Source organism: Ailuropoda melanoleuca, chromosome 11 (assembly GCF_002007445.2).
Source record: "Ailuropoda melanoleuca isolate Jingjing chromosome 11, ASM200744v2, whole genome shotgun sequence".
NCBI lineage: Eukaryota > Metazoa > Chordata > Mammalia > Carnivora > Ursidae > Ailuropoda > Ailuropoda melanoleuca.
Window position 1 is genome coordinate 51,738,002 of NC_048228.1, and position 72,089 is coordinate 51,810,090.

The following is a 72,089-nucleotide window of genomic DNA, read 5'->3' on the forward strand; positions in this document are numbered from 1 at the left end:
TGTGGTTCTTCGATTACAAAGTGTATCTTCTTTTGCTCCTGGATTTCCTGGTCTCGATCTGACATTTTTTTCTTCTTTTTCTATCTCTGCCAGCTCCTGCTTTGCGTCAGGCCCAGTTCTACGACCAGAAGCACAGCAGGGAGGAAGGTAAGAGATGTGACAATTGTTAAAACTGTGGTGAAGTGTGAGGAAGCGATATGAAAGTAAGACCGTGAGGCCTATGGAGGAGGCAGGCAAGGGGTGCAGAGAGCTCATGCCCCACCCAGGCTTGCCTCCAGGAGCTGGAACCTGGCTCCTCTCAGACTACTGAATATCACATTCCCTTCCTTACTCCAATGGAAGAGCCAATTATACCTTTGATCTTCCTACGGATAGAGCAGGTCTTTCTTTGGGCACAGAATCAGGCCCTCAGTAAGCACCGGACTGGACAACAGCTACGATGACTTGTCCACCAGGGAAGCTCATTAAAGATTCAGTGTCTAAGGTTTTATTGGTGGCTGGTCATACAGGCGCCCTGCTTGACACATTCCCAAATTCCAGGCTCCCAGAAGGAAAGCAGGTATTCAGTATACACCATTCTGTTTCTATAAACGGCTTAGGCACAGTGACCGTCTTCTCAGTTTGGAAGGGTGGGAATCCTCTCAAAATTGAAGTCAGCAGATGCCGGCCAAGAGCCAACCTTGTAGGCAGGCCTTGCTAAGGACAGCAGTCTCAGGCCTGCTCTGTTAACTCCTTCTCCACACAAGCTCAGCTTCAGATTTCCTGTGGAGCTGCCTAAGACGCTGCCTTTCCAGCCCTCCGTACAGGACGCAGGAGTGCTAGTCTTCATCGTAGCTCTATTCATGCCACAGAATTCACACAGAGCCTGCAGGAGGACAATGGACTAAGGCAAATTCAACGAAGGAGCCCTGACTACAGATGCTGTGCCAGATGTGACATCTCTGCTAGAGCAGGTTAACATGGCTGTGGGTACATGGTAGGTGACTGCCTATCTGGTGGGCACATGTTTTTCCATCCCTGTAAAACAGGATCACAAACAGTTCACACTCACATGGAATGAACAACAGGCCATGTAACTCTCTTGCTTCTATTAACATAATAGAAAGAGACCCGGACCAGGTAGACATTCTACAGAAAATCACTTAGGTCACCATACTGACGGATTATGCAATCCAATGGCGTGAGCAAGATGTGAGTCATAAATCTGAGACCTGGATAAAGTACATGTGCTCTAGAGGGTGAGATAAAACCCATGCACTTCAGAACCTACTGTATCAGTAAAATTTGGGGGGAGGAGTGTCCAGGGAGCAGGGGCATGCTAGAACAGCCCCTCTGAAGTAAAAGACAAATTATTACAACCTGCATCTCCCACTATGAAGAAGGAAGCACAATTCACACCTAAAAATACTGCTCTCAGCTATTACACTGGGTGACACAAAAGGCTGCCTGTTTGGAGTGAGGCCCAAGCAGGAAAGGGCTCTATGACACATCCATATTGTGGTAAAAGCAGGTGTGCCAGTTGGGTCATCTAACCTAGCAGAACCTATGATGTTAGAGTTACTGGTGGAGGGGGAAAAATGCAGAAGAAATTAAAGCAAAACCACAGCATATATACTCTTTATTCTCTGCTCATTTTATTGAGTAACTGTGTAAAAACCACATACAATACATTACCGGAGAAAATATTTTATTTTCCAAATGAATAATGGATTCTTCACTCCTCAATTATTTCTGTAATTTACCTTTTTATTAAAACTAAATATATATTTTAATACATTTCATCTTTTCTCAAAGACTGTGGTATAATTGTGATTATCTTTAGCAACCAAAGTCTATTTCCAGCGATTTAAACTTGATATGGAGAAAAATGCCATGTCAAGTCCTTTGTACCTGATTTGGTGCTGAGGTTGAACTGGTGTATTGGTTTGTTCCAGGATCCAGAGGCTACTCCAAGCTTTAAAGCAAAGTGAAATTCTTAGGCTGGCCTTGGCTGCTTGGGGAACCTCTGGATGGGGGTAACTGGTTTGCTCTGCACAGGATAGTTTATCCCTGGGCTAGGCTGGAATATCTGGAACAGAGGACTGAGGTATTTATTGTGTCTAGGCATTTGTTTGGGATGGCAGGTGAGAAGAACCCTATTTCTTATGTTAGATTTCTATTGGTAATCATATCTCCATAAGAATAAAGAGCAAATGGGTAGCTCCGGGTCCTTGATGATACCGACATTTTGTTCTCAGTTACCTATTTCTCAGTGATACTAAGCCCAATGACAAAGACAAGGGCTGACTTCACTGTGAATACAAGTGGTAAGAGTGACTGTGGCAACTGTGATCGAGGCACAAACTGGACTTTGACTCTTGGAAAGGTCTCCCAGGCTGGAGTCCTTCTAAGCAGCCAGTGGAGAGCCGGAATTTGGACATACTGTGTTTGGATCTATCCTACTTTTCTCCATTGCCCACTGACTTTAATTTTTATACTCAAAAATAGTTTCCATTTCTATCACAGTACCTACCCCAACTTCCCCTTAGAATGTCCATTATGAATTCAAAATTAAATAACTAAATAAATAGTGGGTAGCTAATGAGATTTTTTTCTAGATAGTAAAAAGTTACGACCTCACTGTTTCTTCTTAGCATAATGCTGACCTCTGAAATGTGGGAAGATTCCCTTTTAGAGGGGACGTTTGGAATCCTACATAAAAATATAACATGCATTAACACAGAAGATTCTCGAATACAAAGAAAATTCAAGTGACCATATCCTTACTGATATTAATATAACACAAATATAATTTCCATGAACATTTTAGCACAAAATGCAATTCATTTCTAGTTAACACAATGAAACAACTGATACTCAAATTCTAACTACTATAGCATAGACATCTGAACGAGGCTTGAATATGTACATGTGTCTGGCTTTGGGCTGGTAATTTTTATTCTAATCCACAGTATTTATGACTCTTAATTTCAGTTGTTCTTAAGAAATTAGGAGAAAAGCTAAATTTCTGACACTTGGATCAAAAAATAGCTAAGGGTTCTTCTTTTGTATATTCAGTAAGAAGCGATTCTAAAGCTGCTGCTTTACTCTCTTTCTTTAAAGTCTTTGGACAGTATACTCTCCTAATTACAGGAAAATATTCTAACCCTTTCTCCAAGTCCTATTGCAACTGGAAGAGCCACAATCATTATTTTTTAATGATTTCACCTATATTTCGTATTTTAGAAATGTCAGCAATATTACTTTCCGTAAAACACAAAGTAGCACTAAAAATATTCAGCTAGTACTAGTGTCTAGGTATTAAAGACATTCCTTTATAACGAAACAAAATGTTCAGAACAACTGTCTGCAACCAACCTTTAAAGATCAGATTTATGACCTTTTTTTTGATTTTTAAACCTATATGGGTTTATTTAAAGTGCTCCTAGAGGGGAGGAATGCTGTACCATACTGAAAAACTGAGACCTTGTCAGAGGTCTTCTCAACCCGGCTCTGAACAACTCTAAAAGCCAACAGATCTGTACCATATGCTATTCTCAGGGTCAGGACTATGGAACGCTATGTAAAAAAATACCCTTCTGGTATTACTAAGAACAAAAGCACCTTGGATTGGATCCAAGATAGACATGTGTTATAAATGAATTCTGCTTTATAGTAAAATACATTTAAAGTGTAATTCAACGTACTTACCATAAAGCATACATAAGTAAAGGTACTCCTTTGAAGCCAAAAATCTGATGCTGCTGAAGCAGAGTCCAGTTCCTACTACCATTGCTGAATGTGGCTAATTTGGTATCATTTCCTAAGTCCTGTGGAATCTTCTTGATCTTTTAACATCTTACGATAGTGACCTGGTACTAGTTTAGGTCTATAAAAACATAATTGTCACAAATCACACAAAAACATGATAACTAGCACACATTTCTGTACATCTTCAAAAAAAAAATCTTTGGATAACAACTAAATGCATAATGCCACAGGAGATCCAAAGAAGCACTCTAAGTGATGGATAATATTTAATGATGGTAAATGAGAACTATTTTCTAAAAAGCTGTACCAATGTTAGTTTCAGGTAGAACATAACATGGAATTATTTCATGAAATATAGTCTCTTTCTATGCTCTCCTGACAACACTCCCAACAGAAAGCTTCCAGTCTATTTGCTGTTTCTTGGCTGATGAGACATTCATCTTTTAATTCCCTGATTGTCTTCCTCAATGATTTTTGGAAGCGTTTTTCTCGGTCTAAAACATTCCGCAGACTTTTCTTGGTATCCTCTAGCTCGCTGATCACATGATCTAATTTATGCTTAAGTTTCTTTGGACTGTCCATTACACTGTAGCTATGTTCCTAAAAACATAAACACCAAGTTATTAAACCAGAGAGACAAGTAGTTACATAAAAGCTTATAGCTAGGCCTCACCTGTTTCTCCATTTATAATGCTTAGATATCTTTAAGTTGGTGATACTTAGAGGTTTAAAGAACACAGGAAGAAGATGGGGTAGCAGCAGTATATTGGGTACCCAGAGCCACCCTCCTTTATCTAAGGCTAGGCGTAACATGAGGGGTACAGAATCTATGGAGGGGAAGCACTACTTGTTTTGGGTAAGTATCTGCTATGAACATGACAGTTGTAATGACTATCCAGCTTTCGTTCCCTAGGTGTGGGGCTGCTAAGTTTAAGTTTTACATACCAACAAATCTTCAATTGTTACACTTTTAGCTATTTTATTTTATACTGATGAATATTCATGTTAAAGGAGATGACAGAAAAGGGGCACTGGAGCAGGTCCTCAGGCTGAATGTTATATATTTAGAGAGGACTATGGTTTGGGGTTTTTAGAGAGAGAATTAAAGCTCTCTTGATATTTATTATGGCTATGCTTAACTTTGCTGGGTATACTTTTTTTTTTTATTTGAAAATAGGGAAAGTAACACCAACATATCTTAAAAAGGCACTATAAAATAATTTTGAAAAGCTGTTATTTAATATTAAAATTAGTAAAGAGGACTTTTGCTTCTAGCCAAGATGAAATAACAGAGACTGGATTGATTCCTATCTAAAAAACCCAACCCATGGCTAAGAGACATAAAAAAAATTACGAAGATAATGGACATCAGGCAAGGAAGGCAGCAATCCTGGAGGGATGGGAAACTAAGAGGTGAGCCCTACGGCCGACTGCCCCAGCTTACTGCCTTGGGAGAGTGTGTATGCTGCAGAGCTCGGTAGACTGAGAAGTTTGTGCAAAGAGTCCAGGAAGACCAAGGTGGCTAAGGTTAACAGGAGAAAGTACCAGAGAGGAGAGGGAACTCTGAAGATCTTTACAGGCTCCCCTTCTAGTGTTCATTACACACCGGTAGGAAACTGTTCAAGGCTGAGGAAAGAATGACCAGAAATGACCAGCAGTGCCCTGTGTTCAGAGGGCATGGCTGCTATTCCCACCCCGACAGATAACAAAATTTCAGGATTCCTGGGACACTGAATAGAGTATACAAAAGGGTCTCGCCGCAGTGGTGGAGAACAAATAGCCCTAGACGGAACACTCTTCTAGTCCTGCCTAACAAACAAAACCTGAAAGGATCAAACTGTTTCCAAATAATTTTGAGGTATCCCAGAACAAAGCTCAAGAATACAGGATACAAAAATATCCAGCAGAGTAAAATCCACAATATGCAGCACAAACATTTATCAGGTATGCAAAGAAATAGGACAAGATGAGCCATAATAAGAAATAAACCAGTCAACAGAAACTAACCCAGAATTGCCACAAATGTTGGAAACAGCAGATAAGGGAATTAAGAAAGTTACTAAATTGTATTCTATATGTTCAAAAAGTTAGGTAGAGACATGAAAGATTTTTAAAAAAAATTAAACAGAACATCTAAAGATAAAATCTACAATGGGTGAGGTGAAAAATACATTGGAGGGAATTAATGGCAGATTAGTGAAGGTGAAGAATCAGCAATATGAACTATCCAGAATAGATTACAGAGAGAAAAGGGAATAGTGAAAAACAAAACCAGAAAAAACCAAACAATTAGCAGAGCATCAGTGAGTGGTAGTGTGACTCAGATAGTTTAATATACATGCAATCAGAATCCCTGAAGAAATGGAAAGAAAAGTTGAGGTAGAATGAAATATCTGAAAAAACCATGGCCAAAATTTAAGTTTGATGAAAACTATAAACCCACAGATAAAGAAGCTCAAAAATCCCAAGCACGAGAAATATGATGAAAACTAAGTTAAGGTACATCATAATCAAATTATTCAAACCACTGGAAAAGAAAAATTCTTAAAAGCAAAGAAAGAAAGAAACATTAGGTATATAGAGGATAAAGATGACAGATTTTTCATTAGAAACAATGCCTGTGAGGATACAGTGGAACAACATCTTTGAAGAACTAAAAACAAACAAAAGAATCTCCAAAACTAGCAACCTAGGATTTGATACCTAATGAAAAAATCTTTCAAAAACTGAGACTAAATAATGATTTTTTCAGAAATATAAAAGCTTAAAGAATTCATCACCAGCATAGCTGCACTGTAAGAAATGTTAAAGTCCTTCAGACAGAATGAAACCAGAGGGAAATATGGACGTACACCAAGGAATGAAAAGCCCTGGCAATGGCCACTACATGGGTAGGGTATAAGATTTTTTTTCTTATTACTTATATCTCTTTAAAGATAATTTACTGATAAAACAAAAATTATAACAATGTAGCGTGTGGTTTATAGCATATGTAAAAGTGAAATGTATGATAGCAATAACACAAATATTGGGAGAAGGGAAATTAAAGCAGACTATTTTAAGATTCTTACACTATATGTTAAGTGGAATGATATCACTTGGATATAGCCTTTGATAATTTAAAGATGAACGCTATAGACTCAAAAGCAATTACTAAAATAAAACAAAAAGTTATGGCTAATGAGTCAAAAAAAGGATATAAAATGGAACCAAAAAAAATTCAATTAATCCAAAAAAAGGCAGAAAAAGAAGAAAATGGGACAAAGAACAAATGGAACAAGCAGGAGACAAGACGACAGATTTAATTAAACCAAACAATATCAATAAACACATTAAGTGTAAATGGTCTAAATAACCCAAGCAAAAGGTTGAAATTATCAGATTAGATTAAAAAAATCAAGACCCAGGGGCGCCTGGGTGGCAGAGCGGTTAAGCGTCTGCCTTCGGCTCAGGGCGTGATCCTGGCGTTATGGGATCGAGCCCCACATTAGGCTCCTCCACTATGAGCCTGCTTCTTCCTCTCCCACTCCCCCTGCTTGTGTTCCCTCTCTCGCTGGCTGTCTCTATCTCTGTCAAATAAATAAATAAAATCTTAAAAAAAAAAAAAAATCAAGACCCAAAAGTATAACCTACCTAAAAAAAGATGCACTTCAAACAAAAAAAAAATTGAAAGTAAAAGAGCAGAAAAAGATACAGATCTTCCTCCATTTATGATGGGTTTCACAAGCCCTATTTTATAATAAAGTGTTGAATATCTCATGTAATTGAATACTGTTACTGGAAGTGAAAAACACAATAGCTGTATGGGCACAGAATGGTTCTAAGTGTATTGACTGTTCACCCTTGTGATCGTGTGGCTGACTGGGAGCTGTAGCTTGCTGCCACTGTCCAGCATCATAAAAGAGTACAGTACCACATATCACTGGCCCAGGGAAAGATGAAAATTAAAAACTTGAAATATGGTTTCTACTGAATGTCTATTGATTTTGCACCATTGTAAAGTTGAAAAATCAAGAGTTGAATCACCATAAGTTGGGAACCATCTGTATACCAATATATAACACTAATAAAAAAGAAAACTAAAGTGGGTATATTGCTATCAGACAAAACGTATTTCAGAGCAAAAGAACATTGCCAGGGATAAAGAAGGTCATTTCTTAATAATAAAAGGGTGAAATTATCAAGGCATAACAATCCTATATATTTGGTACCCAATAACAGTGCTGTAAAACATAACAAGTAAAAACTGACAACTTCAAGGAGAATTAGAGGATTATCAGAAGATTAAACTCCTCTCTCAATAATAGAACAAGTAGACAGAAGTTTAGTAAGGATGAAAACTTGAACAACACTATAAACAATTTGATCTAATGGACATTTCTAAAACATTCTAGCCAACATTAGCAGAATGTACATTCTTTGCAAATGCAAATGGAATATTTGCCAAGGTAGACCATATTCTAGACTATATTAATTTAAAAATATCTCAAGCAATTTCAAGCCATACAACATATATTCTCTGACTACAAAGGAATTAAATTAGAAATTCATAGAAAGATATCTGGAAAATTCCCCAATATTTGGAAACTCTATGGCATACATTTCTAAATAACTCATGGGTCAAAGAACAAATAAAAATGGAATCTGGAAGTATTCTGAACTAAATGAAAATGAAAACATTTAATTTATGGAGGGTTGCTAAAGCAATATCACTAAAAGCCTATATCACAAAAGAAGAAGCCTCAAGTCAATGACCTTAGCTTTCGTTTTAAGAAACTAGAAAAAGATGGGCAAATTTTACTTAAGTAGGAAAAAGAAAATAATAAAGATGAATGGAAATCAGTGAAGTATAAAACAAAATCAAAAAAGCAAGAAAATCAGTGAAAGCTAGTTCTTTGACAAGATCAATAAAATCGATAAATCTCTAGGCAGACTGATCAGCAATAAAAGAGAACAGAAACAAATTGTCAATATCAGAAATGGGAGCGATAATATCACTACAGATTCTACATATATTAAAAGGGTAATAAGCAAATATTATGAACAATCTTAAATAAACTTGACAACTGAGATAAAATGGACAAATCCCTTGGAAGATACAAGCTACCAAAAAAACTTTTCCTACCATAAGCCCTGATAGTTTTATTGGGGTATTCTAGCAAATACTTATGGAAGAAATAATACTGAATCTATACAAATTCTTCCAGAAAATAAAAAGAAGAGGCAATATTTTCCAACTTATTCAACATTATTCTGATTCTAAAACCAGACAAAGACATCACAAGGAAAGAAAACTACAGGCCAATATCCCTACTGAACACACAAGGAAAGATTCTAAACAAAATTTTAACAAATCTAATCCAACAATATATAAAAGTGATAACACACCATGAGGTAGAGTTTATTCTAAGACTTGTTTAATATTCAAACGTCAATTGATAAAATTAATCATATTAACAAACTACAAAAGAAAAACCAAATGATCTCAACAGATACAGAAAAGGCATTTGACAAAACTAACATTCGCTTCTGATAAAAACTCTCACCAAACTAGGAACAGAAAAGCACTTCCTCAACCTGATAAAAGGTATTTATGAAAAACCTACAGTTAACATATTTAGTGATGAAAGACTGAATGCTTGCCTCCTAAAATCAGGAGCAAAGCTTGGAAATCAGCTCTAAATACTACTATTCAGCATAGCCCTGGAGGTTCAAAGCAGTGCAATAAAGCAAGAAAAAGAAATAAGAGGCTTCTGTATTGGAAAGGAAGATTTAAAACTGTCTTTAATGACAGACAAACATGACTATGTAGAAAACCTAAGAGCCTCTATAAAAAAGGTTTTATAATTAATATGTGAGTTTAGCAAGTTTGCAAAATACAAGATCAACATACAAAAATCAACTTCCATATACTATCAGTAAAAACAAAACACCACCATTTATAATAGCATCCAACTGCATACAATACTTCGAGATAAATCTGACAAAGTGAAAGACCGGGACATTGAAAACCATAAAACTCTTGCTGAGAAGGGTTAAAGACCTAAATAAATGTAGAGATATAATTAGTTCACAGGTTCAAAGACTTAAAATAGTTTCATTGAGATGTCAATTCTTCCCAAATGGAATCTGTAGATTCAACACAATCCCAGTTAAAATTCCAGCAGGTTTTTTTGTAGAAATTGTTACAAAGTGATTCTAAAATTCACATGAAAATGCAAAAGATCTAGAATATTCAAAACAACTTTGAAAAATAACAAAGTTGGAAGACAAACACTGTCTGATTTCAAGATTTATTACAAAGCTATAGTAATCAAGAAAGTAAAACAGATCTGGATTCTAGGTCTGGCTCTAACATGAATATGCAATGAGATGAATAATAATGCAAGCTTGAAAACTCTGTATGTGTATCACTGTTCTTTACGAAAACCTAAAGAGGTAACTATATTTTTTATTAGGTATTTCCATGTAGAAGATACAGTACCTAAAAGGAGGAATTAATTATTGCATTTTTCTTGGTAAAAGTATCTGTGTGAAAGCATTCTTTCAACCAAATATGTAACCAAAGGATTAACTACCTCTATATTATTATTGCATATATAAAGATTATAATGGCCCTGGGAAGCAATATTATTTTTGGACATTACATATATGTATGTATATATAAATCTCAAACACATAAACCTCTAGTCTAATCTTAATGGAGAAGACATATTATCTTAAAAATATCAACATTAGGTCAGTAAGTACTTTTACTTACAAAAAAGAACTGGGCTTGAAATTCTTCAGTACACGAGGAAGAACCAACAAGCTGGTGATTGTGGTTTCTGACTGGAAGGGTTTTGAGGGTGAAGTTTTTTCTACAATGAAGTTTTTCTCTTTTCCCCTGTTAAGAAGAGTTAATAAAAATTATTGTAGACACTTCTGTCCTTTTTAAAATTTTTGTTCCTTCTTTGTGTAGTGGAATACAGCATTTTTCATGGAAACTGCTTGAAAAACTCAGTAAATTTTAAATTCCTCTGAAATTAGTTTTTTTAAAAATACAAACTAAAGTTTATTAAAAAATAACTTGGGATTCATGGAATCCTCCAAATAACCTAGATATCCCCTCTCCCCATCCCCAGCCCCAGGTCAAGAGAGGCCACCATAGAGAGGCAGATTTGATTTGAACTGCTTAAATCCACTCTCAAATTTTATTTTAAATTGTTTTCTGGTGGTATGCACTCAGCTTGTAAGAGAAACAGCATTTTTACTGTGAAATTTGCTGCGCTGTTTGCTTTAAGGATGTCATTGAGGTCTTGTCCACTACGTCAGGCAATGTCTCCTTTAAGAGGCCTCAAGAGAAACATTCTTTTCATAGCTATTGCTGAAAAGGGTTTTGCTTCTCCTTAACAGGGAACATGAGTTTTAAGAAAACATATTGACAGTGCAATCCAGGTAACCTAACGTATTCTTTTTACTGGCCGCTAGGAGACTAGAGCTGACGTTCTAGCACATGAGCTAGTATGTGTTATATGGTATTCTGTAGTGTATAGACCAATATTGCCTTTTTTTATATAGAAAATCTTTTTACAGGTAATATTGGCCCACATATAACATAACAAAAGTACAAGTTTAATCTCTGAGATTAGATTAAAGGAACTTCCTGAAAGTAACTCTAAAGTTCATCTAGAAACACAAATTTTCCTAAAAAAATAAGACTGCTATTAAGAAAGAATATGTCTTACCACTTATTAAAGATGTATTTCTCATTTACAATAGTTAATATAGTGTGCTACTCCCTTAAAGATAAGCAGAAAAATCTAGAAATAGATCGGGTGGATAAAAGGCTTTAGAATAAAAAATGGCAGTCTAAATAAGTGGAGAACCGCTGGGGTGCCTGGGTGGCTCAGTTGTTTAAGCATCTGACTTTGGTTTCAGCTCAGGTCATGATCTCAGAGCTGTGAGACTGAGCCCTGCCTCTAGCTCTGTGCTAAGCAAGGAGTCTGCTTCTCTCTCTGCCCCTCCCCCCACCTTGCATGTGCATGTGCACCTACTCTCTCTCTCAAATAAAATCTTTAAAAAAAAATAAGGGAAGAAAGGCTATAGGAGTGCCTGGGTGGCTTAGTTGGTTAAGCATCTGCCTTTGGCTCAGGTCACGATCTCAGGGTCCTGGGACAGAGCCCCAGGTCGGGCTCTCTGCTTGGAAGGGAGTCTGCTTCTCTCTCTCACTCTCTCCGTGCTCTCCCCCTCTCTCTCAAATAAATAAAATATTTAAAAAATACTTTCAAAAAGCTATAAATCATGTAAAAATGAACTAATTAAGAAAAAGCTATATCCTGGGGCGCCTGGGTGGCACAGCGGTTAAGCGTCTGCCTTCGGCTCAGGACGTGATCCTGGCGTTATGGTATCGAGCCCTGCATCAGGCTCTTCCGCTATGAGCCTGCCTCTTCCTCTCCCACTCCCCCTGCTTGTGTTCCCTCTCTCGCTGGCTGTCTCTATCTCTGTCGAATAAATAAATAAAATCTTTAAAAAAAAAGTTATGTCTTTTATATACAATAAATCATGTTGAAATTCTAGCACTGAAAATTTTTGTAAAAATGAAAATCCTTAGGAAGTAGGGAAAAAATAGGGAATATTTATATTATTTTAAGGTGGGGAAGGCTAAAGTCAGATAATTCAATAGAAAATATAGAACTGACTATTTACAAGAGACATCTGAATTTTTCTTTTTTCTTTTTTTTTTCTTAAAGATTTCACCTATTTATTTGACAGAGAGAGAGACAGCCAGTGAGAGAGGGAACACAGGCAGGGGGAGTGGGAGAGGAAGAAGCAGGCTCCCAACGGAGGAGCCTGATGTGGGGCTCGATCCCAGGACTCTGGGATCAGGCCCTGAGCTGAAGGCAGACGCTTAACGATGGAGCCACCCAGGCACCCCCGACATCTGAATTTCAAACTAAACAAAACTAAAAACTGAAACCAACCTGATAATTAGTACTTAAAACAACAAAAAGTAATTGCAACACTGATGTCAGTTAAATGATCCCTATCTTCAATACGTAGTGTTTTTAAAGGTAGTTGAGGAAAAAGATGAAAACAGAAAAGGACCTTAGTAAGTAATTCACAAAAGAAAAAAATACAAATGTCTAATAAATGCATAAAAAATGTAGAGGCCAATATTCAAAAATACATTGAAACAATAAAATGCCATTTTTGTCTACCAATTTTAACGAAGGTTAAAAAAAAACTTACTCTGACGACTACGGTGGATGGACACTTTCATGCAAAGGTAATAGGGGAGAAGATTGGTACAAGCTTTCTGGTGGGCCTTTGGGGATCTGTATCAAAAGCAGAGGCTTAAAAAATGTGTGTAATCTTTGATGCAACAATTTTATTTCCAGGAATTTAGTTTGAGACAATCAAGAATGTATAAAGATTCGGCTAGAATAATGTTCATCACAGCACTGTTTAAAATAGTAGGTGATGATAACCTATATACAATAGTAATTGGTTAGATAAACTATTGTTCATACATTACGTCAACTGCTACTTGGTCACTAAAAATGTTTCATAAAACTGGTACCACCAGGTACTGACAAGGATATAGAACCAGAGGAACATTTATATGCAGATGGTGAGACTACAAATTGGCAAAACCACTTTGGAAAATGATGGCATTATCTGCTCGAGCTGAACATACACATCTCTAGGACCCAGCAGTTCCACTTCTAAGAGAACTGTACATATACTGTAGAAACGTGAACCTAAGTGCACCAAAAGGCACGGACAAAAACATTCATAGTTCCACCATTCATAACAGATCTAAAGTGAAAACAACCCAAATGTTTATCAACAGTAGAAAAGTGAAATTATATTTAGACAATAGAATACTATATTGCAAAGAAAATAAATGGACCACTATCACATACTACAACATAAATGAATCACATGTACAAAATGTTGAGCTAAAGAAGTCAGAGGACATACTGACTCCATTTATATAACAGACAGTGATAAAAGCCAGGATAGTATTTACCTTTGGGGGTGTAGTGACTGGAAAGGAGTATGAAGGAGGCCTCTGGGGTGCTGGTAATATTTTATATCTTGGTTTAAAGGGAGTAACATGAGTGTATCCACTTTATGACAATTTATTGCTAGGTACACTTAAATGATGTATGTACTTTCCCATATGTATATTTTGGTATATAATTAAAAAAATTGATGTTCTATATAGGTTTCTCTTAAAAATATCATCTGTAGATCTGCAACACAATTGTGTGGGATGCTTGTTAAAATGTGTAGCTTTCTGGACTCTAGCCCAAACTTAGTGAATCAAAATGTCTGGTGCACAGGATTCTCCATTTAATTTAATTAATTTATTTAATTTATTAAAACTTTTAAAAAAATTTATTTGTCAGAGAGAAAGAGAGCACAAGCAGGGTGAGCAGCAGGCAGAGGGAGAAGCAGGCTCCCCGCTGAGCAAGGAGCCTGATGTGGGACTCCATCCCAGCACCATGGGATCATGACCTGAGCCAAAGGCAGACGCTTAATCAACTAAGCCACCCAGGCGTCCCTTATTTTATTTATTTTTAAAAAAGATATATTTATTTGAGAGAGTGCCACGTGCAGGGGGCGGGGTAGAGGGAGAGAATCATCAGGTATACTCCCTGCTGAGCATGGAGCCCTGTGCAGGGCTCTATCCCATGACCCGGAAATGGTGACCTGAGCTGAAACTAGGAGTAGGTCACTCAACTGATTGAGCCACCCAGGTGCCCTGTATTCTCCATTTTAAACAAGCTTCTTGGGGCACCTGGGTGGCTCAGTTAAGCATCTGCTTTTGGCTCAAGTCATGATCCTAGGGTCCTGGGATTGAGTCCTGCATCAGGCTCCCTGTTCAGCAGGGAGCCTGCTTCTCCTTCTGCCTGCTGTTCCCCCTGCTTGTGCTCTCTCTAATAAATAAATAAAATCTTAAAAAAAAATAAACAAGCTCCTTGGATAATTCTTATGTAGACTAAAGTTTGAAAGCCATTGTTATTGAAAAATATTTAACATCATGGATAGTTGTAGTTAACAGTGGACTCTGGAGCCAAAATGTCTGGGTTCAAATCCAGCCACTGCCATTTAATAGCTGTGTGACTCTGGGGAAGGTATCAGCTCTCTGGGACTAAGCTTCCTCACGTAGTAAAATGAGAGTAATAATAGTATTTATTTCACCTGGTTTTAAGAGGACTAAATGAGTTTACATGTCCGGTGCTTAGAATAGTGCCTGGCACATAGTAAACACTATATAAATGTTGAGATGAGAGAGAGAGATGGAAGCAAATTAAGAAAAGGATATACAGTTGGTCCTTGAACAATGCAGGGTTAAGGGCACCAACTCCTCTGCACAGTTGAAAATCCATGTATAACTTTTGACTCTCCCAAAACTTAACTACCTACTGTTTGTAGACCAGAAGCCTTACTGACAACACAAATAGTTAACACATATTTTGTATATGTATTTTATACTGTATTCTTACAATAAAGTCAACTAGAGAAAATGTTATTAAATCCTAAGGAAGAAAAAAATACATTTATAGTACTGTACTGTATTTTTTGAAAAGTATCTGTGTATAAGGGGACCCATGCATTCAAACTCTGTTGTTCAAGGTTCAAATGTACAGTGTAATGATATTTTTGTAAGAATATATATAGATGAATTTATATACAAACATACACAAACAAATGACTGGAAAGATACATATCAAAGTGTTAAAAGTATTATCTCTGGGTGTGATTACTGTTAATTTTTTTTATACTTTTTTTTAACAGTAGGGTCCATGCCCAACATGGGGCTTGAACTCAGGACCCCAAGATTAAGAGTCAAATGCTCTACCAACTAAGCCAGCCAGGTGCCCCTGATGATCGGTAATTTTTATTTTTTTTGTTTGCATCATCTAATTTCCTATAACGAAAAACTTCTTTTAAGGATAGAAATAGTTTTTGAAAGTTAGTAACTTATGGTTTATTTGATTATGCCCACATTTCTTAAGTTCTCAACATTAAAGCTAGGTGATGTTTGCTATAAGGGAAGAAAACCCTTCACAACAAATTACACAAGATATGGTACATTTATTAACATGGGAGAGAGTGAGGCAGTCTCTACTTATCACTCAGGTACTGGAATACGACCAAGTAGACAGCGGCATAGTGGCCAAGATCACAGAGGAGCAGGTACACTCGTGGATTACAGATCTTCCTTGATTTATGATGGGGTTATGTAAATTTAAAATCTTGTAAGTTGAAAAGGCATTTGATACACCTAATCTACTGAACCTAATAGTTAGCCTAGCCTACCGTAAACATGCTCAGAACACTTACATTAGCCTGTAGTTGAGCAAAGTTATCTAACACAAAGCCTCTTTTATTTTTTGTTTTCATTTTTTTAGAGAGAGAGAGAGAGAGAGAAAGAGTGAGAGCAAGGAGGGGAGGGGCAGGGGGAGAGGGAGGGGGAGAATCTTAAGCAGGCTCCATGCCCAGCATGGAGCCCAATACACAGCTCCATCTCACAATGCTGAGATCATGACCTGAGCAGAAATCAAGAGTTGGATGCTTAACCAACTGAGCCCCTAGCGCCCCAAACCTATTTTATAATGAAGTGTTGATATCTCATGTAATTTATTGAATATTGTACTGAAACTGAAAAACAGACTGGTTGTATGGATACAAAATAATTAGTGTATTGGTTGTTTATCCTCGTGACCACATGGCTGCAGCTCACTCTCACTGCTCAGCATCATGGGAGGATGGTATTGTACACTGCATTTCACTAGCCCAGAAAAAGATGAAAATTAAAAATTCAAAGTATGGTTTTTATTGAATGAGCATTGCTTTTGCATCATCATAAAGTTGAAAAATCGTAAATCAAGGACTTCCCTTGTTTCCAGCTGTTGGGAAGGAGGTAATTTTTTTTTTTTTTTTTTAAAGATTTTATTTATTTATTTGACAGAGATAGAGACAGCCAGCGAGAGAGGGAACACAAGCAGGGGGAGTGGGAGAGGAAGAAGCAGGCTCATAGCAGAAGAGCCTGATGTGGCTCGATCCCATAACACCGGGATCACGCCCTGAGCCGAAGGCAGACGCTTAACCGCTGTGCCACCCAGGCGCCCCAGGAGGTAATTTTCAACGGAGGTTCATTACTATTGTTCTGGGAACCCACAGGCTCTCCCTGAATTTTCTACACCGGAATCAGTTACTCTATAGTTTCTAGAAACACATTTCTGTATATTAAGTTAAGAGAGATACTGAAGGCAAGGCAATCTATAACACTAATATCACTGAGAAAAAAACACAAAATTCAACTAGATTTTACTTATACAATCCTTTTATTTTCTTTTTCTTACCCTTTTTCTCCTTTCATTCTTCTGTTCTCATCTCTTTTGCTTTTCTTCCTTCTAGTTCTACCTAAGCTTTAAGCTTGAATATATGTAGCTCTAAAAGTATATTTTGGTCTTATTAGTGGCTCTGCTCTTGACTTTTGCTTCAGTGTAAGGACTGCTAACTTGGAACTTCAGTTCAACCCTCTTATTTTCCTCCATTGTTTAGATACAAATCCTGCGATATGTTAATTCCTAAAGTCAGTTTCCTTCACCAATCTTAGTAACATACAAATACTTCTGAGTGGCTACTAGTAAAATACTCCTACTACATATTACAGAAGCTGAAGCAGTAGCTTACAAATGTGAAAACTCAAAAAATGGACTTCAGAGGAATAAGCAAACAATAAAAATGTTAGCCTAAGTGGTAAAGGTTCTTCAATAGTACCATAAAAAATGAGTAATGATGGTAAGCGGTGTCTCATAAACAAACCTGTAAGTGAGATGGGGAATCAAAGATAGAAGGTATAACTCCAGGTTTCAGTTTAATATTTGGAGCACTTCTGTCAAAATCTGTCTTCTTAAAGTGCCTTGAACACAACACATCTCCTTTTTTAGGCTCCCAAACGCCTGCCGCATTCACATCAAGTCTTTTCATTGCTAATACCCATTTTCTTTTGATGTTTTCATCTGTGGGGAATCTAGAAAAAAAAATACAAAAAAGTATTTTAAAATTAAACACCACTGATAGATCCTTGAACTAAGGCTGTGATTAAATTGGTTCATTGATGAGTTTGTTATTACTCTTGGGAAATGGAATATTCAGAAGCCATCATGAATCATGCTTTCAGAACTTTGAGTTTTAATAGATTTTTCTACCAATCATGCTGCAGACATATGGCCCTCATTTCAATTTTCCTGATATTATAAAGAAAAGCTTCAATGGATATTTCAACCTTATAGGAAGATCCACAACTGGAGGTTTTTCTTCATCTATACATGATAATATCACTTGTGCCTTTTCCTGCATGAAGCAATATCCAGAATTTATCCCAGATGAATAGAGTACCTTGTACCTTCATTCTTCTGTCAGCATCAGAAGGTTGTTTAGTATAGCATTTAATACATAACAGGTCTATAAATGCTTAGTGAATGAGGCAAAGAACTGCTGCAGAGTATGGAGTTCTAGAGATAAGAACTATTTTGAGAGATCTGGAAACCAATATCAATATCTTTTCAATTTTCCAAGCTGATTCAAATCTTTTTTGGAAAAGGTAGGGTATACAACATACTTATTTTTTGTTTCCTCATACCTAACAAAGTAGTTAACAGATCTTTCTCTAGCATGTGGCACAGTGCCTGGCACAAAAGCAGCAAAATAAACCTTTAGCAAATGAGTAATGATTAAATCTTATTATTCCTTTCCTTTGCTTTCAGAAGAATGGCTAAAATAGAAAAATTGGATTGTCTTGACTTATCTGTAATACTGCTAAAGAGCCCTTGGTCTGGGCTTGTAATTTCTATTTTTTCTCTACAACATAAGTCTGACCTATTTCTAAACAGAAAGGACAGGACTTATTTGGGCAAAGATCCTTTCTTCCTTCAGATTGTAAACAAAACTGAATTTCTTTGAAGGTATGTTAAAATGCAAAGTAATAATATTAGCAAAAATGAGCTTGATATTTTTGTGTACTAGCCTCTGATACCTTGGCAGGTATCTTAAATTTTTAAACTAAATTACAAAAATGTAAATGTATCACTGTCACTTCAAATTTAGCTAAAAAAGCTATTAACAGATTTGGGAACTAAAGTTCAAAACTGAAGATTTAAGTGGAACTCTCCTTGGCTTTTTATAACAGTCAGAAGTACTTGGCTTAACTACAGCAAAATCTTACACGTGAAATGTCAGTCCTTTTAACTTGGAATTTGGCAAACAGCGCGAAGCACATCCAATGGCCGAGCAACATTTCACCATGATTTTAGCAACTCATAACAGAACTGAAAGAAAATTAAAACGGTAAGAGTTAGTAACTTCAAAGCTAAGGGCAACATATTTACTTTTCCCCAGCATGTTTTAGGTACTGTGAAATCATGCAAGAAAGCCAAAGGCAAAATATTTTCTTCAACACCGTCAGCTTTAAAAATTTTCCAGGGGCTTGGCTCTTTACAAGGCAAATGCATTTCACTATGCACTCTGAAGTGTCTGACTCAATCTTGCAGGCTTGTACATTTCTCTTCCGTGGCTTCTTACAGGCACCAGGACACAAGGCCTTTGCACACTAACTCCTACTCATCTTTTAACTACGTGTTGCTTCCCCAGGGAAACCTTCCTTGACAGATGAAATCAGATCCCATCTAGCATTAGCTCTCACAGAACACAAACTTCTTCCTAGCACTTCTCAAAATTGTCATCTTATTTCAGTGATTCTCTGATGAATGTGTTTCTCCCTTGCCAGTCTGTGAGTTCCAAGAGGGCATGGTGGGGCGTGTGTTTTTTCTCACTTTTTGTCCCCATGCTTAACTGGTGACTGGCACATAGTAAACGTCAATGCCTATCTTGAAGGTATGAAGAACGAGGAAAAGCAGCAGCAGCTCGAAGGGCCGGGGAATGCCTAGTGCTGGAGGAGCAGCGCGCGCAGGTACCCGGTCCGAACGCCGGGCCCGCGGAGCTCCGCCCCTTTCTCGAGGCTCCGGGCCCCCGCAGGGAGAAAGGGAGGGGCCGCCCTGTCGCAGGTGCGGATGCCGCCGGAGAGCGTCCCTTCCTCTGGGGCCACCGGGCGTCTCCGAGCCGCTATGGTCCACCTCGCCCCGAACCACGCCCAGAGTTTGGGCGAGTATCGATGGGGGTGGGGTGGGGGGAGAAGAAGCAACCTAAGAGTTATTACCGTTAGCAGCGAAGTCAGCGACTAACGTCGACGACAGAGATTGCGTTTCCCTTCACTTCCGCCCCGTAGCCCCGGGAACCGGAAATCCGGCTGCCCCGGGTCACGTGCTCAGCCGCCATACCAACTCGTCTGGCTTCTGAGGCCGGGAGGGGGTGCGCTAGTGACGCTACTTCTCTGGGCGTGGTTTTCATTCTGGGGAAAGGGTCCGTGGAGTTTGAGGGGAGGTGGAGGAGATGGCGGCCTCGGCGCGGGAAGATGGCGCCCGCAGCCAAAAGCAAGGGCGGCGGGGCTGCGAGCACTATGACAGAGGATGTCTCCTGAAGGTGACGACTTAAATGGGCTCTTCCCTTACAAGCTTCCGCCGGGCCGGGCGGGGGCGGAGTGGGCAAGGCAGTTAGGCTGGGCTTAAATTAGAGGCCAAAATGTTTGTCAGGTTACCTTCTCCACCTCGAATTGGGTTTCTGCTGTGGAGAACGTTTTGGCAAGGCGACCCCAGGCCCCAGCTTTTCTCCTGCTTCACACTTCGTAAGCAAAGCTCTCAGATTGGGAAGAGCTTGAGCTCGCACATCAGTCACCTTATCAATGGGTTTATTTAGTCTTTTGCTACTATAAGTTGACTGAGGCAGCCCCGGGCCAGGCTGGCTTTTTGCCAGGGTGACTTATCAGGTGTGTGATGAAATAATGGAAGAGGGATAAATAAGTGGAGAATCGGAATACAATTTCAGCTTCTGTAGTGAATAAGTTTTACAGCTTGCCAGCTTCATTTTTGAGTCAATGAGTATGCCTAAGCCTGCCTAGAAAATGTTTTTGTGAAATAGGAAGACAGCAGTGTAATTGCCACTGAATAGGAGAGTATGTGTAGGAAAGTGCCCAGTATGCATGTATTGTTATTTTTGCTCTTTACTTTGAGGAAAATTGCTAGTAAATCTGAAACTTTTTGAGTTGACACCCATTCAGTTTCCTGATTTTTTGTTGTTGCTGCAAGAAGCAGTTTAAATATTTTACTTAGAAAGCTTGAGGTTTGGAGTCCCACAGCCCTACCCCCAAATCTAGCTCTGACCCTTGATAGCTCAGTGCTTTTGAGCGAGTGCTCCGTTTGTAAGATAGGGGTGATAAAAGTTCCTGTTTCATTAAAAAAAAAAGTATGAGGCCTGTAAGGACAACTTAGAGCCGCCTTTGTAGGCCAGGCTTGGTGAACATTCTCCACTGCACTGGGTGAAGCTCTTGGAAAGTTAGTCGTTCACCGAGGGTTGTGTAAGCAAATTGAATGCTATCCTTACGACTCCATTTCCACTGACATATTCTGTAACTCTTTGAAACTTGATGACTAGAACTGAAGTTGACATGTTGGCCCTTTCCCCCAAGAAACCACATAAATATGTCTGTGTTTCATAGCGCTGAGATACTTGACCCTGAGTATCAAATACTTTTTTGCCTTCCCCCTCCTTCTTCCTCAAATACCAGAAGCCAAGTGAAGAGTTTTAAGTGAAGAGTTTAACGCTGCCGTTTGAGTAAGATAAGAACTGAAAATTGACCTTTAAATTTGGTGGGGAGGTCACTGGTGATCTTAACAAGGGAAGTTTCAGTGGAGCGATTGGGACAAAGCTGGAGTGGAGTGGAATTGAGAGAGAATGAGAGCAGTGAAACTGGAAATAGCCTTGATAGACAATTCTTGGAGTTTTGCTGTGAAAGAGAGAGAGAGAGAAAATGTGGTTGCTGAGAGATGTGGTATCATGAGATTTTTTTCCCCTTTAAAATGGGAGGTATTGCAGCATGTTTGCATATTCTTGGAAATGGCCCGGTGAAGTGAGAATGTTTGTTTAAAAAATATTTAATTTATTTATTTATTTGTCAGAGAGAGAGAGAGAGCACACACAAGCAGGGGGAGCTGCAGGCAGAGGGAGAAGCAGGCTCCTCGCTGAGCAAGGAGCCCAATGTAGGACTTCCCAGGACCCTGGGATCATGACCTGAGCTCAAGGCTGATGCTTAACCGACTGAGCCACCCAGGCATCCCATGAAGTGAGAACATTTTATAATGCAGGAGGGAAAGGAAAAACTGTAGGATTATTTACTGCTCTTGAGTAATCACAGAAAAGATGGCATCCAGTACACAATTCGAGGAGTTGGCCTTACAGAAAAACATCTAACAAGGGAAGACTGAGTATTAGGTACATTTGCAAGTGGGTTGATAGAGTTTGTGAGAGAATGTTTTCTTTGATTATTTCTTTTTTAATAATCAAGATTATGAGTGGAGTGTAAGGGTGGAGGAAAAGGTTTAAAGAGAGAAGGTGTGAAACAATCATCTAGATTTTAGGTCCTAGGACTGTAGAAGAATGAGGGAATTGACTAGAGAAACGTGGTAGTAAAAACCCACTTTTTATTAGTGATCATGACTTAAAAGTGAGACCAGTGTGTTTTTCTTTAGCTTTATCTGGCTATTCCTATACAGGAGAGAATTGGGTTTAACCAGACTTGGGGTTTTGGATAGGAGAGTATGTAGAGGAAGAGAGAAGGAAGGAACTAGAGTATGTGTAAGGGAAGCATTGAAGTGAGTTGGAAAGAGAGGTAGTGGTTAGAGAATTTCATGCTTGAAAATATGATATAAACAGGATTCAGTTCTTGCTTTAGAGCAGTGGTTCTCAAAGTGTGGTGAATGGACCCCTTGGTGATTCCTGAGGCCCTTTCAGGGGATCCTCGTAGTCAAAAGTACTTTCTAATACTCAGGTGTTGTGTTTTTCAGTGTGTGCAAAAGCAGTTACTAAAACTGCTGGCATCTGACCTGTACTATGCCTGTAGTTTAAAAAAAAAAAAAGTTTTACTTAAGAATGTCATTGATAAAATTAAAGCAATAAAATTACTAATTTTATAAAATCTCAACTCTTGAATACATGTCTTTTTACATGTTTGATGGAATGGGATGTTTTCATCAAGCACTTCTGCAAACTAAAATTAGACGGTCGTTGTGAGGAAAGTTCTTACGCAATTGGATTGTGAACTGAACTAGTTTCTCGTGTAACAGTTTTTACTTGAAATCTGGTTATTCAGACTTGAGTATTTGGTGGGCACTTTCTTGAAAAGTGAACTGTTGAAAAGAAACTGTCATTCCAAGGAAAACAATTGACAGTGGTAGAATTCAAGCGTTCACATAAAAATTAGAATTTTGAAACACTCGTATAAGCCTCTGTAAGCTTGAAAGTGTCCCAATACCTAGAGACTTTGCTGATGAGATAGGTAGTGATGTTAACAAATACGATTTTTTTATATTGCATGGAAAATGTGTGAACATTTGGAAGAGCTGTAGAACTCAGTGAACTGATACTTTCCAAATGACTAATGTGTGGGTAAAAGCTTGATTCCAAGTGCAGGATAGATAAATGGATTTTAATGTAACAGAGGGAGAAAAGTTCACCAATACAATTTTCAGTGTCTATGTTACAACTGATCATTTATAAGAGTAGTTGAGTTTTGGTGTAGTATCAGAGAAGGATTCTCTGTAAAGTCTTTTAAAATGCTCCTCCCTTTCTCAATTATATATTTGTGGGTCCAAAGTTTCTTCATATACTTCACCTAAACTGATTGAATACAGAAGTTGAAGCAGAAATGAGAAACCAGCTATTTTGGGGGAACCTAGTTATTTTTCATTAAAATATGTCATTTATGTTAACATGTAATGGGTTTGTTACTGTTGTTTTTAAAAGAAGTAATGTTTTAAAAACCTTTCAGTTTTATTTTATAGTATGGTGTCAATAGAGATAATTCACATAATCAAAAGCTCTTCGAGATCCTCAGTAATTTTTAAGACTGTAAAGGGGTGCTGAGACCAAAACATTTGAGAACCACTGTTCTGTGGTATGACTGTGAGAATATGTGACTGAGGAGGCTTGGAGGACAAGGCCATTGGAAGTGAGAAAGTCAAGGAATTGAGAGTTAAAAGTTCAGGGTATCTTATCATGGTGGGTGTGCAGATCACTAAGATTTAGGACAAGAGTAGTATTGGGAGAGAAAGGGTACCAGTTGAGTGTTAAAATCTTTACTGAATGAACGGTGTTGTGGTAAATCATCATAAGAAATCTTTAGTAATGAGTGGCTCTGGAAGGTCACAGTATATGGAAAGCACTGGGTTAACTTACTGGCTTGGAAACTTCTTGATGTACCAGTTAGGACAAGAGTAAGTTACTAAGGGTAACAAAAAACCCAACAGTAACGTGGGTTAAAGAATTACAAATTTATTTTTTCCCACCTAACAATTTCAAGGTGAATTATCCAGTTTGGCGATGAGACTGATCCACATGATCACTCCAGGGACAAGTTCTTCCCACTGTATTATTTTGCCATGTTTTAGGGCATGCAGTCATCAGCTGGGTTGCTGCCATGTCCAGGTTTCATCTGATGGAAAGGGGAAAGGGAGCGTGGAGGAGGAGGCATGCCCAGTTTTTTAATACTCAGGCCCACGAGTGGCACTGATTTTTTCTGCTCATATTCTTTTGGTAAGAACTTAGTCATTTGGCCACAGCTGAAATAAAAAGAAGGCTGGGAACTGTAGTATATAGCTGGGCAATCATGTGTCCAGGAAGAAGGAGAGAAAAAATTTTGGTAGTCTGCCACTTTTGAAAACAATGGCTATCTCTTACATTTATTGTATCCTCTAAAATATCAAGAGTATAGTTGATGGTTAATAAACACAAGTGAATTGAAATATAATCTTTATTATAGTTAATGTTTAAGGGTTGAAGAAGTTAAGTGAATTTATCTGGAAATGTCTCAGAAGAAGTTGCCTGCCTGCCATTTAGGCTGAGGATGAGTTTAGGGTGTTGTGGGATTAGTAGTTCTTTCTGTGAATGTCCATTCTTCATAATTCTTTGTCTTTAAGGACCAGATTATGTTCAACTTGATACAGACATAGATGTTGAGGGGGAATAGTTAAAATATGCTAAGAAACAGTGAAAAGTTATGTTTAGGATCAGTTTACAAACTGATCCATTGGTTGTATTTTTTGACTTTGTTCCAGGAGGAGGAGGAAGAAAATTTTTTTTTGCATTGTAAACTTGTTTTTCTCTTTTTATAACTCTTTTTCCCCCTGGGCGTTAGGCACCTTGCTGTGACAAACTTTATACTTGTCGGTTGTGTCATGATAACAATGAAGATCATCAGCTAGATCGCTTTAAAGTAAAGGAAGTGCAGTGCATCAACTGTGAAAAAATTCAACACGTAAGATTTTATCACATTTCTATTTTCTTTTTAAAAAAATGTTTGTTAAGGTGGTTTACAAAATTTAATCAACAGTATTGCAAATAAGACTTCCTTAACTCTAAGCAATATCTTTGATTTAAATATTTAAAGCCTTATAAAAATCTGCATGTATTGTAACATAAATTGTGGATATTCAAATAATAATACAAAATGGTTTGGTAAATTTAATTTTTAATTACACGTGTCTGTTTTAGGCCCAACAGACTTGCGAAGAATGTAGCACATTGTTTGGGGAATATTATTGCAGTATATGCCATCTCTTTGACAAAGACAAGAAGCAGTATCATTGTGAAAACTGTGGAATTTGTAGGTACTGTATGTAATATGTTCTTTTCTAATTGCTTTTAATGTACCTGGGCAATAATAGTTTTTAAAATCAACTTTGTTGGGATATAATTTGCATCTAATAAAATGCATTCATTTTAAGTGTCTAGTAAGTATGACAAATATACATAACTGTGTTACTACCAACACGATGAAGATAAAAAACATTTCCGTTATTCTAAAAAAATTTTTCATGCCTCTTTTGTAGTAGTAATTTAATTAGCCCATCAATTATTGTGTGGCTATTTAAAATTTTAAATACTTTTGGATATAAAATACACTATTATATGAAGTGTTTTGTAGGCAACTGAAGTAGAAAATTAGGGTGGACTTTTCTTTTTTAAAAATCAGTTTTAAAAAAATTCTCAAGATATAAGCTGATTTTATAAAAATTGGAAAATATGAAAATTTAGAAAGAATAAAAATAACCTACAGTCCAGTCTCTTACTGATAAGTTACCATCAACATGCCATATATAAGAATTTTTTCTCTCTAAAAATTCTGTATTAGATATATACAAAAGCACATATGTACAATGTGTTATAAGGCATACTAATACAATAAATAAGTCACTCAGTTTAAGAAATACAATGTTACCGGGGCACCTGGGTGGCTCAGTCTTTAAGTGTCTGCCTTTGGCTCAGGGCATGATCCCAGGATCCTGGGATCGAGCCCCACATTGGGCTCCATGCTCCACTGGGAGCCTGCTTCTTCCTCTCCCACTCCCCCTGCTTGTGTTCCCTCTCTTGCTGCCTGTCTCTCTCTCTCTGTCAAATAAATAAATAAAATCTTTAAAAAAAAAAAAAAAGGAAAAAGAAATAGAATGTTACCAATACTGTTGGAGCTCCAGGTGTTCCACTGGTCTTTTCTCTTTCCCATTGGAGATAACCACTGTCTTGAATATTTTAAATCACTTTCTAGCTTTTATGTAGTTTGTTTTTCAGGAAGGATAACAAACATACCAAAAGATGCAGAAATCATAGACAAACACCTTATGAGTTTACTTAGGAAAACATTTTTTTAATCACCACCCAGATCAAAAAGTGGAATGTTCATAGCAATATAGTAGCCTCTCTTATGCCCCCTTCAAGTCAATACACTCTTCCAAAGGTGACCACTCTCCTGAACTTTTGTAAATGGGATCATATAGTATATGCTCTTTTGTGTTATTATATATTTAAGGCAATATCGTTAGGTGTTTTCATTGAATTTCTCTATTTTCCTTTATGATTGACCCATTTATCACTATATAATGTCTCTTTTTATTGTTAGCAATATTTCCTGCCTTAAGAGCTACTATATCTAGATCAGCTTTCATTTGATGAGTTTTTGCATGTGTATCCATCCTTTTTTTTGTTCCAAACATCTGTATTTAAGACATGTATCTTGTAAGCAGAACGTAGTTGAATTTTATTTTTTATGGAGTTCGATGAAAACTATTTTTAATTAGCATATTTAGTCTACTTATAATTGTATAAATATATATAAATATACAATGTACAATTTTCCAATTCAGACTACAATTTTAGTATTTTCTATTCCCTTAGTTTTTGTCTGTTTGTCTTTTTTTCCTCCTTGCTTGCCTTCTTTTGGATTAATCAGCAATTTTTCTATTTTGTTATTATTTTCTGTAAACTTGTTAGAGATGCATTCTCTATTCTATTATTCTCTTAGTAGTTATCTTAGAAATTATAACATACACCCTTGGTTTACTAGAGTAAATGCGTTTATTGTTTCTGGGCAATGCAAGAACCTTAACTAAAAGGATTTACATGCAATTGTTGTCATGTTTTTTAATGTGTATAAACTCTATAGACATTGTTTTGAACAGCCAATATATTCTTAGATTTACCTACATATTTACCATTTCTGTTACTCTTCTTACCTTCTTACCTTTCTGCATCTCCTTTGTCTTAAGGATTATTTTCCTTCAGGTTCAAGAATTCTTTTCATTATTATTTTTTTTTTTTAAAGATTTTATTTATTTATGGGACAGAGATAGAGACAGCCAGCGAGAGAGGGAACACAAGCAGGGGGAGTGGGAGAGGAAGAAGCAGGCTCATATCGGAGGAGCCTGATATGGGGCTCGATCCCACAACGCCGGGATCACGCCCTGAGCCGAAGGCAGACGCCCAACCGCCGTGCCACCCAGGCGCCCCTAGAATTCTTTTCATTATTACTGTTAGTGAGGCTCTGCTGGTGACAATTCTGTCACTTTTTTTGTCTCTTTGAAAATGTCTTTATTTTGCCTTCATTTTTAAGATTTTATCTGTTTTGGATATAGAATTACTTTCCTTCAGCATTTTAAAGATACTCTGGTGCCATGGTTTCTGTTTTGAGTCACCGGATTATTATTGCTTCTTTGAAGATAATCTGTCTTTTATACTTCTCTAGATGTTTTCAAGTCATTGGTTTTTAGCAGTTTTTCCATGATGTGCCCAGGTTTGTGAGATATTTATCCGGCTTGCAATTTGTAGAATTTCTTGAATCGTAGCTTGATGTCTTCTCTCAGTTTTGAAATATTCTTGGCCGGTATCTCTTCAGATAATGTTTCTGCCCCCTGCTTTTGCCTCTCCTGAGACTTTTCACCGTGTCCCATATGTCTCTTAAATTTTTTTTTCTGCATTTATCTTTTTTCCCCCCTTCATGCTTAAATTGCATACTTCCTACTGATTTATCTCCCAGGTCTCTTCCGTACTGTGTTGAATAGTCTATTTAATCTAGTGAGTTTTTCATTTTAGGTTTTTTTTTTCCCCCTTAAAATTATGGAATTTACATTTAGTCCTCCCCCACCCTCTGTACCTTCCATTTTTTAGGTGAAATTCTTCACCTTTTTTTTTTCCTTCAACATATTAATCACTGGTAATTTAAAGGCAATATCTGAGAAATCCACGATCTTGATTATCTGTGGGTCAGTTCTGATTTCTGTTTTTCCTCCTCTGGTGTTTGGTTCTTTAGTCCTGCCTTTTGGCATGCTTGATACTTCGTTTTAGTTGGTTGTTGGACAAAATTGTATAAGCTCTGGATGCTAATTTTGTCCAAAGAGAATTTTCTTTTGGCAAGCACTTAATTAGAGACAGATCCCATTGATACAATTAAAGATTGAGATCATTCGAGGCCAAGTTTCATTTATAAGTCCTGTTCTATTTTGTTTTCCCTAACACTCAGGCTCCTAGGACATGGATCCTTTGGGGGCTTGACTTAAAGCCAAGGTGTTTACCAGTTCATCTCTTGTGGTGGGACCTGGCCTCCGGTGTTTTGTCTCCGTAGCAGAGAAATTGCCAGAGGGTTTACCTGGTTTCCTATCCTCTTACCTACTGCTTGGTGCTTAGATCCTTAGCTTCTAACAGAATAGCGTAGGGACTGCAAGTTCCCCAAGGAGGAAGAGGAAGGGAATGTTGGCTTTGCCTCAGGGAATTTCCCTTCTCTCTGGGATATTGATCCTTTAAGCCCTTAGTTGTTCTTTACTGCTATTAAATAGCTTGTTTGTTTTCTTTGAATCTAGCCTTTGTAGTTGTCAGTGGGAGCTTTGGTCCTATACAGGCTACTTTATCTTTGTGGAGTGGAAGTTTACAATACATGTTTAGGTTTGCTTTTTTTTAAAATCATACTCTATAAATTTTTTCTGTGGCTTTTTTTTTTTTAACAGAACCTTGTTTCTAGGGTTCATCCTGTTTGATTCATGAGCTCCAATTCATTTTCAGTCTTGTATTGAGTTATTTTGTATGTCAGATCTGCACACAGTTTTTAATTACCACTATATAACAAAGGAATCAATACATTTTATAGTTAATTTATTGACTATCAAGTTGTTGAGTGTGCAGAATAGATAGACATCTCATCTTACTCTATATGTATTAAGCTTCATGAAATTAAGATGTTCTCAAATTTTAAATTCCTACACCTGGTAAATATTAAGCTTCATGAGATCAAGGTATTTTCAAAGTTTAAATTTGTATACCTGGAAGTGCCATGTATACAGTAGGTGCTTAGTAATTTGTAGGTTGTGTATCGTTAGCAAAATGTTTTTGGTATTATGATTTCTGTCTGTATATGAGGAAAATTTGTCATCAACATTTAGCATCTAAGTATATTTTTAAATCCTTTTACAAATAAGAGAATATTTTTATTTATTGTATATTACTTATATATTTATTATAAATGACAAGAATAAAGGCAGTGAAAGACAACTTCATTGGAAATTTTAATAAGAATTTAAACGTTGCAGATCTAAATTTTGATTCCATATTTTTCTAGTTCTGAAGGGGTATGTACTAAATTTGACAGTGTCCTTTGAATGTAGCTATTTAATGGTCATTTGTCATTCATGAATCTGGCACATGTCTATCTTGTTAATAACTGATTCCAGGTTTTAGATACAATTCTAGTAGGTTCTAGCTTGTAATTACTTTAATTTATAGTCCTGTAAATTTTTCAGTTCCTGCACTCATACCATCAAAATATAATATTCATTCCAGATCTCAAATATGTCACTAATAGATTCTGGCTTATCATTACTTCTGTCTATGCGTTGTCAAATTGAATGTTTTTGAAACCCTGAGAGCTCATAATTGTATTTAAAGGTGACTATCTTTTTAGTTTCACTATAACAAAATATTTTTTATTTTTAGATTTATAAACACCTTATTTAGGATGATCAATCCTGTAAATTTTTTCAATTTTTACATCATCTGTTTTCTTTGAGATACTTTTTTTTTTAAGATTTTTATTTATTTGAGAGGGAGAGTGAGCCAGAGAGAGAGAGCACAAGTGGGGGGAGGGGCAAAGGGAGAGGGAGAAGCAGATTCCTCACTGAGCAGGGAGCCCATTGAGGGGCTTGATCTAAGGACCCTGGGACCATGACCTGAGCTGAAGGCTGGTGCTTGACGGACTGAGCTACCCAGGTGCCCCTCTTCCAAATACTTTATACACATACTTTCTTTCAACATTTCTCTATTTAGGAGCCGTACCAAGTAAATTTGGTGTATAAACGTCATTAAAGGTGGAAGAATGCTGTTACATCCTTTTAGCAAAATGGGATGGTCTAGCTTCATGTAACAAAATACTGTGAATTGAAGTCCCTCCTGTTGAATGACTGAGTAGGTGAGGAATCCATTTTTTTTCCCCCTTAGAAATACATTGTGTAGGAGCACCTGGGTGGCTCAGTTGGTTGAACATCCAACTCTTGATTTTGGCTCAGGTCATGATCTCTGGGTCATGAGATCGAGTCCTGTGTCAGGCTCCATGCTCAGCAGGAGTCTGCTGGAGATTCTCTCCCTCTCCCTCTGCCCCTCCCCCCACACTCTCTTGCTCTCTTGCTCTCCCTCTCTAAAATAAAAATAAGTAAATCTTAAAAAAAATACATTGTTCATTCATTTTCTTGTGAGGCCATTTATCTAGGGTATGTGTTTTAGACAGATGATTATGATCACTTCAGGTAGGTATTTTAGGTGGTATTATGTCTATTGTCATTGTTAAAAAAATCTTTGGAATGTGTTTGTACAGTTCTTTCAGAGTGCCTATAGCACACTGAAAATACATTCCTCTTGGGGATTTTCAGAGGTATTCATTTTTATTTTTTTAAAATTTGCTTAAAGATATTGGGAGTAGGGGTGCCTGGGTGGCTCAGTTGGTTAAGCATCCACCTCTTGATTTCAGCTCAGGTAATGATCTCAGGGCTGTGAGATCAAGCCCTGCATTGGGCTCCATGCTGGGTGTGGAGCCTTCCTAAGATTCTCTCTCTCCCTCTGCCTCTCCCGCACTCCCCCTCCCTCTCTAAAAAAGAAAAAGATATTGGGAGCAAAATCTATTAAGTAAGATTGGCAAATACTGTGTTTAGTCAGAAATGACATAGCCATAAGATAATGACAATTTTTTAAACAATAAAAATATCAAAAGACAAGTTAAATGTTTTTCCAATAGCAGTGTTGTTGGAAACCCTTTACCCATGATTTTAAAAAATCATGTCATTTGAATGTATGAATTATTCTGTTTTTGCTTAAATATATGTCTTTTTATTTTGTAGTTGAACCTTCTTTGATACTCTTTTACAATGAGTCCTCTTTTGGATGTTAAAGACAGCTTTTTTGTCTTAAGTATATTATGAAATCTAGTTATTGCTTTTAGTCCATTAAACAAATCTGCAAGGTAAAGGTGATCAGATTTCTCCTACTGGTGCTTGGTACTTACAATACCTCTAAGCTTGACTCTGGTCTCTGGGCTTGAAAATTGTCTTCAGGCAGTAATCATTATAAGGAAATCAGTGGTTCTTATAGAGTTTAGTAATATATTATTCCTGCTTTTGTATTTTAAAATAGCTCCATGATATTTAGATAATGTTTTGACTATCACAGTAATTCTCTCAATCTCAAAGAGTGACGTGCCCTAAAGATAGGGTTTCAGTTTTTCTTCAGAGGCAGACATCCAACACTGAATTTTTTGGCAATGGGTGCATATATCCTTACTGAAATGTACTAGAATGAGCTTTTTCTCTTTTTTTAAAATGGGGAAATATAATTTCTTATTGTTATTAAGTAAGCACCGGATATTTACCATGAGAGTATGATATGGCAAATGTGGTTTTGGGTTCTGATTTTTGATCTTAAAAAATGTTTTAGCCCTTTGACTGTATAATTCCATTTTTAGATTATTCCAAGCAAATAGAGATATGTACCAAAAATAATGTGTGGAGTATGTCTTGTACCCATAAATATATAACAAAAATATAATAATGAAAAATGAGAACCAACATGTATGTTGGAGGATTGTTAAATTTGCAAACCCATATTAAAAGTAATTTCTTGAATAATATTTAGGGATTGGGAGAATGATTGATACAAAATGTCTGTCAGGATATCGTACATACCAAAATATTAGCAGTAATTACCTATGAGTGGTGGGATCATGATTGATGTTTGGTATTTGTTGGTATAATTGTTGCTTCATGTTCTTCTGGGTTTTACACTTTTTTTTTTTTTTTAAATTTTGAGAGAGAGAGCACACACATGAGTGGGGGTGGGGAGGGAGAACTGGGTCAGGATGTAAAAGTATTTACTGTGTGTTGGGGTGAAGTTTGAGAGACACTGCTGCGGAGCCTCCCAGATCACCTCTAACTGGGATTTCAAGTACTGATGCCAAATTGGCTGTTTTTGTTTAAACAGAGTCTTCTGGTAGTAAATCATTTTGGTTTTTGTATGTTAGAAATATCTTTATTTTGGGGGCACCTGGGTGGCACAGCGGTTAGGCATCTGCCTTCGGCTCAGGGCGTGATCTCGGCGTTATGGGATTGAGCCCCACATCACATCAGGCTCCTCCGCTATGAGCCTGCTTCTTCCTCTCCCACTCCCCCTGCTTGTGTTCCCTCTCTCACTGGCTGTCTCTATCTCTGTCGAATAAATAAATAAAATCTTTAAAAAAAAAAAAGAAATATCTTTATTTTGCTTTCACTTTCGAAAGATATTTTGTTGGATATAGAATTCTAAGCTGACAGTTTTTTCTTCCAGTACCTTAAAGGTGTCCCTCTACTGTATTCTATATAATACCTGATGCATTGTTTGCAGTGAGAGGTCTGGTGTCATCTTTATCTTTGTTCCTCTATACAGGCCTTTTTTTTTTTCTGGATGCTTTTAAGATTTTCTCTTTATCTTTGGTTTTGAGCAGTTTGTGATGTTCAGTGATAGAGTTTTTTTTCACATTGCTTGTGTTTAGGGTTTGTTGAGCTTTCCTTTTTTGTAAGGGCACAACATAGAATTTTCATTTATCTCTTTTATTCACAACGTCCAGAGAAGTTGCAAACGGTCTTTATTCAGGACACCCCTGTGCCTAGCTAAGTGTTTTCTTATTGTGAAAGAAGGGGATAATAAAAATTTGGGGACAACTGGCAGTCATCTTTATCATGCGTAATACATTTCAAATGGATAAAAGAAAAATATAAAAATTCCTAAGTATTAGAGGTATACATATATTTATAACCTGTAGATTTCAAAAGTCTTTCCTAAACAAGAGGCAGAAGCATAAGCCGTAAAGGAAAACATATCAGTGGCTTTTTAGTACGTAGGAGTTAAAATGGCTGTATGACAAAATATATAAATCAAGATAGATGACATACCAGGAGATTGTAAATATACAAATGAAAAAGATGAATAGTCAGGATATATAAACAGATGTTTTAAAATGGTAAAAGGCAGATACCGTAGAATGAACGGAGCATACATGAACATACAATCCACAGTAGAAATCCGTATGGTTCATAAACATTAAAATATATTTCCTGTCTCATTACCTGAGAAATGCAAATTAAAATGACATCTTTTATTTGTCTATCATCTAGGTAACCAGTGTTCACTGGGGTGTGGGGAACATGGGTGCTGTCACACATTGTTAATGGGAGCATAATTTAGTATTGTCTTTTTGGAGGTCAGTTTGTTAGTATCAAAACCAATGATGCAATACCCTCTGATCCCATAGTTTCACTTTTAGGAATCTTATAAAAATTATCAACAGATGGGCTGAGTGGTGTCTGTATAAGCGTATTTATTTATTTATTTGAAGATTTTATTTTTATTTGTTAGAGCACAAGCAGTGGGAGAGGGAGAAGCAGGAGCCCGATGGGGGACTCGATCCCAGGACCCTGGGATCATGACCTGAGCTGAAAGCAGACGCTTAACTGACTGAGCCACCCAGGTGTCCCTCTATAAGCATATTTATTTTATATCATTGTATTGACTAAAGATAGTAAATTATATACGGGAATACTTTTAAGAATTATGATCTATCCATACCATGTAATACTGTGTAATTATGAAGAGAAATGAAGTGGTTCCATATAGACAGAATAATCTTCAGGATATGTTTTCAGTGAAAAAAAGTCGCAGAACAGGATATATAGAAAGAATCCGTTTATGTAAAAATAAAGCCCAAAGGGTGTGTGCGTGTATGTATTGCGTATACACTTTTATAGAAAAAATGTGGATAGATACCATTCTGTTTATAGTGCTTATGTTTGGGGAGTAACACTGGGGAGGTGGGGGTTTACCCCATGTTCGTCATTGTGATTTGAACTAACTTTACAATGAAACTAAACTTACATAAAAATGAGTAAATTATCATTGTAGTGAAAATGAAGCTAATTTTTTGGCTTTCTTGTGTATTTTTAGGATTGGTCCAAAGGAAGACTTTTTCCACTGTTTGAAATGTAACTTATGCCTAGCTATGAATCTCCAAGGAAAGCACAAGGTATATAATTAAGTTTGCATATTTTAAAAAGTATTATATTGTGTTTGAAAACTGGCTTAAATCGTTATATGTTTGGAAGCATGCTAATTTTCAGATACTACCAAGTACAACTATGTTGCTTTCTATTTTTGAGCATTAATAAGTAGGTGTTCTAAGACCTCTGCCTCAGAGTATCTGATCTACAATTCTTTTTCTTCTGTGTAGTGAATACCTTTTTTTGTTTAAAGAATTATTTATGTAGAGAGCACACAAGCACGGGAAGGGGCAGAGGAAAGGGGAGAGTCTCGAGTAGACTCTGTGCTGAGCACAGGGCTTGATCCCAGGACCCTGAGATCATGACCTGAGCCGAAATCAAGAGTTGGCCACTTAACTGACTGAGCCATCTAGGTGCCCCATAGTGTGTAAGAATACTTATATCAGAGGAGGAGGTTAAGATGGCGGAGGAGTAGGGGACCCCTTTTTCAGCCGGTCCCCTGAGTTGAGCTGGATAGGTACCAGAACCAGCAGGAATATCCACGGAATCAGCCTGAGACGCAGGAAGATACATCTGGATCTCTACAAATGAACATCTCCAGCGCTGAGTATCGAGGTACGAAGCGGGGAGCCGTGAAACCGCGCACAGATATCGGAAGCTAAACAGAAGGGGGAGGGAGCCGCCGTGTCAGGGCGCCGGGAAGCGGTAGCCACCTGCAAGGGGGAGCGGACAGACCGCGGACCCGCACGCTTGAGACAGCAGGCTGAGAAGGGAGCTCCGGGAGCGCACGCGGGACGGCTGGCGGTTGGCGGGCCACCTGCACGGGGGAGCAGGCGGACTCGCGGACGGCACCCGCGAGACAACAGACTTAGAACGCGAGCTCCAGGAGCGCGCGCGCAGGGCGGCTGGCGGGCCACCTGCACCGGGGAGCGGGCGGACCGCGGACCCGCACTCTGGAAACGGCAGACTGAGTCCGTGAGCCGGGAGCGTGCACCACCAAGCATCTCACGGAGCTCCGGAGCTCCGGTGTGCTCACTGGATCGAGGCTGAGACCGGGAGCTCCGGGAGCGTCCGCGGGGCGGCTGGCGGCTGGAGGGCCACCTGCACGGGGGAGCAGGCGGACTCGCGGTCAGCACCCGTGAGACACCAGACTGAGACGGGGAGCTCCGGGAGCCCGCGCGGGGCGGCTGGCGGCTGGCGGGGTTGGAAACACAAAGGACAGAGACGTGCCGGCCCTGGAAGTGAGGGCTGGGACGCCGGGTGTGGGGCGCACAGCCCGGGATGCTGCAGGGTTGAGCAGCACCAACAGAAACAGAGTTAAAGTGGCCAGAACATCAGTGGAGAACGATCCGCGATCCCTCTGTTCTGAGACAGAGGCTGAATTTCAGCCGCTGCTGCTCTCTCAGAAGAGGCATAGCAAACCGCCAGGGAAAGCCGCCAGAGAACAAAAGCCCGGAAATACCGGCTCACAGGGTGCCCATCCCCATCCCCCCTCGCAAGGGACACAGAGACTCTACCCAAACAGGGTTTTCTGAGTACCGGCAGGCAGGCCCCTCCCCCAGAAGGCAGGCTGAAAAATCAAGAAGCCCACAACCCGGAGCGCCTGAGTGGCGCAGTCACCAAGCACCTGTCTTCGGATTAGGGTGTGATCACAACGCTCCGTAAGGAGTCCTTCATCGGGCTTCTCCACCGGGAACCTGCTTCTTCCTCTCCCACTCCTCTGCTTGGGTTCCCTTTCTTGCTGACTGTCTCTCTCTCTCTCAAATAAATAAATAAACTCTTTAAGGAAGAAGCCCACATCCCTAAGATCTCTATAAAACAAGGGCGCACGGCCTGGGTCCCAGTCAACACTTGGGCTCTGGACAACCCTGCAATCTCTCTTCATCAGAATGACGAGAAGGAGAAGTCCCCCCCAGCAAAGAAAAGATAATGAGTCTGTGGCCTCTGCCACAGAATTGGCCTCGGCCACAGAATTAATACATATGGATGTATCCCAATTATCAGAAATGGAATTCAGAGCAACAATGGTCAAGATGATGAGTAAACTTGAAAAAAGCATCAGAGAAAGCGTTGCTGAGAATATAGAATCCCTAAGGGCAGAAATGAGAGCGAATCTGACAGAAATTAAAAACTCAGTGGGCCAAATACAGTCAAAACTAGAGGCTCTGACGGCCAGGGTCACCGAGGCAGAGGAACGCGTTAGCGAATTGGAGGATGGGTTAGTAGAAGAAAAAACGAAAATAGAAGCTGGTCTTAAAAAAATCCACGCCCACGAATGTAGATTACGGGAGATTACTGACTCTATGAAACGATCCAATGTCAGAATCATCGGCATCCCTGAAGGGGTGGAGAAAAACAGAGGTCTAGAAGAGATATTTGAACAAATTGTAGCTGAAAACTTCCCTAATCTAGCAAGGGAAACAAGCATTCGTGTCCAAGAGGCAGAGAGGACCCCATCCAAGCTCAACCAGGACAAACCTACGCCACGGCATGTCATAGTGCAATTCGCAAATATTAGATCCAAGGATACAGTATTGAAAGCGGCCAGGGCAAAGAAATTTCTCACGTACCAAGGCAAAGGTATCAGGATTACGTCAGACCTGTCTACAGAGACCTGGAATGAGAGAAAGGCTTGGGGGGGCATTTTTAAAGCTCTTTCAGAGAAAAACATGCAGCCAAGGATCCTTTATCCAGCAAAGCTGTCATTCAGAATTGATGGAGAAATAAAGACGTTCCAAAATCGCCAATCATTAACCAATTTCGTAACCACGAAACCAGCCCTACAGGAGATATTAAGGGGGGCTCTATAAAGGTAAAAAGGCCCCAAGAGTGATACAGAGCAGCAAGTCACAACCGATACAAAGACTTTAAAGAGAAATGGCATCATTAAAATCATATCTGTCAATAATCTCTATCAATCTAAATGGCTTAAACTCTCCCATAAAACGCCACAGGGTTGCAGATTGGATAAAAAGACATGACCCATCCATTTGCTGTCTACAAGAGACTCATTTTGAACCCAAAGATGCATTCAGACTTAGAGTAAGGGGATGGAGTACCATCTTCCACGCAAATGGACCTCAAAAGAAAGCTGGAGTAGCAATTCTCATATCAGATAGACTGGATTTTAAACTAGAGGCCATAGAGAGAGATACAGAAGGGCACTATATTATTCTTAAAGGAAGTATTCAACAAGTGGATATGACAATTATTAATATATATGCCCCCAACAGGGGAGCAGCAAGATACACAAGCCAACTCTTAACCAAAATAAAGAGACATATAGATAAGAACACAGTAATAGTAGGGGACCTCAACACCCCACTATCAGAAATAGACAGAACACCCTGGCAAAAACTAAGCAAAGAATCAAAGGCTTTGAATGCCATACTCGACGAGTTGGACCTCATAGATATATATAGAACACTACACCCCAGAACCAAAGAATACTCATTCTATTCAAATGCCCATGGAACATTCTCAAGAATAGATCATGCTCTGGGACACAAAACAGGTCTCAGCCAATACCAAAAGATTGAAATTATCCCCTGCATATTCTCAGACCACAACGCTCTGAAATTGGAACTCAACCACAAGGAAAAACCTGGAAGAAACTCAAACACTTGGAGGCTAAGAACCATCCTGCTCAAGAATGACTCGATAAACCAGGAAATCAAAAAACAAATTAAACAATTTATGGAGACCAACGAGAATGAATACACAACGGTCCAAAACCTATGGGATACTGCAAAGGCAGTCCTAAGGGGGAAATACATAGCCATCCAAGCCTCACTCAAAAGAATAGAAAAATCTAAAATGCAGTTTCTATATTCTCACCTCAAGAAACTGGAACAGCAACAGAGGGACAGGCCTAACCCACTGACAAGGAAGGAGTTGACCAAGATTAGAGCAGAAATCAATGAATTAGAGACCAGAACCACAGTAGAGCAGATCAACAGGACTAGAAGCTGGTTCTTTGAGAGAATCCATAAAATTGATAGACCACTGGCAAAACTTGTCCAAAAACAAAGAGAAAGGACTGAGATTATTAAAATTATGACTGAAAAGGGAGAGGTCACGACCAGCACCATTGAAATTGCAAGGATTATTAGAAACTTTTATCAACAGCTATATGCCAAAAAACTAAACAATCTGGAAGAGATGGAGGCCTTCCTGGAAACCTATAAACTACCAAGACTGAAACAGGAAGAAATAGATTTCTTAAATAGGCCAATTAACTATGAAGAAATTGAGTCAGTGATAAACAACCTTCCAAATAATAAAACTCCAGGCCCAGACGGTTTTCCTGGGGAATTCTACCAAACATTCAAAGAAGAAATAATACCTATTCTCCTAAAGCTATTTCAAAAAATAGAAACAGAAGGAAAGCTACCAAACTCATTCTATGAGGCTAATATTACCTTGATCCCCAAACCAGGCAAAGACCCCCTCAAAAAGGAGAATTACAGACCGATTTCTCTAATGAATATGGATGCCAAAATCCTCAACAAGATCCTTGCTAATAGAATCCAACAGTACATTAAAAGGATTATCCATCATGACCAAGTGGGATTCATACCTGGGATGCAAGCATGGTTCAACACTCGCAAATCAATCAATGTGATACATCATATCAACAAGAAAAGACTCAAGAACCATATGATCCTCTCAATTGATGCAGAAAAAGCATTTGACAAAATACAGCATCCTTTCCTGATTAAAACCCTTCAGAGTGTAGGAATAGAGGGTACATTTCTCAATCTCATAAAAGCCATCTATGAAAAGCCTACTGCAAGCATTATTCTCAATGGGGAAAAGCTGGAAGCCTTTCCCTTAAGATCAGGAACACGACAAGGATGCCCACTCTCGCCACTATTATTCAACATAGTACTAGAAGTCCTTGCAACAGCAATCAGAAGACAAAAAGGGATCAAAGGTATCCAAATCGGCAAAGAAGAAGTCAAACTGTCTCTCTTTGCAGATGACATGATACTCTATATGGAAAACCCAAAGGAATCCACTCCCAAACTATTAGAAGTTATAGAACAATTCAGTAAGGTGGCAGGATACAAAATCAATGCCCAGAAATCAGTTGCATTTCTATACACGAATAACGAGACTGAAGAAAGAGAAATTAGGGAATCCATCCCATTTACAATAACACCAAAAACCATACGTTACCTTGGAATTAACTTAACCAGAGACGTAAAGGACCTATATGCTAGAAACTATAGATCACTTTTGAAAGATATTGAGGAAGACATAAAAAGATGGAAAAATATTCCATGCTCATGGATTGGAAGAATTAACATAGTTAAAATGTCCATACTACCCAGAGCAATCTACACTTTCAATGCTATCCCGATCAAAATACCGAGGACATTTTTCAAAGAACTGGAACAAATAGTCCTTAAATTTGTATGGAACCAGAAAAGGCCCCGAATCTCCAAGGAACTGTTGAAAAGGAAAAACAAAGCTGGGGGCATCACAATGCCGGATTTCGAGCTGTACTACAAAGCTGTGATCACAAAGACAGCATGGTACTGGCACAAAAACAGACACATCGACCAATGGAACAGAATAGAGAACCCAGAAATGGACCCTCGGCTCTTTGGGCAACTAATCTTTGATAAAGCAGGAAAAAACATCCGGTGGAAAAAAGACAGTCTCTTCAATAAATGGTGCTGGGAAAATTGGACAGCTACATGCAAAAGAATGAAACTTGACCACTCTCTCACACCATACACAAAAATAAACTCCAAATGGATGAAAGACCTCAATGTGAGACAGGAATCCATCAAAATTCTAGAGGAGAACATAGGCAACAACTTCTATGACATCGGCCAGAGCAACCTTTTTCACGACACATCTCCAAAGGCAAGAGAAATAAAAGATAAAATGAACTTATGGGACTTTATCAGGATAAAGAGCTTCTGCACAGCCAAGGAAACAGTCAAAAAAACTAAGAGACAGCCCACGGAATGGGAGAATATATTTGCAAAGGACACCACAGATAAAGGACTGGTATCCAAGATCTACAAAGAACTTCTCAAACTCAATACACGAGAAACAAATAAACAAATCATAAAATGGGCAGAAGATATGAACAGACACTTTTCCAATGAAGACATACAAATGGCTAACAGACACATGAAAAAATGTTCAAAATCATTAGCCATCAGGGAAATTCAAATCAAAACCACACTGAGATACCACCTTACGCCAGTTAGAATGGCAAAGATAGACAAGGCAAGAAACAACAATTGTTGGAGAGGATGTGGAGAAAGGGGATCCCTCCTACATTGTTGGTGGGAATGCAAGTTGGTACAGCCACTCTGGAAAACAGTGTGGAGGTCCCTTAAAAAGTTAAAAATTGAACTACCCTATGACCCAGCCATTGCACTACTGGGTGTTTACCCCAAAGATACAGACGTAGTAAAGAGAAGGGCCATATGCACCCCAATGTTCATAGCTGCATTGTCCACAATAGCCAAATCATGGAAGGAGCCGAGATGCCCTTCAACAGATGACTGGATTAAGAAGCTGTGGTCCATATATACAATGGAATATTACTCAGCTATCAGAAAGAACGAATTCTCAACATTTGCTGCAACATGGACGGCACTGGAGGAGATAATGCTAAGTGAAATAAGTCAAGCAGAGAAAGACAATTATCATATGATTTCTCTCATCTATGGAACATAAGAACTAGGAGGATCGGTAGGGGAAGAAAGGGATAAAGAAAAGGGGGGTAATCAGAGGGGGGAATGAAACATGAGAGACTATGGACTGTGAGAGGCAAACTGAGGACTTCAGAGGGGAGGGGGTGGGGGAAGGGGATAGACTGGTGATGGGTAGTAGGGAGGGCACGTATTGCATGGTGCACTGGGTGATACGCAACTAATGAAGCATCAAACTTTACATCGGAATCTGGGGATGTACTGTATGGTGATTAACACAATAAAAAAAAAAAAAAAGAATACTTATATCAGTTATTAGCATAATGTTGACAACTTCTAAGTAAGTTTATGGATTCATCTCATTGATACTTGTTTTAAGAATAGCTAAAAAGGAGGGGCACCTGGGTGGCTCAATTGGTTGAGCATCTGTCTTCGGCTCAGGTCATGATCCCAGGGTCCTGGGGTCGAGCCCTGCATCATCAGGCTCCTTGCTCAATGGCAAGCCTGCTTCTCCCTCTCCTTCTCCCTTCTCCCTACTTGTGCTCTCTCGCTCTCTGTCAAATAAATCAGTAAAAAATAAAAAAAAAAGTAAAATTGCATAGTAAAGAAATAATAGCAATGTAACAGCATTTCAAGAAAATTCAGAAAATATTTTTATATTTCCTTTCATAGTTAGAAATATTTTTAATTTTGGATATAGTAATTATGTCATGATACCAGGCCCTTTAAAATTATTTTTCATTATTTGGAAAAAAATCTAAAAAAATCAGAGATTGGAGAGGCTAATGAGGATTTTTTAAAGTTTTTTTATTTTAATTTGATACGGTTAACATTAATGAGGATTTTTAAATAGATGCTGGCCTAAAATAGTCAAGTGTTACGAGAAATTGAATTGCATAATGAGCATTTGCGATATGGTGACAAGGGAGAAGGGAAAAAGAATGGGGCTGAATAAAGAACTCCTAAGCTTTTTAGCCCTTGCTTTAAGGTACTTGATTGATAGACTGTGAATTTGTTGGAATTAAAAGATTTGAGTTTGGTTTTATAGACTTGGGTTGGGGGATGATAGCTGTGTGGTCTTTCAAAAACTGTATACACATTTTCTTTTATGGTATCTTTGCTTTGTTTGTCAGTTGTTTTTTTATGGTCTGTATTTTAGTAAATGGTCCTATCATATACTCAGGTGCTCACTTAAAGAACCTGGGCATCATCCATGGCTTGGTGTTTCCCGTTACCTTCCCGTGTTTAATCAACCTGTCTTACCAAGTTAAGAAATCTGGCACTGGAGGCAGCCTATTGGAGCTCAAATACTGTTCCACCTCTTATTAGCATGTGACTTTGGAAGTTATTGAGCTTCTCTAGGCCTCAAATACCTCATCAGTAAAATGGGGTAATAATTGTACCTGCGTTTAGGGTTGTTGTAGTACTTGATTGAGCTAATGCAGGTAATGTACTTAATATATGGCATGTAGTAAATTTCAGTAATATGAGCCGTTATCATTGTCAATATCCTTAAGTAGCTTTTGAACAAAATACATGTAAAATAGAGAGATTCCAAACATTATTATCTCTGCATCTTTGGTAAATCTTGATTCACTGATTTTCTTTATTTGTAAAATGAAGATAATTTGAAAAATTAAGATGTATTGAATAATTTCATTGTTTCAGGTAATGTGCAAAGCCTGAAATAGTTGTGTGAGTTAACTGTGCACTTCTTGTCTGACATATAAGAGACATGTATTAATGTTAATTATTGTCTTTAGTAAGTTAGTATCATTGTTTTCTTTATCATTAGTTTTTGTTAATATGTATATATCTGTCATTTCCATCTCGTTAAGCTTTTAGTAATTTGAGTTTCTCTCTTAAACAGTGTATTGAAAATGTTTCCAGGCAGAATTGTCCAATATGTTTGGAGGTAAGCTTAAAATATTACTTGCTTTGGAAATATTCACTCTTTTTTTTTTTTTTAATTCAGTTTATTCTCTAGAAACCTGAGGACATCTAAAGAGCGAGAAATAATATTTTCTTAGCAAAAGTCATGTTGAAATTGCAATAAAGGGGCGCCTGGCTCTCTCAGTCTGTGGAGATGCAAGTCTTGATATCAGGGTTGTGAGTTTAAGCCCCATGTTGGATGTGGAGCCTACTTAAAAAAATTACAATAAATTTGGGAGTAGCAAATTTGTGACGTGTTAATAACTTTAAAAAATATTCCATTTTTTAAGATTAAATTTTTTAAAATTTAAATTCAATTAATTGACATATAATGTATTTGTTTCAGGGAAAGGTGCAGGTCTCTGATTCATCAGTCTTATGTAATACCCAGTGCTCATTACATCACATACCCTCCCAGTGTCTGTCACGCAGTTTCCCCATCCCTCCACCTCTCTCCCCTCCAGCAACCCTCAGTTTGTTTGCTATGATTGAGTCTCTTACGGTTTGTCTCCCTCTCTGGTTTTGTCTTGTTTCATTTTTTCCTCTCTTCCCCTATGATCCTCTGCCTTGTTTCTTAAATTCCGCATATCATTGAGATCATGAAAATTGTCTTTCTCTGATTGACTTATTTCGCTTAGCATAATACCCTCTAGTTCCATCCACGTCATTGCAAATGGCAAGATTTCATTTTTTTGGGAAATATTCCGTCTGGAATTTAAAGTACTTGGATGTTTATATTGTCTTCATGCAAACACTAACATTTATTTCCTTTATAGGACATTCACACATCCCGTGTTGTTGCTCATGTCCTGCCATGTGGACATCTTTTACATAGGTAAAGTAATTCTATTTTTTTTCTCAGAAATGTTTGAAAATAGTGGAGATGATTTTTGCTTTACTAAAATAGTGTCATATATTTTTTTTCAGAACGTGTTATGAAGAAATGTTGAAAGAGTGAGTGTTTGATGGGATTTTTAAAAGTTATAATTGTAAGATGTCTGATTTTTTTTTTTTTGGTGCGGGGGATATGGCGGTCAGCAAACATTGCTGATACTTAAATCTTATTGGCATGGCAGATACTTATCTTGAGATGGGTAGGGTAAATGAATAGTGTTAAATTGGGCAAAGCATCTTGCAGATATAGGACTGCATCTTTGTCCCCATGCTTGTATTATGCTTTATCTCATCCCACAACTTGCAAGAGCTACCTCTTCTTCTCTGGCTGTGCTTACCAGGGGGCACAGATTCTGCCAAAGGCAATCCATAGCACTGTAAAAATGCTGAGGCATGTCGCTCAAAATTCTGTTAAGTCTTTATATTGGCCCAGGATAATCATCTGCAAAGAAAGCTGGTAACAAGATTATCTAAAGCAGAGACTTTATTGTGGGGGAGGGATGTTAAAATGAAATGAGAGTAGTTAGGAGAGAAGAGACTGTGTAAATGTATTTTGGTCCTGCAAATTCATAAGCAGAACTTTTAGTTTTAGAGCCAGGTAGAAGGGAATCCTTCAGAATTTTTAGAAAGAAAATGATTCAATCTGAATTGCCTGACTATATTAAGAAATTGAGGTTATTTAGCTAAAAAAAAGCAGCTGAACAGGTTTTTAAAATATATTAAATATAGGGGTGCCTGGCTCACTCAGTTGGAAGAGCATGTGACTCTTGGTCTTGGGTTGTGAGTTTGAGCCCCATGTTGGGCGTAGAGATTACTTAAATAAAAAACTTTATATAAAAATGTATTAAATGTATTCTATAAAGAATAGGGACTAATTCCTTTAGAGAACTGAGGAAAAAGAAGAGGTCTAAAAAATACCATAGGTTACAGGATTTTTTTTTTTTAAAGATTTTATTTATTTATTAGAGAGAGAGCCAGCCAGTGAAAGAGGGAACACAAGCAGGGGGAGTGGGAGAGGGAGAAGCAGGCTCCCAGTGGAGCAGGAAGCCCGATGAGGGGCTCGATCCCAAGACGCTGGGATCACAACCTGAGCCAAAGGCAGATGCTTAACGACTGAGCTGCCCAGGCGCCTCGTGGGTTACAGGATTTAATTAATAACTATAGTGTAAAAGTTCCCAGGTTTGTAACAGGTCATCCTGAAATACAGAATAATGCTCTGTTTTGGATGGTTTATGTACCAGTTACTATGCATCTTGTATACCTGAGTTGATATACTCCTTGTTTAATGTTTGGAAAATAACCTTTCTGTCTCTTCTAGAGGCTACAGATGCCCACTGTGCATGCACTCTGCTTTAGACATGACGCGGTACTGGAGACAGCTGGATGATGAGGTAGCACAGACTCCTATGCCATCAGAATATCAGAACATGACTGTGGATGTGAGTATAATCAGTGCTTAGAACTTTGCTCCTGGTGGATGTTCTTGTTTATTTTTGACTTTTTGCTCAAATCTGTCTAAAAAATACTGCTTTGGGGGGGCGCCTGGGTGGCGCAGTCGTTAAGCGTCTGACTTCGGCTCAGGGCATGATCCCGGCATTCTGGGATCGAGTCCCACATCAGGCTCCTCCACTAGGAGCCTGCTTTTTCCTCTCCCACTCCCCCTGCTTGGGTTCCTTCTCTCGCTGGCTGTCTCTCTCTGTCAAATAAATAAATAAAATCTTTAAAAAAAAAATACTGCTTTGGCATAGAAACCAATGTGATGATTAATGGGAAGGACCAAATAATAGATTTTAGTTACTTTGAATTCAAAAGACCAGACCAAAAAACTCCTGAGAATACCTTAATGCAATTCTTCCTGACACTAGATGGCGGCAAAAACTTCATTCTGAATTATTTACACCTTACTTGTCAGAGCCAGTCAGTAATGTAACTGAGTGGAGGTGAATTACTGCTCTCATGTTTTATTTTAATGATGATTTATTTGTAATTATTTTTAATTTTATTTCAGGTGTATGTCTTTGTTGATTTTTGAAGAAGATTACTTTTGTTTTTTTAATGTTCATTACCCTTTTTATTCATGTGGATAATTGAATTGCTAGTAAGGTCAATGAAGGATCACTTTTAGAATACTAATTGATAGTTATGTGATTTTTTTTTAAAGATTTTATTTATTTATTCGACAGAGATAGACACAGCCAGTGAGAGAGGGAACACAAGCAGGGGGAGCGGGAGAGGAAGAAGCAGGCTCATAGCAGAGGAGCCTGATGTGGGGCTCGATCCCAGAACGCCAGGATCACGCCCTGAGCCGAAGACAGACACTTAACCGCTGTGCCACCCAGGTGCCCCGATAATTATGTGATGTTTTACTACAGGCTTCAGTATGCTATGTTCCATGTAAATCATTTTTTCAAATAACAGCTTTATTGAGATATAGTTTATATGCCATGTAACTTGTCCATTTGAAGTGTGCAGTTCAGTGCTATTTAGTGTATTTTTGGAGTTGTGCAAACATCGCCATCATCAATTTTAGGATATTTTTATTGCCCCCATGCCCGTTAGCCCGTTCCCCAAGCCCCTAGCTCTAGGCAATCACTAATCTTTCTACATTCAGATTGTATTCTTATTTTCCAGATTATAATTTTGAGCAAATTTGGAAGTTTTCTCTTTATTATGGTATGACTATTCTAAAGCTAATGCTTCTCTCACATAATAATGCATTGATCTATTTTCAGGTTAACACCTTTTTATTTTTCGGGATTCAGTACTAGAAGAGATTAATTCCCAAGTGACATCTTTTTTTTTTTTTTTTTTTTAAAGATTTTATTTATTTATTCAACAGAGATAGAGACAGCCAGCGAGAGAGGGAACACAAGCAGGGGGAGTGGGAGAGGAAGAAGCAGGCTCACAGGGGAGGAGCCTGATGTGGGGCTCGATCCCGTAATGCCGGGATCACGCCCTGAGCTGAAGGCAGACGCCCAACCGCTGTGCCACCCAGGCGCCCCTCCCAAGTGACATCTTATTGTCATTTTAGGGATGTGCCAAAAGCTTCTTTTTATTAAAGTAGGAACTACTTTTTTGGACTTTAATTCATTCCTGAGGCATTAAGAACTTAGTATATTAAACCTAAAGAATAAGCAAAAATATTGATATTGTGTATAAAGATTTGTTTTATTAACTAATAAGATATTATTATTAAGTAATAAGATAATTTTGCAGGTGTCAAGGAAAAATAAATCATGTATGTTATTTTGAATTCTGAGTATAGGTGTCAATCAGATTATACCTGTTAGATTTTATGCTCAGTACTATTTATACTATTTGGGAACAGTTTTAAAATAAGACTTCTTGACTCAAATCTACGCTTTCATCTTATAAATTCAAAGCCACCTTAATAGCCTCTTAGAGTTTTCATCAAAAGACATTTTCATCACAAAAGACATTTCTGTTTAGGGAAATATTTAGACTTAGCTATATGTGTTTCAGTTCTTCGGTATGGTTTTTGAGGAATTGTTTTGAGCAGACAATGCCATTTTCTGTCTATAAGGCTTAATATACTTAATTTGAATTCATCTCTTCACTTTTCAGATTCTCTGCAATGATTGCAATGGGAGATCTACAGTCCAGTTCCATATTTTAGGCATGAAATGTAATATTTGTGAATCCTACAATACTGCTCAAGCTGGAGGATGTAGAATTTCACTAGATCAGCAATGACCAGGGTATACGACACTGGAAGACTCAGCATTTTCTGATCTAGAAAAAGGCTATCTTTAGTATTCTCTTGTCATAATGTGTCAGAATCTATGCATTAGAGTTGATGTGTTTTGTACTAGTGTCACAGCATAAAATCATATTACATGTACTTAAGGATTCAGGGTCTCTTTATAGAATTATCATAGCTTTATATTGGATGAAAGCCACTGTGCTTGTTTTTTGATTGGAAATTCCTTTAGTGTCAGTTGTTTGGAAGCCAATGATGTTTGCCACTGAAATTCACATCCAGAGAAGTATATTATACTTCCATGGAACTTTGCTTTAAGTGACACTATGCACGAAGAGTTCATTTCTAGTTCTTGATAGAACTGCACTTATTTCTCAGTATTATTCTTGACTTTTTAAGGGCTGTGCTATAATGAGAATATGTTCTGTCTTACTGTTGAAATCTTATTACATATACTTTAGAATTTTCTAAGACAGTCCTTTGGATCCTGTAAATGTGAATTTTGATGTAATAACTGCTAATAAAATTATATCGAAACAGTGTTTTATGGAAAGTTTTTTCCAAGGTTATCTGTTTTTGGCTCAACTTCGGCAATATAGTCACATGTATTTCTCTCTATAAATACAAATATGCATACATATACATGTTTGTATATATATTTCTATAGAAAACCTCTTTTTTTTTTTCCTTTTGAAGTATTCTTCCATTAGAGTAGTCGAGAAAAATATAATAGAACTCTTCCAAGCCTTAAGAAAAACCATCAACATTGAAATAATTTTATTTTGGTTTCCCCAAAGTTATTCTTCAAGGATTAATTCATTAGGTCAGCAAGTATTCAGTGACCAACTACTATGTGCAGGGTAAGGTTCTAGATGGCTGTGGAGACAACAGTGAATGATACAGACAGAAGTCCCTGCCCTCATGGTGGTGCCTCATTCTTCATATGCCTCATGACTAGCCTTTTCCTTGCCTTTTTTATTTATGAAGTGGTTGTCTTTGGTGTAAATGTCTTTTCTTGCCCAGGTGCTTGAGAGTAGATAAGTAGAAGGGGCATGGAATATTCCTGGTAAGATCTCAATTTTATAATACTTTTTTGGGCTCATGTAATGGAATTAAATACACCTCTTAATTCAGGAACAAAATACACAAAAATGCTTTGATGATCCTGCAGCTTTTACAGTAGAGCTCCAGTATCCACCTTAGCCTGTTTTATAAAGAGCTTTAGGTTAGGGAGTAAAATGTGTACATATCAGTTGATGGGTATTTCTTTAACACCATTTTTGTAACTTTGAGCTAGTTGAATCCCTTGCAAATAAGAAAGTTTGTCTTAGAACTAGAAATCCTAACATTTCTGGTAAATTTATTTCTTCTGTTGAAGTCTCTTTACCTGGATAAAGGCAATGATATTGATTTCCAGTTTTGGGCCCAGATCTTTATTCTCTTCTGCCTTCCTGTCTTCTCTCTTCTACTCTTCTTGTGTTCTCCCTGTGTCAGTTTCCTTGGCTTAGGCAGAGGAGCAGGGCTGATCTTGATTTGGGGAAGGAATGTGTTATCTTGCCAGGTGTTAACCAATCAGTATACAAATAAGGAAAGACTAATTTTCCAGTTGTATTACTTTTTATTTCTGTTATCTCACCATGTTAAACTAATTTAAATCCTATTGCTTTTAATCACAGAATCACTGGATCTTGAGTAGGAGTGAGCGTATAGTAGTAACAAAGCTTCGTGTTTTGAGCATCTACTGTGTGGCAGGCTTATGCATTAGTATTGATCGTCATGATAATTCTGTAGGGTAAGTGTTGTCTTCAATTTTTAGATGAGAAAGCTGAGGTTCAGAGGTTAAATGACCAGCCTGAGTAAATGATAATTATTAAGTGTTGGGAACTGGGAGTCAGATTAGGTCTGTGACCCCCAAACACCCTGTACCACCCTGCCTTTCACTCAAACTTCGATTTTGTTCAACTGACCTGTGTAATAGCTAAGTCCTCTACATGGAGGAGCTCATGATTTGCTAGACTGTCCATTTTTAGATACTTTAATTCAAAATCTGATTACTTACATCTTCAACTCAGGATCCAAATTTGTCCAAAATAATGCAGGATTTATATGCAATCACTTGTTTACATCCAGTCATGTGCTTGAAGCAGTTTTCAGATGCCCTTGAAGTCTCTAGTCTGTAGTACTCAGGATTTCTTCAAAGATTTGTCGTTGGCACGTTAATTCGTGTTTAAAATCCTAAAATTCTCATTCACAATTAGAAGTTTCTTAGCATTCAGTATGTAATACTTAATATGGATAATCTTAAATGTTTTTGGCTTTTTCTGATTTCAAAAATATCTGTTGTAGGAAATGTGTAAGAAAAGGTGAAAAACTCACAATCTCATCTTCCAGAGGTAAATATTATGAACATTTTAACAGATAACCTCATTGTTTTTTCTTTCTCTGTTTAGAGACTTTAAAAATCTTAAAGAACTATTAAACCCTTAGTCTGATTTTAAGTATGGTAGAATTGTCCATGAAATAAGGTAGAGAAGACTCTTGTGCCTGAAATAAGTCAGGTTGCCCTGCTACAGAATTTGTATCTAGTGTGTACTTATTTTAAAAGCCCGTAATTCAATATGTTTATGAGCTTGGTATGCAGAAACTCATTTGGTTCCTTTTATCATTCAAGAGTGTGTATGAAGTTGTTTATTTTTATCTCTTGTAGCTTTTAGAGTCGTCTTAACTAGTACAGGGAGCTCTGTATGGTACTAACTTGAACTCATGTTTGAGGTATGTTTATGACGTCATAGATTTTAAAACCAAGCTTTTTTCCACTAAAACATTTTTATAATGTATACATGTTTAATTTTCTTTTAATTTTTTTCAAGTTTTGGTCATGAATCAAAATGAATGTGAGTACTGTGAAATCAAGATCCTATTTTATAAGTCCCTGGCACTTAATAGGTGGCCAGTGGTGAATAAATTAATTTGAAATCAGTTAATTAATTTGAAATGATGGATGTTCATTCTTTATTCCATTTCTTTAATCATCTCTGCTTAAATTCTCTTAAAACTTTTTGCTGTTTGCCTTATATTTACTGAATTTATTTCTTACTGAGTAGACTTGTTTCTTATTGTCATTTTCATGTGGATTTTTTTCCTTGTGTTTGTCCAATTAATCCTTCGGATTATATGCCACCTTTGGGCAGGTTTGCTTTTTTTGTTTGTTCTAACGCACCCCTTTTCATTCCCGTAATAGTCTTACACCTACCTGGTTATCTTACATCTGATTTCACACCTTATTTGTCCATCCTGCCAGATTAATGATACTTTTCCTACACTTAGACTCATTACAGTTTTGGTCAAAATAAAGTACAAGTTTCCTAATGTTCATTTGATTAAGCCCAGATTCTTTACTTTGAAGTCGTTAAAATATTGTTCCAATTTTATCTTTTCAGTTTTGTTTTTCGTTATTCATTTACATATATTTTTAAAACACACGGCCTCTGAATTTTTGCTCCTTTGTGCATACAGTTCCTTCATGGAACAGTCATTCTTAGAAAAATGTGTTGTCAAAGGCCTGCTGCTTCTTCATAGTCCAGCTCAAAGTTTACCTGTTCCATGAATGCTAATTAATACCCCACATTCTTTTGTAATCTCTCTCTCTTCTACGATAAGCACTTTTTACCAGTTTTAAAGTACTTAGCATTCTTTTTATTATAGTTCAATTTTTGCTTTTCCCCTCATTTCAACATTGTTTATGAAACAGTTTATAAATCTTCTTATAGATAAAGCTGGGTCGGGGCGGGGGTACAACTAAAGCTACTGAAAGCTTTCTAGCAGTTGACTCATGCAAGACAAAATAGGAAGCAACTAACTGATCAGGGTTAGGGTGAATGAGTATTACATTCTGAGGACAGTGATGGGAGTTTTTATATCATATCTTGCTCATAAGAATTTGTTGAATTTCTAGTGAGGTTAAAATCTTATTCCTAAGTTTTCATCATACTTAAGAATCTGATAGAAGTGTGTGTACACATACATAAAAAATTGGTCGAGACTTCCCCAGCCCCCAAGTGTTTAACACTTGAACATATTGATTGAAGTGTGATGGTATCGTACCTTTCTCAAACTAGAAGACAGAAATCAAGTCATGCTGGAAGCTGCTTGTTAGGTACATTTGTTTCATTTAACAAATGCTTATTTTGCACTGGTTATATGCCAGACACAGTATGTAGAGCTGGATTATAAAAAAAAGAAAATGAGTAAGACAGTAAATTACCTCAAACTGTTCCTGGCCTGGGAGAGAAGGATGTGTGACTGACAGAACATGCTGCAGGAGTGCCTTGGCTGAATTCTAACCTTAATATTAAGTGGCTCTGTAAAGAGGGAGTCCTGAGAACCAGCCTTTTCAGGACAACTTTTTGCCTTGGTTCTGCCACGCAGGGACCATGTAAGCCTGTGACTTGTATGCCTTCTATTTTAGAATAGGCATTTAAACTTAGATTCGTATGGATGTCAATTAACAGAGGCTCAGTCCATGATATGTGATACACTGGGTCCCTGGTGGAACACCTGCCATTCCTCAGTTCATTAAGGATTGCCCTTGCCCAGATTATGTTGCTTAGGCATGCGAAGCGTCTACTCTTGTAAACCTCTGATCAAGATCAAAGCTTCAGGCTGTTTGCACTTTTTTTTCCCTCCAGACACAAACATATATTCAAACTGGAGTCAAAACTTGTCTTAATCACCAACCTGCTTCCAACTTCTGTCTCATTTTCACTCTTTGTCCTTTTCCTTGTCTCACGTGCATGTGTTCTGTTTTTCTGGAGTCAGAATTCAGAATGAGCCAAGTATGGTGAACGGCTCTTTAGCCTATCTAGAGGCTCCTGGAACTGCAGCCTTTGCCACTAGAGTGGATCAGGGTGGGGCTTGGCCATTGGCTCTTCATCCTCAAGTATGTGGGGACCTTGAGGAGCTGAGCCTGCCTGCTGATGCATGGAGAACCCTGAAGGGCAGGGATGGTTCTGGGTCTTCTCCCAGGGCCTGGTTACCACATCCGTCAAAGGATTTTTGGAAACCCAGCCCTGATGTCCCTGGCTGTTGTCACCACCCCTTTCTCCCCACCTCCCACTTGGCATCACGGCAACATTTGCTTGAGATCTCTGGTTGGCATTTGTTCCAGTCTGCCTTGCTTAGATTATTTATATATTAATGTCCCTTGTTGAATTCTAATTTCTTTTAGAGCATCTCATACAGTGTCTGACATTGAATTTAATATGATCTGTGCTTTCTCTTATTAAAGTTTTAAAGGGTTATATTACTCTGGAGTTCTGAATCAAGTTTTAAATCAATTGAGAAGTAAATATGGGAGTCAGATATTGCTGCTAAAGCTGGGAAGGGGATTGTGGCTTGGAACCAGGCCAAACTGAGCTTGCTTCTCCTTGTTCTCAGTTGAGTTTACCCATAAGGTCACAGGCTGCAGGTGTCCCACAGGTGAGGCTCTGTCCTAGGGAGACGAGCAGTGAGTTCTAAATATTGCAGCTGCCTGGGGCAAGGCTAGAGCCTTAGAAAGGATTTAGACCACACGGGTGTAATGGCTTTTTCTCAAATCTCACCACTCTCACTAACTCTCTTCTGGTGGGGTGGGGTGAATGGGGAAGCTGTGGAGGGAGGGATGGAGGCTTTCTTTCCAGTACTTCCAAAGGGGGCAGAATTGTTTAACTGAGGCAAGAATATAGAGAAATCCTTTAGAGACCCTGAGGCAGCCCTAGATCCTGGCATTGGAAGGATAATCTGAATCTGGTTAACCCCTGTGGGCTGAATGTAATTTGCAGAGGATAGATGAATAACCTCTTTCTGGTACAAAGTCTAAAACTGGCCTGACCTTCAGGGATGGTGTGAGCTGTGGCACCTGTAAGACGTACCTTCCACTTTGTCATTTTGAGAGGGAAGCAGTGCTGGCTAGTGTACATCTGTATACTTTTTTTTTTTTTTAATCAAATCATGTTGTCCTAGGTAAAGTGCAATGTTTGTTAGAATTAATCTATCTCTTGCTTTTGACCTTTTTCTTTCTAAGTTGATGTATTTGTTTAGGGCCATTTCATTGTGAAGATTAACGGATTTGTTTAAAATAATGGAATTATAGACTGAAGCTAGAAGACCATATAGTCCAACCCACTCTGGTTTTGCTTGTGCACCTGAAGCCCAGCAAACTTAAATTTCCTTGCCCGGGTTTTCTATGCAGTCCTGCAAAGGAAGAATTTCTCTTGATATTCTGCACCATTATCTCCCCTGAGGCTCAGTAAATGTATGTTGGAGGCTGAAATAAATAGGGTTGTCCCTTTTGACAAATACCCAAGATTTAACGATCCAGAGAGATGACCTGGGATGGAGGAAGGGAGACCTGAGGACTATGGGGGAAGAAGGAAAAACCTGGAGGAGTAAATAGAAGAGGTACCTCCTCCAAACTGTACTTCCCAGTGTCATAGCTGGGCATTGCAATCTGGGTGTATTTGTAGACCCAAGCATTTGGGCTTCTAGTCTAGTCTAAAATGTCAGGGGAAGGCTGCCCAGAGTTACACAATGTTATATATGAATTGTTTGTCACATGAACTGCTTGATGTAATAGAAATAGCTTGGGACTTTGGAAGCAGAGAGACAGAAGTTCAGATTCTTTCAGTCTAACACATGCTGGCATATGACTTTGGGTCAGTTCTTAACTACCCAGACATTTTACTCTGTAAAATAAGGATAGTAGTAACAATCACATAGGGTTTGTGTTGTGAAGTTTGAATAAGGTAAAGCACTAAATAGTGCCTGGTGCACACTGAGTGCTCAGTAGACATTAGGCTCATGATCTTCCTGTTTGCAGCGTTTAGGTGATCTGCAGCATGTGCTCCCAGCGAATGGTACCAGTGTCCCCAAGTCTCTAAGACTGGAACAGGGTCTGGGCTCTACCATTATTGTCTGGGTGCTGACTGAAGGGGGCCTGGGAGTCGGCCCAGGGACAAGTGCCCTCAAGCAGATTAGGTCTTGCTCCTTGCTCTGCCTAGAGGGCCTTGGACCATGAGGTTCTTCCAGCACCAAACCAGGAATTTGGTCTGGTTTTATTCAGTGTGAAGCCCAGAGCTCCCCAAACCCCTGGACATAATTTTCATCCTGGCCCAGATCTGTTTTTGTTTATTTATTTGACAGAGAGAGATAGCCAGCAAGACAGGGAACACAAGCAGGGGGAGTGGGAGAGGTACAAGCAGGCTCCCAGTGGAGGAGCCTGATGTGTGGCTCGATCCCAGAATGCCGGGATCACGCCCTGAGCCGAAGGTAGACGCTTAATGACTGCGCCACCCAGGCGCCCCCCAGATCTGTTTTTCACTCACTTTTTCCTGAAGGAGGATAGGATAGGAACCCATTGTTCTGTCCTTTCTGAAGAAAGGCTTTTTTTTTCTCTCCTGCCTCCGTATAGGTTTCACTCGGCAAGTGAACCAGTCTTTGGATCTGAGTGACTATCTGCTCAGCTGACTTGTTGGGTGGTAGATGAATGAGTCCAGTTGTGTAAGCCTTGAGCTTGTTGTAGGAGGAATCCATTCTCTTTGTAAAAGCAGCTGACAAACTTGCATGAGATTGTGATGAGGGATATTACCTTGGGGGTCATGGTAATACATTTTGGCTTCTCAAAAGAACAAATTTGTTCCTGCACTTAGAAGGGAAAAGAACCTTCCGAACTTCAGAATGGCTTAATTGTGAATGGGAGATTTTACTTCCTAATTTCTCTGCTTAGGATGGGGCAAGTAATTTTCCTGGTAATCAGTTTTCTTTTAGGTAAGAGCAGTAATACCTAATAATAATTCTTGATACATTCAAAGAAGTCCCTCCCCATTATTAATTATCGTTGTTTATTAGGCAGTAGAGAAGAGTGGTTAAGGTCTCAGTTTCTGGAGACAGATTGCTGGGGTTTGTATCTTGGCTCTGCCATTCACTTGCTGTGTGACCGTGGGCAACTTGTTTAACCTTTCTGTGTTTCATGGGTAATTTGTCAAGATTAATTTATGTAAAAGGTTTAGAGAAAGATAGCTATATTGTGGTCTCTGATATCTGCTACCTCTTGAGATTCTCTACCTAGCTTCTTTCCTACATATTACCATTAAGCTACATATAGTGATTGGATTTTCATTCTTTACTATCTTGCCTGAATTAAGCCCTGTAATTCCCCACTGCCTCTGATTTTTTTACATCTGGATAAGATGATTGACAGCCTATAGTTAAAGGATGCTAGAGAGTCCTTCAAGGAAAATGAACCTTGGGTACCTTTAAACTTTGTTTCCTGACAGCAGAGGGTGCCACAATGTTTCTGGTCATAGGAATCTTCTGTGCAGAATGAGTTTTTTCAACCTGGTACTTACAAGTAAGCTTTTTAGGATTACTGACAGTGAGGACTTTTATTGTCCATTATGTAATAATGACACAAACATGTCATTGAATAATTTTAAAATTTGATTAAGCATGCCTATCACCACCATATTTCATATCTGCGTGTTTGTATTTCTTGGATCAGGTTTGTAAAGGTGGAGTATTTTCTAGAGTATATGAGCAGTGTTCCAAGTGAGCAGTGTTACATGCTAATGTTATGTCCTTATACATTTTGAAATGGGCTAGAGACGAGGGAGGCATGGTGAGGGGTAAAGGGTAGAGCCGAAAGTCTGGGATCACGCAGCACCTGTGCTGGAATGATTTGCCATGGGGAATCTGCAAGCTGAGCAGGACCAGATGGATGATAGTTCTAAGCGGAAAAGTGCTCTTTGGCTTCCTGATAATTGGAAACTGGTCAGTGCCAGAGGAAAAAAAAACATACATACCAAGGGGAATCCAAAGTATGGCTGACTGAATTTTCAAAGATGGCTGCAACAAGTTGTCCATTTTACATGTGCATCTTCTAATGTGACATTGACACTTCTTCCAGCAATAGGTGGGACCTACTTTTTCTCCCCTTGGATGTGGGTGTCTGGAGACTATGGTTGAAGTCAATTCCTAAACTTGATTGTAAAGTGTATAGACTTCCTACCTGGGATACTACTGGAATGCTTGCTCTTGGAACCTTGCCACTATGCTATGAGGAAACCCAGGTCACATGGAGAGCCTGCATGTGGGTGTGCTGGCTGATAGCCTCAGCTGACATCCCAACCAACAGCCAACATTGATTGCCAGACTCAAGAGTGAGGAAGTGTTCAGATGGCTCTAGCCTCCATCACCTCCTAACTGTAACCACGTGATAGACTGAGAAATTCCCAGCTCAACCTGCTGAATCCATGAGAGAGAATGAGAAAATGATTGTTGTTGTTTTAACCCACCAAGTTTTGGGGTGACTTGTACCCAGCAATAGCAACTGAAATACAAAATTAAGGTCCATCAGCAAGAAGATCTGGGATAAGAGAATCAAGTCAAGGATGCATTTCCAAAGTAAGAGCTAAATAGCAGAAAGGAGTTTGAGTACAGAAGGAGGACTCGAGATCAAGTATGGGGTAGCCACTAAGGGAGTCCCTAGCGAAGCATGAGTGGTTGGGGTTCTGTGACATGTCACACTACTATCTTTGCTCTTTTTTTTTTAATGCTTCTGTTTAATTATTAATTTTTTAAATTTAAATTCAATTAGCCAACATATAGTACATCATTACTTTTAGATGTAGTGTTCAGTGATTCATCAGTTGTGTGTAACAGCCAGTGCTCATCACAGCATGTGCCCTCCTTAATGCCCTTCACCAAGTTACCCCTTCACCCACCACCTTATCTTGCTGTTCTTAAAAGTAAGCTCACAGTTGTAGCTTTACCCTGACGTTGGCCCCTTCTAACTTTTTGTATCATGGAAAATGTCAAACATATGCAAAAGTGGTGAGACTAATGCACTGAACTCCATATTCACTGCCTAGTATCAACATGATCAATTCATGGCCAGCCTTATATATCTATACCCTTCCTCACTGTCCTCCTTCACATTACTTTGAAGCAAATCCCAGTTATAATATCATACTGTCCCTACATATTTCAGATAGAGCTCTAACAGCTAAGGACAATTAAAAAAACCCAACTATAACCACAATACTATTATCACACCTAAAGCAATGACCAAATGGACAATTATATGTTTATATAACAACTTTTATGTTAAATCAGAATCTGAAGAATATCAATAATGCCAGACTATCAGAAATATAATGCAATCTATATATGAATTTTAATGCTAATTTAAAAAGTAAAATTAAATTTAATGTTTTATTTAATCTATCAAAAATATTACTGTTATATGGGGCGCCTGGGTGGCACAGCGGTTAAGCGTCTGCCTTCGGCTCAGGGCGTGATCCCGGCGTTATGGGATCGAGCCCCACATCAGGCTCCTCCGCTATGAGCCTGCTTCTTCCTCTCCCACTCCCCCTGCTTGTGTTCCCTCTCTCGCTGGCTGTCTCTATCTCTGTCAAATAAATAAATAAAATCTTTAAAAAAAAATATTACTGTTATAAGTTCAGTATTTATCAGTATAAAATATTTTAATCAGATATTATAAATCTTTTCATATTAAGTATTTGAAATCTGGTATATATTTACATACTTCAAGTTTTTGTTGTTGAAGTATAATTGACATACAATATCCTGTTAGTTTTGGGTGTACATCATAGTGACTTGATATTTTTATATTACTATGCTATATGATGATCCCCATGATAAATCTAGTTAACATGTGTCACCATACAGTAATTACAATACTATTGACTATATTACATATGCTATAAATTATATCCTCATGACTTATTTATTTTATAACTGGAAGTTTGTATTTCATAAGCCCCTTTCACCTCTTTTGCCCATTTCCCGAAGCCCTCCCCTCTCTGGTAACCAACAGCTGGTGTGTGTTTCGTTTTGTTTCTTTATTTTGTTTTTTAGATTCCACATATAAATGAAATCATATGGGATTTGTCTTTCTCTTTCTGACTTATTTCATTTAGCATAATACCCTCTGGGTCTATCCATGTTGTCCCAAATGGCAGAATTTCATTTTTGTGACTGAGCAATATTTCATATATACATATATACCACATTTTCTTTATCCATTCATCTATTGACGGACACTTAGGTTGCTTCTGTATCTTGGCTATTGTGACTAATGCTGCAATAAACATAGGGGTGCATGTATCTCTTCAAATTGCTGTTTTCGTTTTCTTACACCCAGAAGTAGAATTGCTGGATTATATGGTAGTTCTATTTTTAAAGTTTTTGAGAAACCTCCAGACTGTTTTCCACTGTGGCTACACCAGTTTATATTCTCACTAACAGTGCACAAGTGTTCCCTTTTCTCCACATCTTTGCCAACGCTTGTTATTTTTGGTCTTTTTGATAATAGCCAATCTGACCAGTGTGAGGTGGTATTGCCTTGTGTTTTGATTTGCATTTCCTGATGTTGAACATCTTTTCATGTGTCTATTGCCAATCTGTATGTCTTCTTTGGAAAAATGTCTATTCAAGTTCTCTGCCCATTTTTTAATTGGGTTTAAAAAATATTAATTATGTAAGTTAATATTTTGGATGTTCATCTCTTATTGGATATATGGTTTTCAAATATCTTCTTCCATTCAGTAGGTTGCCTTTTTGTTTTGTTGATGGCTTCCTTTGTTTTTATTGATGGCTGTGCAAAGCCTTTTTAGTTTGATGTAATCTCATTTACTTATTTTAGTTTTTGTTGCTTTTACTTGAGGAGACTTGTGCAAAAAAATATTGCCAAGACTGATGTCAAAGGGCTTACTTCTCATGTTTTCTTCTAGATGTTTTATGGTTTCAGGTCTTAAATTCATGTCTTTAATCCATTATGAATATATTTTTGTATATGATGTAGAATAGTGGTCCAGTTTCATTCTTTTACATGTAGCAACCTAGTTAGTTACCCCAACGTCATTTATTGAAGAGACTGTCTTTTCTCCATTGTGTATATTTGCCTCCATTGTCATAGATTTAATTGACCATATATGCACGGGCTTATTTCTTTTTTTCTTTTTTATTATTTTATTTTTTAATTTAAATTTTACTTAGTTAACATACAGTGCAATATCCGTTTCTAGAGTAGAATTCAGTGATTCACCACTTACATACAACACCCAGTGCTCATCACAAGCGCCTTCCCTCCTTAATACCCATCACTTGCATCTAGCCCTTCCCCCACCCACCTCCCTTCATCAATCCTCAATTTGTTCTCTATCATTAAGTCTCTTATGGTTTGTTTTCCTCTCTCTTTCCCCCTCCCGCTTCCCATATGTTCATCTGTTTTCTTTCTTAAATTCCACATATGAGTGAAAGCATATGTTATTTGTCTTTCTCTGACTGGCTTATTTCGCTTAATTTATTTCACTTAACATTTATACTCTAGCTCCATCCATGTCACTGCAAGTGCCAAGATTTCATTCTTTCTTTTGAAGATTTTATTTATTTATTTTGAGAGAGAGAGAGAGTGCACAAGTAAGGGGGAAGGGCAGAGGGAGAGGGAGAAGCATACTTCCTGCTGAGGCGGGAGCCCAATGTGGGACTTGATCTCAGGACCCGGGGATCATGACCTGAGCTAAAGGCAGACACTTAACTGACTGAACCACTAAAGTGCCCCAAGATTCCATTCTTTTTGATGGCTAAGTAATATTCCTGTGTGTGTGTGTGTGTGTGTGTGTGTGTGTGTAAGTATACACCACATCTTCTTTATCCATTTATCAGTCAATGGACATTTGGGTTCTCTCCATAGTTTGGCTATTGTTGGTAGTGCTGCTATAAACATCAGGGTGCATGTACCCCTTTGAATCTGTATTTTTGTATCCTTTGGGTAAATACCTAGTAGTGCAACTGCTGGGTCATAGGGCAGGTAGTTCTATATTTAACTTTTTGAGGAACCTCCACACTGTTCCCCACAGTATGGTGGGCAAGGCACCAGTTTGCATTCCCACCAACAGTGCGAGAGTGTTCCCTTTTCTCCGTGTCCTCACCAACACCTGTTGTTTCTTGTGTTGTTAATTTTAGCCATTCTGACAGGTGTGAGGGGATATCTCATCCTGGTGAATGGTGTTGAGCATTTTTCATGTGTCTGTTAGCCATCTGGATGTCTTCTTTGGAAAAATGTCTGTTCATGTCTTCTGCCCATTTGTCTAACTACACTATTTGTTTTTTGGGTGTTGAGTTTGATAAGTTCTTTAAAGATTTTGGGTACTAATCCTTTATCTGATATGTCATTTGCAAATATCTTCTCCCATTCCACAGTTTACCTTTTAGTTTTGTTGATTGTTTCCTTCACTGTGCAGACGCTTTTTATCTTGATGAAGTCCCAATAGCTGATTTCTGCTTTTGTTTCCCTTGCCTCTAGCGATGTGTTTAGTAAGAAGTGGCTATGGCCAAGGTCAAAGAGGTTGCTGCCCATGTTCTCCTCTAGGATTTTAGTGATTTCCTGTCTCACATTTTGAATTTATTTTTGTGTATGGTGTAAGAAAGTGGTCCAGTTTCATTTTTCTGCATGTTGCTGTCCAGTTTTCCCAACACCATTTGTTGAAGAGACTGTCTTTTTTTCCATTGGTTACTCTTTCCTGCTTTGTCGAAGATTAGTTGACCATGTAGTTGTGGATCCATTCATGAGTTCTCTGTTCTGTTCCATTGATCTGTGTGTCTGTTTTTATGCCAGTACCATACTGTTTTGATGATTAGAGCTTTGTAATATAGCCTGAAATCCAGAATCGTGATGTCTCCGGTTTGTTTTTCTTTTTCAGGATTACTTTGGCTATCAGGGTCTTTTGTAGTTCCATACAAATTTTAGGATTGTTTGTTCTAGCTCTGTGAAAAATGCTGATAAGGAGTGCATTAAATGTGTAGATTGCTTTGTGTAGTATAGACATTTTAATGATGTTTGTTCTTCCAATCCATGAGCATGGAATGCTTTTCCATTTCTTCATGTCCTTTTCAATTTCTTTCATAAGTGTTCTATAGTTTTCAGAGTACAGATCTTTTAACTCCTTGGTTAGATTTATTGCTAGGTATCTTACTGTTCTTGGTACAAATGCAAATGGGATTGATTCCTTGGTTTCTTTTTCTGCTGCTTTGTTATTGGTGTATAGAAATGCAACAGATTGGGGTGCCTGGGTGGTACAGTTAGTTAAGTGTCCAACTCTTAGTTCAGCTCAGGTCATGATCTCAGGGTTGTGAGATCAAGCCCTGTGTTGGGCTTCACACTCAGCATGGAGTTTGTTTGAGACTCTCTTTCTCTCTTTCACTCTCCCTCTCCCCTTTTCCCCAGTGTGCTCTCTCTTTCTAAAATTAATAAATAAATCTTTTAAAAAATGCAACAGATTTCTGCACATTGATTTTATATCCTGCAACTTTGCTGAATTCATGTGTGAGTTCTAGTGATTTTTTTGGTAGTCTTTCTGGTTTTCTACATAGAGTATCATGTTGTCTGCAAATAGTGAAAGTTTGAATTCTTCCTGACTTGGTTGCTGACTTGGATGCCTTTTATTTCTTTTTGTTGCCTGATTGCTAGGGCTAAGACTTCTAGTACTATGTTAAATAGTAACAGTGAGGGTGGACATCCCTGTCTTGTTCCTGACTGTAGGGGAACGCCTCTCAGTTTTTCCCCATTGAGGATGATATTAGCTGTGGGACTTTTTTATATGGATGTTGAGGTATATTCTTTCTACCCCTACCTTGTTGAGTGTTTTTGTTTTTTTTTAAATCAAAAATGGGTGCTCTATTCTGTGCTTAGTGGAGTCTGCTTGAGATTCTCTCTCTCCCTTTCTCTCTGCCTTCCCCCCCTTTCTCGTGCTCTAAAATAAATAAATAAATCTTAAAAAAAAGAATAGGTGCTGTATTTTGCTAAACACTTTTTCTACATCTATTGACAAGATCATAAGGCTCTTATCCTTTCCTTTTTAATGTGTTATGTCATGTTGATTGATTCGTGAATATTGAACTACCCCTGTATGCATGGGGTTATTTCCGAGCTTTCTATTCCATTGATCTATGTGTCTGTTTTTTGCCAGTACCATACTGGTTTGATTACTATAGCTTTGTAATGTAGTTTGAAATCAGGGAGTTACACACCTCAATTTGGACTAGTCACAAATGGCTAGTGACTATCAAATTGGAGATCTATTTACTGCAATTGGTTGATATGTCTCTTATGTTATTTTTAATCTCCAAGAGCCTTCCCCCTACCTCCCTATTCATTTTATTCTTCTGTGTGTGTATGTGTGTGTGTGTGTGTGTGTGTGTGTGTGTGTGTGTGTGTGTTTGTCGGAAAAGGTGATTTTTTTTTAAGCATGGGAACAGGACCTGTGGGCAGAATGAGTTGCCTCATTTTATTCATTTGTAACTTATTTGTTAAAGAAAATGTGTTGTTTGTCCTATGGAGTTTTTCACATTCTGGATTTTGCTGCTTGCATCCCTGTAACATCATTTGTCATGTTCTTCTAGTCCCTGTATTTCCTGTAAACAGATAACTTGATCTATAAGATTGATCAGTTTTAAGATAAATTCTTGTCGAGAGTACTTGTAGCTTATGTTGTGTTCTTCCATTAGGAGACACATAATGACTGGTAGCCATTGATGATCATTGTCTTAGAGCCATTACTTTATTAGGGGTTGAAGATTAATTCTATTCATCTTTTGTTTATTACAGTAACATTACTATAAAGAGAAAACTCCCCTAATCAACTTGGTAATGTGGATAATAATTGTGGCCTGATGCTTTTATTTTGTAAATGATTGCTTTAGAAATGTATAAAAATCAGCAAAAATACCTTTTTCTAAGTTATGATGAGAGTACTATACAAATTATAGCTAGTTTGTCTTAATAAATTAGTTTTGATTCTTATCATTAGAGTAACACATGTTCATGATAGAAAATGTGGAAAAGTGGAAAGAAGGGAGAAAAACAGTGACTCTTCATTGTACCACCCAAAGACAACCCTGTAAATATTTTAGTTTCTTTCCTCACAATCTCTTCTTTAAGCATTTAAAAAACCCCATGTGTGATCATAGTGTAACACACACATATTTTTGTCTTGCTCTTTTTCATATGGTAGGCAAACACATCCCTGTAATACTACAATCTCTATAATATCTGCATAATATGTCAATTATAGGTGTTAAGTATTTAGAGTGTTACTGATAACTTTTCCTTTGTAAATGTGCTGTGATGAAGAGTGACGTATTTTACTCTTTTGTATTTCAGAGACCAGCCTTAGGAAATGCACCTTATTTTAAAAAGCTATGAAAGGTTAGTGCACAAATGTACACATAATGTAGCATGACAAAATCGAGTAGGAACTCTACAATCTAGAGCTATTCATTCAATTACCAAATATTTATTGAATTTCAGCTATGACTTTTTTCTAGGCACTGGGGATACAGTGGTAAAAAAATAGACAGTGTCTCTTCCCTCATGGGGCTTATATTTTAGTGTGTGTATGGGAAGACAGACAATAAACAGGTAAGTAATATTATTCAGGCAGCGATAGATACTATGAAGACTATAAAACATGCAGCAGCTACTTAGAAAAAGTAGTTCTTTGTGGAGATCTCTGGCTAGATACTATATTTGAAATAGTTGGAAGTATGGGGAACAGGGGTGAAAAAAGCAGAAAGTAGAACACCAAAGCTGATGAACATTTCATTGGTAAAAGAAGAGAGAACAAACATTTTAGAATTAAAAGAGGTGTTCTAGAGAGAATCCTCAAGTGAGAGAATCTGAGGGTTTAAATCTGCTAGCCACATGAACAAGACTCACAACATCAAAACCACAATGTGATACAACTTCACACCCACTAGAATGGCTATGAGCAAAAGACAGATAATGACAAGTGTTGGTAAGCATGTGAAGATATTACAACACTCATATATCGATGGTGGGAACATGTATGGTGTCACTTTGGAAAACCATGGGGCAATTCCTGAAAATGTTGAGCATAGAGTTACTATACTAAGCAGCAATTCCACTCTTAGGGATATACCCAAGAGAAATGGAAACTGATATCCACATAAAAACTTGAACATGAATGTTCACAGCATCACTTTTACATTAGCCAAAAAGTGAAAACATCTTAAATGTCTATCAACTGATGAATGGATAAACAAAATATGGTATAGCTCTAGAATGGAATATTATACAACCATAAAAAGGAATGGAGTACTAATATATGCTACAACATGGATGAACCTTAAAAACATTATACTCGGTGAAAGAAGCCAGTCGCAGAGAACCACATGTTGTGTGATTCCATTTATATGAAATTTCCAGAACAGACAAATCCATAGAGCTTGATGGCTGCCAGGGGCTGGGGGAAGGAAGAGGGAGCGATGGGCAGTGACTGTTAATGGCTATGGGGCTTCTTTTTGGAGTGATGAAAATGCTCTAGAACTGGTTGTGGTAATAACCGTGCAATGCTGTGAATATACTAAAAGCCATTGAATTGTATACTTAAAATGAGTAAATTTTATGGTATGTGAGTTATATCTCATTAACTGTATTAAAAAAGATCTGCTAGCACTGCATTCAAGAAATCATTCCACTTAGATGGAATGATATGATGCCTGGAATTTGCTTCAAAGTAATCCATTATTGGGAATTAAGGTTCTAGACAAAACAAGATTGGAAATGGTTTGGTAATTGTTGAAGCTGAGATATGGGTACAAGGGGGTTCATTATACTATTTTCCTTTCTATGTATTTGATATTTTCCATAATAAACATTAACAATGCATTTTTTATTGAAAGACCTTTGGTTCTGGCACAATTATTAGCAAGTCATAACCATGAGCGTCAGACTGGTGTGGTTAATAGCCTGGCCTCTGGAAGCAGTCTACGTATTTTCTGTGTGATACTGGGCAAGCCACGTTAACTTCTTCATACCGCAGTTTTCTCATCCTAAAAAAGAGCACCTACTTTATAGGGATGTGGCGAGGATTAAATGAATTAGTATTCACAAAGTGGTTGGATGCTGTCTGATTCTTAGTAAATTATGTATGTTCACCTTTTCATTTAAAAAAGGAGGCAGGGTGGGAAGGAAAGAGCAAGAAACTCGAAAAAATGAGAGTACCTGTTAGCAAGAGGGAGACTTCTGAGTCTAAGCAATTTTGAACTCGCACGATTTGGAGGTAATTCCCATCCCATTCATTTTGGTGAAGCCGAAGGGGACTCAGTCGCCATAGATGACGAGGCCGTCTTTTTTCAGCAGTGAACCTGTTGCTGCCTTAGTGAGTTGAGAGATGAATCTTCAGCTATAAAGGCAGTGTTTTTGCACTTAATATTTTTAATTCATGGTCTTTATTACCTTGGCATTACTGCCAGGGCAGATCAGTGCACTTTTCAGGCCTCACTGCTCTTGACGCGGTTTCTCACACTTCCTCAAGTTCTGCCTTTTGCGTAAATACTTATGAACCGAGATGTGTGTAGCCCACAGATCCCAAGAGCAAAGCAAAGAGGCTCTTCTGGGGAGTGTGCACGTGCTTCGATTTCCTCCAGGACAAAGATAGGAGCCCCAGGGATGGACGGGGAAACTTTCAAATGTGTGTTTTGTTTTTAATGTTTTTAAAAAGTCCTTTAAATGTTTTTGGCCTGAACTATTCCCTATGGACAGGCCCCATGATGAATGTTTATTTGTTGTGTAAAGGACAATTACTTTTGTGGAAAGGAAGTTTCTAGGCTTTCAGAGGAAACCCCAGTGTTTTTTTGGAACAGGAGTTTGCAGTCACTTGTCCTACAAGTGGTGATGTCACCGTCTGTCCTTCTGACCATAACATTTCGAGTTTTGTGACTTGCAACCACTCAGTGAGAAATATAATTGACATCACAACCCAATGTGTATATATGACTGAAAAAATATTGTCAAGACACAATATCCATACTATGCTAGCTGTACTCAGATGTCTTCTATTCTTTTCATTATTGCCTTGAAAAACTGCTAGTTGCTGCCCATTGAGTTGATTATTTGACAAGGAATTCAATCTTGGTAACATCACTGCTGTCTTGGAGCTTAGATGATTCCATCTCTTAATTTACCTCACTTCATATTTCCCGTACCAGTTAGCACCTGCACCTCCATCCTCCCGCTTCCCTGAGAGCGGGTGACCTCAGGAAAGTGAAAGGTGTTAGGTGTTTGGGGACAGGACCATTTTACTCAGGTGAAACCCTTTTGGTTGAACACACATAGTTGATCACAGAATGATTTCCTCCCTGTTTTTAAAGCACGAATTTTATCTTCCCTCTCCTCCTCTCACTTTTAAATTGAGAATATGCCTTTGCTTTTTAAACATCCACACTTGCCTTTCATGTATGGAGAAGCAAGTGCTGTTGACATGCCCCAAGGAAAGTGCTGCTCAGACGCTCAAGCAAATCAGGAACGGATGGTCCGACCTCCTCAGCCCGCTGTTCCCAGACACTTAGCCTCGCCTGTCAGATGCTCTGGGAGTGCACTCCCGTGGAATCTGTTGAAACAGGCAGGTTCCCTCTGGCTGCTGTTCAGTGCCACCTTGTGCTTACGGCTGACCCTGGCAGCCATTTTCCTGCTCGCAGTGGAGTGGCAGGAAAGGGAGATAATTGTGAGTCTCAGCTCATCATTATGTTAAGTGTTTCTGCTCTGGTGCTTGCAAATTATCTTCCTGCACTGAAAGCACGCAGTAGCTCCGGTGAGGGGCCAGGTATTTTCTCTACATCGACGGGTACACTTGTGGTGTCACACAGATCTCATCAGGAAAGATTTTCTACTGCCTTTTCCTCTGTGGCCAAAGCATGATTCTTGATTCTGACTCTGGCCTTGGGTGGGTCCTTGGACTAGTTCCATGGAGATATTTTGACTTTGCAGAAGGAGGCATCAGTGTTTCCTTGCCATCCACTACCCACATCTCACCCACTTCCAACCCCATGAAACCTGGACACTCATCTATCCCTTTAGTTCAGTAAGCATTGATTGATTTTCTACTGCATGCAAAATGCTGTACTCAAGGCTTTGGGGACTCTAGAAAAATAAGGAAGGAAGGAGGGAAGGAAGGAAGAAAGGACTACAGGTGGTTCTTGTCTTTGGGGAAAACCAGTTTATCTAATTATCTAGTTATCTAATTGGAAAACTAAAATGTATATGTAAAATTTCCAGAGCAAATTAGCAGTCTTAGAACACTTTTCTTGCCTGTACCTTTAATACTTATAATATCTTCTGTCTTGTGTTGTAATTTTCCATGTGCAATAGAAACTTTCCTGTCCTTTATTCTAATCCTCTTTACTTGAATCCTCCCCTAAAAAAGCAATCTCTTTGATGATCTTTTATCCTTCACCCACGCTGACACATGCCTGCTTGCCTGCCGTCTTTCCTCCCTCCCTCCCTCGCTTCCTTCCTTCCTTCCTCCTTTCCCTCTCTTCCTTCCTCTCTTCCCTCCCTCCCTGCATGTATTTCGATTCTGGTAAAGATTTGATACCAACCATTCACGTCCTTAAGGTTACTATTTAAGGTTTATCAGACCTGCACTACTCCACACTGGCTCCCAGTTGCATCCTGGCAGGAGGTAGGGAAGCGTGACCCTGAAGACACGAAGCCAGGCCAGATGATGGAGCACTCGATTGGCATCGGTTAGAATTTTGTCTAGAAAGTAACAGGTAATTGGTCACACATATTTATCGGGTATTTACTATGGGCAGGCATTATTCTGGGCACTAAGAACATAGCAGTCAGAGGCGATCCCTACTTTAAAGAGCTTAGATTCTATGGGGGAAGATAGATAATAAACACAGAAGTAGGTAGAGATAAGTGTTACAAAGCTAAAACAGTGTTAGGAAGGACAGTGCCTGGGGTTCTAGCTGTGTGGCCAGGTCAGGTCTTTCTGAGGTGGGAACATTTGAGGTGAGAACTGAAAAACAGGAAGGAGGAAGCATATTGCAAGCAGGAGGAATGGCAGATGGAAAGGGCAAGAGACAGAAGCAAGTCTGGCATCTTCTGAGAGAGAAAGAGGGTGGAGTGCTTGGAGCATGGTGGCGGGGGTACAAACAGAATGACATGTGTCGGAGAGTTTCAAGGGTGGCCAGTTCACATAGGGCTGTGAATGCTGTGGTCAGAAATGCAGATATTTTTTCTGGTTTGGTGGGAGACTTTGGGAAGTTCCAAGTAAGATAGTTCATCTAATTTATAGTTTTGAAGAATCTTCTCATAGTTGTGTGGAGGATAAATCATAGTAGGGCAAGACACAGGGGGACCAGTGAGAGGCTGTTACAATCCAGGGACGAGATTAGAGTGGCTTGAACGGGAATCCTGAGGATCCCACGGCCAGTACCTGGTTGGTGGAAATTCGCTTACGGCCGCCCCATTTCCTCCCAGTCCAGGGCAGCAAGCTGAGGCCCGTGGGAACTTGGATGGATGATGGAGAGAAGCAGCTTTTACAGCTGAGAGGCGCTGCTGGTTTTCTGAGGCTAACTCTCATTTTATTTAGTTTCCCATTTTGTTTTATTTGACTCTCATTTCTGAGGCTTACTCTCATTTTAAATCTTGATGATGCGATTTCATTACAAAAATTTTGAAAAGCTCTAGGGAATGTTTATTTTCCAGGAAAATATAAATAATCAAGATTGAACAGAGAACACATGGAAAACTACTATTGATGAGAATGGAAAGGTGATGGCAGATCTATTTGAAACACTCGGGAACAAATGGGTTCAGAACAATCATCTAATCCTTAAAAAAGGAATAATTCTGTTGTTTTTCAAAAGAGTCCAGGCATGTAAAAAGACAGATATGTCTCCAAATGATTTTATGAGATTATCAAAACTTAAATACTGAAACCTGAGAAGGATAGGGGGAAAATATAGACAAATCTCATTTATCAATATAGATGCAAAAATTATAAAGTATTAGCAAAAATAATCTGGAAAAGAATCAAAAGAATAGTAAATTTGATCAAGTCTTTTTATTTTAGAAATTTAAGGATAATCAATAATAAGAAATGTAGCAATGTACTTTATTCTATCAGCAAATCATATGATCATTTCAATAGATATGGAAGAATATTTGATAAAAGTTCACATCCATTCCCAATTACACTCTAAGTAAAATAGGAGCAGAAGGGAATTATTTGGGGTGGTACATCTTAGGTGACAACCATCATTTGTCCCATTATTTTAAAAAGTAAGCTTTCTTACCTGTATGGTAATATATAAATATTCCAAACTTGCTAACCAGCGGACTGCAAACAACTGGCCAATTAACCCATAAATTTCCAGAACTAGCTAGCCAGACAAGTTTTTCTTAAGTTAATCACCAAACTCCTTTATGTTACAAAATGCTCATGACATTTTTCTAATTTCTGTGATATGAGATGTTTCGAGAGCTCAGTTCCTTACCTGACAGTAGAAAACTGCAAGGTCAAGGGGATGAATGCAGCTTAACCTGATGACGGACTCTCCCCTGGAGGCCTGCCTTTTTTATACACGAATCATTAGTGTGGCTGGTTATTTCCAGTTCTGCTACAGAATTAATTAAAATAAAGACTAGGTACCAAAACTGGACAGTAAATATTATCCTAAAATCCTCAAATTGGGAACTAACCAGGAATGTCTACTATCACCACTATTATTTAACACTGACTGGGCAGTATTAGTAATATAGTGAGGCAATAAAACACAGTAATTGATACATATACTGGAAAAAAAGAGTGAAAACTATTACTTTTTGCTGATGATATGATTTCATAGTTAGAAAACCCAAGATACCAGTAAATAAAAATGCATAAAAATTAATAAGAAAATTTGGTTAGACAACTGCTACAAGATTCTTGTGCAAGAATCAGTCTTTCTTCTATTTTAATAATAAGCACTGAGTAAAAATAGCATTTACATAAGTGACAAGCATTATAAAGTACAGTACTTAGAAAAAAGTTTTATTTCTTTTCTGTTTTAAAGATTTTTATTTGTTTGGGGGCGGTGAGAGAGCATGAGAGGGGGGAGGGGCAGAGAGAGAGGGAGAAGCGACTCCCCGATGAGCAGGGAGCCTGATGTGATGCGGGACTTAATCCCAGGACCCTGGGATCACGACCTGAGCTGAAGGCAGATGCTTAACTGAGTGAGCCACCCAGGTGTCCCAGAAATAATTTTTAAAATAAAAGCACAGAACTATTTGAAGAAAACTACCAACTCTTACTGTATGACATAAAACAGGATTTGAAGAAATGGTAAGAAAATGTTTTTAAATGAGAAGACAATATAATAAAAATGTTAGTTTCCCCTAAATTAATATAAATTTGATGAAATTTAGATTAGAACACCAACAGGGCATTTTAAAAAAATCTCTTTGGGACTGTGTAAAATTATTTTAAAGTTTAAGAATAAGACTAGGTGCCTAATAATAGTCAAAAAAAAGTTTGAAAACATAAACTAGCAAAGGAAGGACTTTCTTATCAGTTATTAGAATACACTACAAAGGCCTTCAAGTCAAAACAATATGGCACTGGCATAAGAATAGAGAAATAGACACATGGGTCAAAAGGGAGTACAGAAGTAGATCTTAGCATATAAAAGCATTTAAAATGCAATAAACTGGTATTTTACTATGTTGGGAGAAGTTAGAATTATTTAACAAAAACAAAATCTATAAAAAAATCTACAAGTAATATTTGGTACCTATATTATACCACATACAAATATAATTTTAAGATTATTTAATAATGTAAATGAAGAAAAGAAACCACAATGAAAAATCTGCAAGAGAATTGCAGGAAAATAATCTATAATCTAGGGATGGAATATATCTCAAGTAGGACTGGAAATCCAAAAATTATATTGTATATGTGTGTGTGTATATTTTTTTCTCAAATGGCAATGATCTTACAAAAGACGATTGAACTCACAAGCAGTCAGGAAATGCAAACTAAAGTAACAGTGAAATATCACTTAGTATCTATCATACTGCAAAAAAAAAAAATAAATAAAAAGGAAAAGAAAAATCAAGTCAATAACCCTATTTGCTGACAGAGATCCAGGGAAATAAGTAGTCTTACAAACTATTTATTTCCAAGAAATAGGGAAATTCTCCAACATACACACAAGACAGCTATCCAATTCATGAAAACAACATTACTATACTACTACCAT

General features: G+C 38.2%; 2 protein-coding genes across 4 annotated transcripts; one reads left to right on the plus strand and one right to left on the minus strand.

Moving 5' to 3' along the window:
• Positions 1-4,002: 4,002 nt before the first annotated feature.
• On the minus strand, positions 4,003-20,058 carry THAP6 (THAP domain containing 6). Its single transcript, XM_002919156.4, has 5 exons — positions 19,970-20,058; positions 18,980-19,082; positions 17,578-17,785; positions 10,511-10,636; positions 4,003-4,350 (listed from the first exon to the last, which is right to left on the minus strand). The coding sequence occupies exons 2-5, from the start codon at positions 19,057-19,059 to the stop codon at positions 4,096-4,098; spliced, it is 669 nt and encodes a 222-aa protein (XP_002919202.1). The 5' UTR covers positions 19,060-19,082; positions 19,970-20,058; the 3' UTR covers positions 4,003-4,095.
• Positions 20,059-20,068: 10 nt separating this feature from the next.
• On the plus strand, positions 20,069-48,520 carry RCHY1 (ring finger and CHY zinc finger domain containing 1). Of its 3 annotated transcripts, none has more exons than XM_002919154.4 (9): positions 20,069-20,292; positions 25,058-25,177; positions 25,414-25,529; positions 34,699-34,777; positions 43,302-43,346; positions 44,140-44,198; positions 44,291-44,317; positions 45,576-45,696; positions 47,843-48,520. In XM_002919154.4, the coding sequence occupies exons 1-9, from the start codon at positions 20,203-20,205 to the stop codon at positions 47,969-47,971; spliced, it is 786 nt and encodes a 261-aa protein (XP_002919200.1). In that variant the 5' UTR covers positions 20,069-20,202; the 3' UTR covers positions 47,972-48,520. The 3 variants fall into 3 exon arrangements, with proteins under 3 accessions (XP_002919200.1, XP_019655147.1, XP_034527571.1); XM_019799588.2 differs by lacking the exon at positions 47,843-48,520 and adding an exon at positions 46,441-46,475; XM_034671680.1 differs by lacking the exons at positions 20,069-20,292; positions 25,058-25,177; positions 25,414-25,529 and adding an exon at positions 30,442-30,646 and having other exon boundaries at positions 47,843-47,981.
• Positions 48,521-72,089: the final 23,569 nt, after the last annotated feature.

Coding starts and splice junctions, on each gene's coding strand:
- THAP6 (XM_002919156.4), bottom strand. CDS start 19,059: ATGGTGAAATGTTGCTCGGCCATTGGATGTGCTTCGCGCTGTTTGCCA. Junction 17,786..18,979: donor AAAGGACTGACATTTCACGT/GTAAGATTTTGC, acceptor TTTTTTTTCTAG/ATTCCCCACAGATGAAAACA. Junction 10,637..17,577: donor ATTCCCCATCTCACTTACAG/GTTTGTTTATGA, acceptor TCTTCTTAACAG/GGGAAAAGAGAAAAACTTCA.
- RCHY1 (XM_002919154.4), top strand. CDS start 20,203: ATGGCGGCCTCGGCGCGGGAAGATGGCGCCCGCAGCCAAAAGCAAGGG. Junction 44,318..45,575: donor TATGAAGAAATGTTGAAAGA/GTGAGTGTTTGA, acceptor TGTCTCTTCTAG/AGGCTACAGATGCCCACTGT. Junction 45,697..47,842: donor ATCAGAACATGACTGTGGAT/GTGAGTATAATC, acceptor TTCACTTTTCAG/ATTCTCTGCAATGATTGCAA.